General features: G+C 40.7%; 6 protein-coding genes across 16 annotated transcripts in view; 4 read left to right on the plus strand and 2 right to left on the minus strand.

Moving 5' to 3' along the window:
- The first annotated feature begins 2,563 nt into the window (after window positions 1-2,563).
- Window positions 2,564-5,416, plus strand: LOC105048245 (F-box/kelch-repeat protein At3g61590). 3 transcript variants are annotated; one of them, XM_010927500.4, is made up of 2 exons: window positions 2,564-2,822; window positions 3,805-5,416. In XM_010927500.4, exon 2 carries the CDS (start codon window positions 3,823-3,825, stop codon window positions 5,059-5,061), a length of 1,239 nt encoding a protein of 412 aa, XP_010925802.1. In that variant the 5' UTR covers window positions 2,564-2,822; window positions 3,805-3,822; the 3' UTR covers window positions 5,062-5,416. The 3 variants fall into 3 exon arrangements, with proteins under 3 accessions (XP_010925802.1, XP_019707238.1, XP_073116469.1); XM_019851679.3 differs by lacking the exon at window positions 2,564-2,822 and adding an exon at window positions 2,893-3,440; XM_073260368.1 differs by lacking the exon at window positions 2,564-2,822 and adding an exon at window positions 2,894-3,314.
- Window positions 5,417-9,007: 3,591 nt separating this feature from the next.
- LOC105048244 (phosphatidylinositol 4-phosphate 5-kinase 10) lies at window positions 9,008-20,662 on the plus strand. 3 transcript variants are annotated; one of them, XM_073260370.1, is made up of 8 exons: window positions 9,008-9,256; window positions 11,242-11,405; window positions 11,991-12,156; window positions 12,398-12,508; window positions 13,378-13,463; window positions 18,284-18,417; window positions 19,706-19,814; window positions 20,196-20,662. In XM_073260370.1, exons 2-8 carry the CDS (start codon window positions 11,260-11,262, stop codon window positions 20,485-20,487), a joined length of 1,044 nt encoding a protein of 347 aa, XP_073116471.1. In that variant the 5' UTR covers window positions 9,008-9,256; window positions 11,242-11,259; the 3' UTR covers window positions 20,488-20,662. The 3 variants fall into 3 exon arrangements, with proteins under 3 accessions (XP_073116471.1, XP_073116470.1, XP_029121339.2); XM_073260369.1 differs by having other exon boundaries at window positions 9,010-9,256; window positions 13,297-13,463; XM_029265506.2 differs by lacking the exon at window positions 9,008-9,256 and adding an exon at window positions 9,263-9,412 and having other exon boundaries at window positions 13,297-13,463.
- Window positions 20,663-21,528: 866 nt separating this feature from the next.
- On the minus strand, window positions 21,529-31,138 carry LOC105048242 (probable CDP-diacylglycerol--inositol 3-phosphatidyltransferase 2). Of its 4 annotated transcripts, none has more exons than XM_010927496.4 (13): window positions 30,980-31,138; window positions 30,072-30,207; window positions 29,638-29,755; window positions 28,526-28,552; window positions 28,334-28,418; window positions 28,193-28,242; window positions 26,661-26,700; window positions 26,468-26,512; window positions 26,316-26,381; window positions 23,956-24,070; window positions 23,820-23,876; window positions 23,635-23,733; window positions 21,529-21,836 (listed from the first exon to the last, which is right to left on the minus strand). In XM_010927496.4, the coding sequence occupies exons 5-13, from the start codon at window positions 28,399-28,401 to the stop codon at window positions 21,783-21,785; spliced, it is 594 nt and encodes a 197-aa protein (XP_010925798.1). In that variant the 5' UTR covers window positions 28,402-28,418; window positions 28,526-28,552; window positions 29,638-29,755; window positions 30,072-30,207; window positions 30,980-31,138; the 3' UTR covers window positions 21,529-21,782. The 4 variants fall into 4 exon arrangements, with proteins under 4 accessions (XP_010925798.1, XP_073116472.1, XP_010925795.1 ...); XM_073260371.1 differs by lacking the exon at window positions 28,526-28,552 and adding an exon at window positions 30,300-30,895 and having other exon boundaries at window positions 30,980-31,112; XM_010927493.4 differs by lacking the exon at window positions 28,526-28,552 and having other exon boundaries at window positions 30,980-31,137.
- Window positions 31,139-46,076: 14,938 nt separating this feature from the next.
- On the plus strand, window positions 46,077-51,447 carry LOC105048241 (uncharacterized protein At5g41620). 2 transcript variants are annotated; one of them, XM_010927491.4, is made up of 3 exons: window positions 46,080-46,503; window positions 49,081-49,206; window positions 49,515-51,447. In XM_010927491.4, exons 1-3 carry the CDS (start codon window positions 46,108-46,110, stop codon window positions 51,105-51,107), a joined length of 2,115 nt encoding a protein of 704 aa, XP_010925793.2. In that variant the 5' UTR covers window positions 46,080-46,107; the 3' UTR covers window positions 51,108-51,447. The 2 variants fall into 2 exon arrangements, with proteins under 2 accessions (XP_010925794.2, XP_010925793.2); XM_010927492.4 differs by lacking the exon at window positions 49,081-49,206 and having other exon boundaries at window positions 46,077-46,503.
- Window positions 51,448-65,239: 13,792 nt separating this feature from the next.
- LOC105048240 (uncharacterized) lies at window positions 65,240-68,693 on the plus strand. The gene is made up of 3 exons (XM_010927490.4): window positions 65,240-65,443; window positions 68,325-68,457; window positions 68,537-68,693. Exons 1-3 carry the CDS (start codon window positions 65,280-65,282, stop codon window positions 68,591-68,593), a joined length of 354 nt encoding a protein of 117 aa, XP_010925792.1. The 5' UTR covers window positions 65,240-65,279; the 3' UTR covers window positions 68,594-68,693.
- The window catches only part of LOC105048239 (uncharacterized), a 2,437-nt gene continuing 1,087 nt past the window's right edge, over window positions 68,281-69,630 (minus strand). Inside the window, exons 4-7 of one of the 3 annotated variants that reach the window (XM_073260373.1) lie at window positions 69,448-69,585; window positions 69,203-69,373; window positions 68,921-69,044; window positions 68,281-68,585 (exon numbers count right to left, since the gene is read on the minus strand). In XM_073260373.1, coding sequence (XP_073116474.1) covers window positions 68,578-68,585; window positions 68,921-69,044; window positions 69,203-69,373; window positions 69,448-69,585 — 441 coding nt within the window. In that variant the 3' untranslated portion in view covers window positions 68,281-68,577. Of the gene's footprint in view, window positions 68,586-68,625; window positions 68,832-68,920; window positions 69,045-69,202; window positions 69,374-69,447; window positions 69,586-69,630 lie in introns of those variants that run through there. The other 2 variants (XM_073260372.1, XM_019851647.3) reach the window with 2 other exon arrangements.

Here is a 69,630-nt window from a genome sequence, read left to right on the forward strand (position 1 = left end):
ATGATTTATATTCAACAGGACTAAAGGAGCTAGGTTAAGTCTGAGTATAAAAATATTATTTGATATATAAGGAAAAATATGAGAAAAAACTTAAAAATTCATACAAATATACATCCACACATAGGTACATAGGGGTTAATTAAATTGGGTCTGTTTGAATAGATTTTTTGAAATCTCAAATTAAAATCGAATACTTTTCTTTTTTGGTTCCAAATTTTCTCAAATCAATATGAAATCAAATTTAAAAAAAAAATTAAAAAAAAATTGAAGCAAATCAAAGCAAAGAGATTGATTTGAATTAGATTCACAGTTCAGCTGGGCCTTTTTGTTTTTGCACTCCAGTGGACGGTGGCAGCCACAGCGACGGCTGCAATTGGTTTGTGCATATCTTGAGAAGCAGACCCAAAAAAGAGGGAAGAGGGCGTGAACTGTCACTATCCTCCCTACTATTTGCTTTTCTTTTCTTTTCTTTTGACAAGTCTAGACTCGATGATGTCCAATTACATTTTTCTACATTTCACTTGTTCTTGTTGTGGTTGGTGCCTTGTGATACAGGTAAGGGCATGGATAAGGATGCATTTGTAATTGTCTGGAAATCCCAACATCCTACCCTTTGTGGCAACATAATCCATGACCCACCTCATTGCTTCCACTTTTTGTACCGATGATATTGTGGTCCTCACTTCACCTGCCGTGACATCCCATCCATCTCTATGATTCATATGGATTTTGAGCGATGGACGAGCTTCGACATCCTCCTTCAACCTTTTAGACTTTGTAATGATTCTTCTCATGAAATGAGATTTTCTCAAGCTTCTCCATATTGGGAGTATGCCTTCTCCTTTGTTGGTGCAATATGCACCCACTATCCTTGGGACTGTTGGTTTGTGCCCCCTTTTTCTTTGATGTTGTAGGTACAACATGACATGTCCCTAAGCTCATAACCTTAGCATGCCCTAGTGTCACCTCGGATACATCTGTTAGCTCTTACTACTTGCTTGAAGCCATATGGCTATTACAGTCAATTTGATTTGAAAATTAAGAGGTCTAGGCTTTGTTGATTTGCATCCAACGTCAAAGTGATGATTTCTTTATATGAAAGAAAAAGCCACAGCATACCTCCCTCGTAGAGAACTAATAAACTATGGGAAGTAAACTGGTAAAGCACGACTGAGTGCTAATGGGCTTGGGCTGGTAAGAAGGGGATTGCCTAGTGGTGTTGCCACTACTCAATAGTTCTGTGTGTTAATAGTTCCCGACGCTATGTTTGAGGGTCAAAGCTCCTTGAAACCAAACAAAAGCTGAGTCATCTGCTCACAAAATCTCATGCCACTGATATTAGTGGTCGGAGAAGTCATTGTCTTCGTTGTACACTAATGTGTGTCTGCATTATCTTCTGTCCAGCAATATCCGAGTCTGGTGGAAGTCGCAATAAAACCAGTCTACATTCCATTCTTTTTTGTACCCATGGAAAGCTCTTAAATCTCAAAGGTTTTTCTGATATTTGACTTTAAAATGGGATGGTAATGCTTGACTATTTAACTCGTTTAGCTTATTTCAATTCATTATAGATAAACCTAGATTATCATTTAATAAAATGGTTAGATTTGGATCGAGATTTTTGATCTATTTAGTCAACAGATCGGACTTAGATTAACAATTTTTATTCCCCTATATAACCAATCTGATTGAATCTTGTAATTGGCACCTCTTATTCTAAAATCACTATAATGAGTTAACTTGTTCACGCTGATCAATGATACAGTTTTACACAGCTTTCCTTTACTTTCTTTTCTTTCTTTTTTCTTTTTTCTTTTTTTTTTGTTAAATGGGGGGCACACATTCTCGCTACAAGTGTCCCCATAAATGTGCCCTTAGCTATAATTCTATTCCATTGGTCTTGTAAACTGGCTTTCTAAGACATGTCTGGAAGGATCTAATGCGAGGGTGGTGTGCAACCAGGCACTATCACTAAGATCACAGGAAAGGCAGACATGAGTATCATGTGCGTCTCATCAGCCAGCCAACCTAATTGGAGAGCAATCTCATGGATGCATGCCTTACATGAACCAAGCCACAACAACCACACACACACACACAAAAAAAAAAAAAGGCAGCTCCAATAAGTGGGCATGGCAATTTTGTGGTATTAGGTTAGGTAAATGAGACCCATGTGCCTGCACCAATCAAAAGGAACCCAATCCAATCCAAGGGCTTAACGCCCATCGATTCCCCCATCCTAGACATAAAGAAGGGGGTGTAAAACCTCAAGAGGAAGGATAGGGGAAAGTAGCTCAAGAAGAAAAAGGAAAAAGAAAAAGAAAGAAATATATTTCCACATGAAATAAAAGCGACATGAAAGAAATATATTTCCTACTGTAGCTTTGCAGTGGGGGTTGAGGAAGGAGCGATCACCACACTCACAAAAAGTAAAATAAAAATAAAATGGAGGAGCCATCGTTTCCTCAAATGAGCCCGAACAAGCAGGTTTCGAAGCACAAGTCCATATATATATATATATATATATATATATGGTGTCATCCTACAAGACAGAGCCCTCCCGTCTCTCTCTCTCTGTCTCTCTGTCTCTCTCTCTCTCTATCCATCGTCTCTCTTGCCTTTTTATGGTAGACATCATCTCTCTTGCTTCTAATTGAAACCGCCTTAAAGATAACCACCATACTTTGGGGCGTTTCTATCTTTTTATTTCTTGAGATGAACTCTACTGTTTCATCTCCATCTCCAAGAAAGAGAGAGCTTTCTATGGGCCGTTTTAATCCTCCCCTAACGCAAATCTGAAGACAGAGAGAATTAATACCAAGGTACATTCCCCTCGGTTCACCATTTGTGTGTTAAAAAATCGGATCTTTGGATAGATTAGATGTAGGAGAACCCATTTCTCTTGACATCAGAAAAAAGAGAGAGAGAGAGAGAGAGAGAGAGAGAGAGAGAGATTTTGGCCCAAGAGACAAAAAGGGTAAGTTTGTGGTACAACTATGGAGGTACAGGGAAGAACACCCAATCTATCTTTCTTTCTCCACCCTTTTTTTTGGGTGGAGTTGTTAGTTTGTTTGGATTTTTGCTAGATCTTTTTTTGTAGATTTGTGCATCTTTTTCAAAGGTTAAATGATGATTTGATATGACATGGCCAGCATTTGCACAGCTTGTGAGGATTCCATGGGATTTGTTTGTTAGGTTCGGCTATGCCTGTCTCCCTCTTCTTTCTTGCTGGTGCTTCATCTTTTGCGGATGCGAACGGTTTGCTTTGTCCCTTGCGGATCTTATTTTAATACAGCAGCTTCGAAACAGTCAAAGTTAGGTGATCAAGATTTTATTTTGACTTTATCCCGTCCTCTATGCCGTGCTTCTTTTATATGTAGCCGGCAACGATCTGTTCTCCTCACTTTGTGTGGTTTTCTTCGAGTTTCTTTTAATACAAGGTCTTTGATTTTGCTATCTTCACTCTCTGTGAAGAGATCCTTTATGCTATCCATCTTTTCGTTCTTTTTCTTCAGTAAAAAGTGTTTATTTTTAGCTATATGTATGGCTACAATGGTGTATAATCTCATTCGGAGTATCTGCTTGTTTTTAACAGTCTGATACAATACAAGCGAGTTTTGCTTAGGGTTGTTGAGGGGCTATAATGTGCTCTTTTTGGGTTACAATTGTGCTATCAATCTTATCATATTGTGTTGAACTTTGGATATAGTTATCGAGACATTTGAGTTTTGTTCTAATTCTGCTTCTTTTTTTTTTTTCCTGCTCTCTCCTTCCCTTCTCTCCCTCCTTGTATCATTCTTTCAGGTTCTTGCTTTGTCTTCCATGGAATTTGTATTGGATCCCCTCATGGAGGGCGAGAAATCGTGGGAATGCTATTCCACTTCCTACAGTCGAAGTGAGGCTGTCGAATTTAAACCAGTTTCTGAAGACAACGATGTCCAGGATGCAGACACATTGGTTTCCTTGGACGCAGTTCTGCCTGATGACCTCCTGGAGAAAGTCCTCTCCTTCTTGCCCATTGTGAGTATAATTCGATCGGGGTCTGTGTGCAAAAGATGGTACAATGCCGTGCACTCAGGAAGGCTTTCATGGACTAGCATGTTACCCCAGAAGCCATGGTACTTCATGTTCACTTGCAGTGAGGATGCTGTGGCTGGCTATGCCTTCGATCCGAGCCTTCGGAAATGGTATGGCTTCGACTTCCCTTGCATTGAGAAGAGCAATTGGTCTACCTCTTCCTCCTGTGGACTAGTTTGCTTCATGGATAGCGAGGACAGGAGTCGGATATTTGTCTGCAATCCGATCACGAGAGACTGGAAAAGACTTCAGGATGCTCCAGGTGGAAAGTACCCGGACTATAGTGCGGTCGCCATCTCTGTGGACCGGAAGTCTCATAGCTATACCGCTGCAGTTGCCAAATGTAAGCAGGTGCCTGAGGATTATTACCAATGGGACTTGTCCATCCATGTCTATGAGTCGGAGAGTGAATCGTGGGTTACTCCCTTCAATGAAATTCTGGTGGGTTGGAGGGGAGGTGATGAGTGTGTGATCTGCAATGGAGTTCTGTACTACCTGATCTACTCAACTGGTGTTTTGGGAAACGCCGAGCCCCGGCATTGCTTAGTTATGTATGATCTCTCAGTGAGATCATCGCGCATGTCTCTGATGCGCATGGCGATACCGGCGCCCTGCTCCTTGACGTGTGGCCGGTTGATGAACCTCAGAGATAGGCTGGTTATGGTTGGCGGGATTGGGAAGCATGACCGGCCGGGGATTATCAAGGGGATCGGCATTTGGGAGCTTCACAAGGAGCAATGGCGAGAGGTTGCACGAATGCCCCATAAGTTCTTCCAAGGATTTGGTGAGTTTGATGATGTCTTTGCAAGCAGTGGAGCCGACCACCTCATCTACATACAGAGCTTTGGGTCGCCGGCACTGCTCACTTTTGACATGAGCCAGAAAATGTGGAAGTGGTCGGTCAAAAGTCCCGTGACCAAGAGATTCTCCCTCCAGCTCTTCACTGGTTTCTGCTTCGAGCCGAGGCTTGAGATTACTTCTTGACTTGTTTAGTTTCATTGCTGCTACATCACAAGGAATCATGTTACAGTTTTCTTTTTTGGAGCCACTGAAACAATTTCATTGGACCTGAGGGTTATATGGAAAATCTTCATTTTATAGAGAAAAAACATATCCGAGGATGTTGTGTGATCTTTTTCTTTCTTCTCATATATTTTTGGGGATTTCCAGTCTGTAATGTGTTTTCCAAGGGTTGATCTGTGGAAAAGCAAAAAGTGCTGTCGCACGTTTCCTGAGTAGGTTTCTTCATGCTGTTTTTTCTGTAGTACAAAGTTCTCTCTCTTTTGCTGTCCTTATGACCCTACTTTGCTTCTTTATATATGATATTAGCCTTCGCTCTTGCTCTTTTGCTTTGGTAGGTACTCTTTTTGGTATCTTTTATTGCGTTGAATGATTTCTTGCGGATGGATCTTTTTTTCCAGATCTCTTAAAATGGTGAACAAATTCCAAATTATAGCATTTTTTTCCCCCTGCACATGCTCCAATGCTTTGAGTTTTTTAAAGCATCCAACTCTAGTTACTATCCATTTGAGGAACATCAGAACAGTAAAATTGTTGTTACAAATTAATTTCCTTCACCATTTGTAAATTATAGCATTTTTTTTTCTCCTGCTCATGCTCCAATGCTTGGAGTTTTTCTAAAGCAGCCAACTCTAATTACTATCCATTTGAGGAACATCCGGACAGTAAAATTGTTTTTTCAAATTAATTTCCTTCACCATTTAGTTTTTGTGAAACCGGGATTCTTCGTAAATCATGACATAATGTTCTCAAGACAATGATGTGCATGGTTTGCAGTTTTAACGTGATCGATCAGTTTCAATTTGGAAGGTGATATGTTCCTACATGCTAGACACTACTATTATTTGTCTCTGCTTCCTGTTTACAGCTTAAGCAGACTTGTGACCTTTGTACTCTAGTTCTTTTTCATACTTATTTATTTGAGCAGTTTCAAATCTTAACGGTCCTTCCCATTCGTTATATTTTTTTTATGCTTCTAAAACCTTCTGTATCTATTGTCATATGTGTATTTACAATTTAAACGAGCCTAATGGCATCTTTCCCCTTGGGTTGTAACCTTCTTGTTATTCACAATCTTTAAGCTCTTTTTGCCCTTTTATGAATTCCATGCTGCTTTACAGATCATGGACTGCTTTAGCCAATACAGATAACCAAGGCCACAACTTGACCACTTAAAACCGCCGAACTATATAAATGCAGGGAGGTAGGCCTTTGTATCTTTGTGCTTGTTATCATTTAATTTAGTGGCTCTAATATATTGTTGGGAGAGGGTACTTGGCCTTATTGTGCATTAGTTCGTAAGACACAGGAGTGCCTCAGGTACTTGCCAAGAACCAATGCGCTGCTTTGTTTGGGCTTGAGACATCTGTGCTATCGGATGTTGGTTAAAGCTGAAAACATTATCTTGTATTTCCTTGAAATGATCAGCAGTACCCTCACAGAGAAGCCCAAGAACATTTGGTGGGTTTTGGCGTGCAATTGTTTATAAGAAGGGAGATTTTTTACTCCTTTCCTTGCCAAAAGCCAAAAAGAGGGTGCTGACCTTAAGACTGGGGAGAAGATAACAAAGCCAGGGGAAAGGAAGGAGGTCTAAATAAACAAACAAAGAGAAGGAAATAAGGGATCTTTGGCACTCGTATTGATACACGTAACCCAACAAGGAAAGTTGATCAGTTGTCACCAGGCTTTGATGTGGACGACAGGGACAAGCTGCACCAAAATTTGGACACCTTTGGCTGGACTATGTTGGTGGGGCCCCGCACAGCTCCCTCAGCTTCAGGTCAGGGGGGTGTCAGCTGGTTGCCGAGGCCAGACGCCACTGTTTGCCATTCAAAGCAGAACCGTCCTTGAGTTAGTGCTGCTTTCTATTGTTATCCAGCTTGGGAGAGGCACACAGTACCTGTTTGAGCTGGTGTAAGGCTTTCTTTGTTAGACGTGTGCTATCTTTGCCTCTGTACAGGGCTTCTGCCACAAATTTTTCTTTTGAATTCTATTGTTCGAGACGTTGGTTTCATCTTCTATTAAAGTACCCTTGGCCAGTCAGATGCATCCTTCCAACAAATCTTCTTGGTCTGGCGTTATTTTATCTCACAACGTCCATTTAGCCATCAGGCCTACCAGTCTTGGGGGTGTGAATGACCTGCAATATTGACCATGGGCATTATTTGTGTACGGGAATTATTCGTTCAAAGTGATGCATTGGAAATCCCCGGCCCAACAAATTACCCATCAGATATTATTTTTACATGTTTTTTGTAAATTATTTTGCTATTGTCTTCTTAAATTTAAAATTTTGTTTCTGAAACTTGTCTTGATCCCTGAATTTCAAGAGATTATTAGCTAAGAGATTGAAAAAGAAGTGGATAACAAAAGGCAGACATCATATTCATTCTTGTTTTGATGAATATATCTTTCATGATCAAAGATTTTTTGTACATCTTTGATATTAACGAATATATATTTCATGATCTAGGACAATTATTTGGAGAACAATGCTAGTAGGATCTGAAATAATCTTGGTTACTAAATTGTACTGCTTGAAACTACCCTGGAGCTGTTGCACTATTTTAATGGGAGGCGTTGTCACTAAATTGTAATGCTTGAAACGACCCTGGAGCTGTTTCACTATTTTAATGGGAGATGTGATAATGGAAAAATAGCTGATGTATAAATGCTAATGTTCCGCTATTTTAATCGGATGTGTGATAATGGAGAAATAGTTGACATATATCTACTCAGCCAAATCTTTCTTTGCAATACGAATTATTGCATTAATTTGTAAAGAAAGTTGAAAAGTGGCAGAACATATGGGAGGATGGGCATTTTGCTTAAGCAATGAGCAACTTGTATATTTCTATGCAGACAGCTGTACCAGAGGATAGCCATTTTGCGATATCTTATTGATTAAATTATGTAGTTTTTGGATAATATCAATTGAAAAAATTATTGTCTATACTGTATGCATCATATGGTCATAGAGCCAATCATGACCGCTGATTTTTATAGGCTGCATTCATCAAAAATGCATCTCAATATATCATCGTTGGAACAATTGGCTATGTGCACAATCATGTGGTGCACCGCAATGATTTTTCTTCCGATTGTCCATGCCATTATCTGACAAATTTGTAAATTGCTGAGATTCTTTTGTTAGATCACATGATTTTCTTTTTTTTTTTTTTTTTTTTTTTTCTGAGAAGAACATGAGACAACTGTTAAATTGAAGGGACACTCCAATTCTCGAACCAACTAGAAGTGGCCTTAAAATAAAGTAGTGCCCACAGTGGAAGGAAAGCTATAGAATGAACATTGTCAGAGATGATGATCAAACTATTTTGTTCATCTGAAAGCCAACCAGAAAATGAAAAATTATTGGAGCTGAACTACGGTGAGAAGATACTTGCACAGCTTTGTTGCCACTCAACTTTGCATGAAAGGTGATTCTCACATGGTGGTGCAATAGATCAACCGTTTCTTCAATTCTTATTCTATTCATCTACCTCTACTCAAGGACGTATACAAAATTAAAAAAGTTGTTCAGATATTTAAGACTTTCACGTATTCCATGGACAGAACCACCAAGTATATTGGCTATAGCTAACAAAAAAAAAAATTGGAAGACGTGGATTACATGAAAGACTCTTCAATTCCGAAACCTTTACTTCAGGCGAGAGTTTAATTGTTCAAGGTTTCATCATTTCTGCTATTTTTTTTATATTTTTCGGAGCCTGTTCGAATTGTATAAAAATTAAACTAAAAAACTGGCACATACTAACGTGGGCCCATCTGCACCATGCGGTGGTGTACCACATCAATCACCTCATCTTCCCGTTGGGGTTCAATCATCGAAAAATGACGGAGGAGACGAGCTGATTTGACTGGTGCATGGCTACGTGGCGCACGCGGTGGAACGAGAGAGCGGCCCCCTAGCCCTTCCACCACCGACGGATGGGCGAAAGGAGCGGCAACGGCTATTTTTGGCGCGAAAGGCCGTTCCCCTTGAGCTCGCGAATCCCTCCCCTCCACAAGATTCCACCGTTTCCAACTCTCATAACCGGCCGTTGATCTCGACGCGACGCCCCTCGTAAAATGAGAGCCTTGTTTACTCCTGTCGTTCGTCCGGTGGATCGCTCGCTGTTCCCCGAGGGAAGTGGCCGCGGTACGTCTCCATCTCAAACTTTGCCTCGATTCATTTCGTTATCGATTTCTTCTTCTACCTTTCACGGAATTACTGTCAAAGATTTGTAAAGATATGCAAAGCTGTGCTGGATTTCAATCTTGATATGATATGATGCCCGTTCGGTAAATCTTTGAGGTTTGTTGAAATCTTCCCACGACTCTCCCTCTTTAATTTTGCCATTTGTATCGCTGGAGATCTTCTTAGATTCGGTTGGATTTGGTCCAGGGCTTTAAGTTCTGGGAGATTAATGGAGAACACCATTCAAAAAAAAAGGAAAAAAAATCACTCATTTTTTGGTTGGAATGTGCCCTAGATTCTGTTGAATGGGAAGGGAATGGAAAGGAGGTGGGACTTGTCTTGAATGAATCGAAAGTATACAGCTGGTTGCAGCTGTTGGGGAGCAACGGGCAATGATTATAACCCTCTGGAGAGAGAGAGAAGGGAAAGTTGAGTGCTGGAAGGAAAGTTGGGTGTGTTATAGCTTCTGACTTTTCGTTTTCTTTCTATGGTTCTTCTTATCTGTTGGTTTTGACCAATTTCCATGGAGTATCGGCGCAAAGTTCGGATTTTTATTGCAGAATGTTTCTTCTAATTGCCTACTGAATCATAAATGCACTTCTTGAACTCTAGGACATGGTTTGATGCACATAAGAGGAATGGTCATGTCCTTTCAAAACATTTTGGTACCTTTTGGTAGAGTGGTACTTTTAGGTAATAGAAAGCGTTTGGATAGGGAGGGTAATAGCATCCCTTCTCTTTTGGACAAAAGGCTAGTGAATTTTTGTGTCATTTTGATGATGACCTCTACTACCCAACTCCATTTTGATTTTATTTGCTTTTTCCATCCCAAAGTCTAACGTTGCCTTTTGGTTCCCATATCCATACCTGTCGGAGTATCCTTTGAGCACGACAATTGACAAAATACAGTAGTTTAGGAAGGGTTTTAGCTTTGATTCATTCAGGCTACCACTTCCACTATCAGTTTTATGTGTATGATGCTAGTGTAAATAGGAAACTTTCGGCCCTGTGAAAACTGGGCTGTTGGTGAGAGCTGGAATTATTGGAATGCCCAAAGGATTAGAGTTGGTGCAACTAGGCAAGTTCCCTTTTGGCAAATGCCAGGGTGGCACAGATCAGGATGAGGTCTTGGTCAGAGTTAAGATGCAAGAACGCTCGGTGCTACTTCTGCCCGAAGGGAGTGATGCTTAAAAAAGAGATTGTGGTCATTGCAAGTGTTTCTACAACGGGACGACAGACATAGAGTGGGAGTGTGGCTAAACATGCAAATATGATCACCAACTTTAAGTATGAAGGAGACGTTCTTATTTACCAAAAAAAAAAAAAAAGAGGAGGTCTTCTTCATAACTCAAGTATAAAATCTCTCGATGATTTGGTCTATTCTTGTCACAGACTGGAAAACTTGACCAAATCGTAGAAATTTTGGTTCCTAACTCTAATCTAAATTGCATCATATTTGTTGCTTCCTAGGATATAAAAGAATATCCAGGATTACACACATAAATTAATAAAAAACATTAAAACAGCCAGCTGTATTACTGTCTCACTTAGGGCGAGATGTTTGGTTATTGTGTCGTGAAACTCACCGAATTTATAATCCTATGTAGTAACATAATGTCAAATTTAGTTATAACTCTCCTATTGAATTGCATGTGACAGAATATAAAGAAAGCTGGAGCGGGTTGTATACCAGTCACTTGAACTTTGAAATCCTATTCTGTATTTTGTGTTAATATTGATTGCTATGAACAAGCATCATACATGCAGGCTGGTTTTTACAAAATAAATTTCATATGCCATGGACCTCGACCTCTTTTCTGAATGTGTTATGTTTTTAATTCATACAGCGTGTTTTCTTGCAGACATTTTGGCTCTTATCGAGCATCATACTTTAAATCTAGATTTTATGGTGCATAGCAAAACTCAACTATTACAATTACTTGCAGGTAAGAGTGGGGTGAAACATGTTTCTTTCAGAGCAGGAACATTCTGATCATGTTTTCAGTTCCACCAAAACTTCACGCATTCGGTTTTCTTCAGATTGTTCTCCAGATTCTCGAGGCACACCTATAGAGTACGAGTGGACAGATTATTGCCCTGAAGTTTTCAGGTTGATAACACTTTCCTCTGAACTCATTTTCTGTACAGGACATGCCTAAAACTGGCTCCTTCAGCATAATAAACAGCAAAGAACGTTCAAGGGATTGCATAAATGCATGTCATATTTGCTTAGTTAGAATATGTACTGTATATCGGTGTAATATGCTTATACATTCACTTTATCATGTATTTCTTAAATTTTTATTAAGCTTTTATAGTAGATGTATGTTGAGATAAAGCACGCAACCTCTTTCATATTGAAACATTCCTAGAAAACAGAATAGAGCTGGTAAAGTACATTCAGGATCCTAGTTAGAGCTATGTAGCTGATGATTTTATGTGGTATGGATTTATGACATTGCAAAAGATGATGCCAACTTGTTGCCTGATTAGTTTGTTTCATCTCTAATAACCTCAGAAGAAAGCGATGATGTTCTTACTATTTTCAAGTTTATGGCTGCAGGAGCTACACATATTTTTTGAGGAAATTGTAACCAATACGATTTAAACTTTCATCACATAGGCTTATGGATCACTTACTTTCAGCCATTTACATCATCGAACTGATCAATCTTTAGTTTAACTGAATTTGCAGGAAACTTCAAGATTTTGAGAATATTGATACAGGTCACTACCTGCTATCTGTACGTGGTCCTGAAACCGTAAAGCTACTTTTTCTGAAAAAGAAAAATGGTCCTCGTCATTTCTCATCCTATGACAATAAGTTTATTTTCAAGACCTTAAGCAAACCTGAGATGAAGGTATTAAAACACTTTCCACTTTTTTATTCATGAGTTTCAGGAAACCTATATCTGGTCTTCTCAGAAATCTTCTATAAATGTGGACTGATGATGTCCCATAAACAATAGATTAACTCCAAGATATGCTCATAAAGTTGTATAGGTTATAATAACAGTTAATATAGGTTCATTGGCTTGCTCCATATTTGGCACAGTTTCTTGCCGCTATAAATCTAATGCTTCTTGGTTTTCATTCATGCAGGTAATCTTAGACATGCTACCAAATTACTATCACCATGTGAACAAGTACAGAAACACTTTGTTAACAAAATTTTTCGGACTCCATGCTGTGAAGCCATCAAATGGACAGAAGGTAGGGCATCTCCGATCTGGATTATATATATTATGTATTTACTCAGTAATGAATTTTTATCCCTTTCAATTGAACTTAATAATAATCCATGACACCTGAAAAGCCAGAACAATGTGTAGAGTAGGATAAAGCTGTATAAAATGCTCTGTTGTCTGTTATGCAGTTATACCGTCCCATTTGTGTAATTCTTGATAGCTTTGTTATGAGCACACACTAGTTGTCGTCCATCAAATTATTCTGACAATTTCTTTATGATATTAGTAAAAGAGACATCTCCATCTTCGAAAAAACAAGCCGAAAAGTACATGTAGAATGCTATGATTCCTTTAGTGTGTTGAACCGTATCCTATCTTCTTGGTTCTTCCAACATTCAACTCCTCATTCGAATCCATGTTCATCTTATTTGTTTTTATCTTTTTCTATTGGTTACACACACACACACACACACACACACATATAAAATAAAGGAGGTGATTATGAAGTCTTAAAGAACTGAAGTACGTTATTGAAACAAATTTGGGATGATTGTGAGGTTCTGATATAATGCTTATATAATGATTAGGAGGAAAACTCCTGTTGCTTTTGAGGATACTCAATTCTTCACTTGAAGACCACAACGTAAAGTTTAGCTTTAAAATGATTGTGGATAAAGATCAGATTCTTCACTTTGCTGCCTCAAGATAACTAGGAGTTCAGTTCTTTTTTCTGCAGATATTCCTTAGAAAATTTTGCATTCCTTTTGTTGCTTTTTTTCCTAAGTGAGTTTTGTAAAATTTTGCTTTGATCAGGTTTGCTTTGTTGTAACGGAAAATATTCTTCAATCAGATGTAAGCATTCACAAGACTTTTAATCTGAAATGTTCATACCAGAGTCGATTCATCAGCAAAACAGGAGCTGAGGAAGATCTGCATTTTGCCTTCCGTCTCCGTACATCAACACGAAATCAGTTACTAGCGTAAGATTCCTTGGCTATACATGTTTGCATTATAAATATTGTTCTATTTTATTTCTTTCTTTTGGTGACAGCTTTTGTTAATACTCTAAAAAGCTTCATAGATTGCATGTGCACCGAGAACTTTAATTGTCAAATAATTTAGGCTTCATGCAGTAGTTTCATATTTCTTCCTGTCATAGCTAATGGTGTCAAAATAAATCATAAATAGGATAGTGGATTTACATTACTGGAAATGATGTTTTGGCGTTACTTTGGAAAATATCATTCCACTAGTCTACTTGAGCCACCAGAGCATTGAGCTCCAGATCTAACCATTAATGCAAAAGTTTGTGGTGTGTTAGAAGAGCGATTATCATTGTAGTAGATCCTGCTTATTTTTCCACTGGACCATCGATTCTAGGGGGACCAAATGGTCATCCAACTCCAATAAATGGCCAAGGACAGATACATGATGAAATGAATACATGTGAATGTTAAATTAAAGGACTACTCTTTGTGATTGGTGAGTGAGAAACTTGACATATTTCTAAGTCCATGTGAGAGTTTCATCTTCAAGAATTTATCAGATAATGCCCTTTGAAAAAGTTGTCCTAGATCGGATTCTTTAAACTACAGATTATAATATATGTTGCTAATGTTAGGATTTAATGCCTCGAAATTCAGCCCACATTGAGCCCACAGCGAAGTTCGCGGTGAAAAATAGAGTCAACGAGACAAGATCATCCAAAATGGAGCTTGGATGGAGAAGATACGGACTTTTGAAGATTGCACGTAAGCCGAGGTGACGGAGGATAGCGGCGGTGGTGCGGCCACAGGCAGCGAAGCGCGGCCCAGGTGGGGCCAATGCGTGGGACGCGCGACCCAGGCGCACGGCCCAAGCGGGGTGCGGCCTAGGCAGGCAGGCGACCCAGCCCACGCGCGGGCTCACGGGTCGCGGCCGGGCCCAGGCGCCCGGCACGGGTGTGGCCCAGGCCCACACGCGTGGGTCAGTCCAGGCCCAGGTGCCTTGTCTAGGCCCTGTACCCCAGTCCACCATGGACCAGGAGGTCCACGACTGGGCCTGTAAACCGCGTGGGCATTTTCCACACGTTTCTCGTAGTCCACGACACTATTCCGTGGACCGAAGTACGATCGGAGGGCGTAGGTTGATCTGATTCTCGATCCAACGGTTCAGATCCTTATATGGGTTGATTAAGGAGTCTTAAACCTAATCTAATTGGATTTTTTAGCCTTTAAAAGGTCTGTGAGCCTCACAGAGGAACAGGTTGGTCGTGTGCTCGCCTGTGGTCGCACGGAAATCGAAGATCAAAATTCCATGAAGAAGAGAGAGAGGGTTGTGACGCTGAGAAGAGAAGCAAGAGCAGGGCTCTAGAGAAGCTTCTGGATAGCGGACGTCAAGCACTTCAGAGGTTCAGGAGGTCTTCCAAGAGAGAGCTTTTGTGAGGAAAAACTTCCTGTGAGGAAAAGTTGGGTGTACAAGGGTTGCGGGAGAGATCTCCTCTTATAATTTTTTTTTTCATAGTGAAGTTTGCATGCTCCGTGGAGGCGAGCCCTTTTGTGGCTAATCCACGTATTTTGATTATTTTTTGTTTTATTTCTTCTTTCTTCCTGCTGCATCGTATGGTACTGAAAAGATCCTGGGAGATGATATTCTGGCCAGACATCCACCCAACAAGTGGTATCAGAGCGAGGCGGTACAAGAACGCAGATTACAGCGGTGGTGAGCAAGACTAAAGATGGAGAAGAAAGGATCAATCAAGATGAAGATCAACAAGTTTGATAGTAAGAGCAATTTTCTTTGTGGCAGGCAAGGGTGAAAGACATGCTCATCTAACAGGGGTTGATCGATACTCTCTTGTACGATGAGAAGCCGACCACCATGGGGTACAGGATTGAAAACGGCTACAGATGCAGGTGGTGAGTATCATCCGTATGTATCTGACGGATGAGGTGGTGATCCATGTGCTGAGCGAGACTTTTTCGACGGTGCTGTAGTCGAAGCTCGAGGAGTTGTACATGGCGAAATCTCTTACCAACACTTTTTTCCTCTGGAGGCAGTTCTACCAACTGCGGATGACTGAGGAACAGAACGTACAGGAGCATCTAAGTCACTTCCAGAAGATCCTCACCAACCTCCTCAGCATTGGTGAGAATGTTGAGGAGAAGATCAGGGCGCTGGTTTTGCTAGCATTGCTTCTACTTTCGTACAAGTCTTTGATGACTGCTTTCTAGTGGAGAAGAGCACTATCAAGATGGATGAAGTCACCGCGGCGATATTCCAAAACGAGGTCTTCAGGAGGGAGAACCCAGCTTCGAGCTTAGATGGCGGTAGCTCAGCTTTGGTGGCTTCTAGAGGAGCAGGAGGCGATAGACGGAGCGACAGGAGATCGCGATGAGGGCGGTCCAAGTCCAAGAGGGACTTGAGCAAAATCAAGTGTTATCAGTGTGAGGAGTTGGAGCATCTAACCAGAGATTGCCCTCAATTCAAAAATCTGACGGTGGCTGTTGTAGCGACGGCCGACAGCGATTCAGATGGAGATGTCCTGGAGATATCTGACAAGGTATCAACTTCTTTCCAGTAGTGGATATTAGATTCTGTATGCTCCTATCATGTATGTTGCAAAGAGGAGTAGTTTGACTCCCTGGAGAACAGTGAGGGCACTATTTATCTACCGGATGGATTGAGCTGTGCGATGAGAGGCATCGGGACGGTCAGCTGGAGGATACATGATGGTACAGTGAAGAGATTGGGGGAGGTCCGATACATACCCAATTTCAGACAAAATTTTATCTCACTTAACAGACTGGATTCGAGAGCTACAGGACGGTAGCTGGTGGAAGAATTCTGAGGGTGCTACGCAGCGGTAGGATTGTGCTAGAGGGAAAGGAGAGCAGAGGATATTATTACCTGATGGGGAGCCTAGTGCGAGGTGGAGCTTCGGGAGCCAGGTGGAGCCCAGAGCGAGGTGGAGCTCCAGGAGGTGGATCGGACACAAGACAGGAGACTCGGGAGGATGAGAGACGACATCGTAAGGTGAGATTCCTATTGCCATAGGACGATGCCCCGAGTAGGTCTCAGGTCAGGAGGGGCACAACATACGACGGAGATGGGATCGAGCAGCCTAGCTTGACTCCCATGTTTATCCATCCATGATCAGCAGGCGATTGCCCCAGGACATGGGGGCGAGGAGATCCAGAAGCTCTCGAAGTTAGGAGGAGGCTGAATATCGAGTCGAGATGGAGATTGTTAGGATTTGATGTCTTGAGATTGAGCCCACAGCGATGTTCGCGATGAAAAATGGAGTCCAATGAGATCAAGATCACCCAAAACGGAGCTCGGACGGAGAAGATACGAGCTTTTGAAGATTGTGCATAAGTCGAGCTGGCGGAGGACGGTCAGCAGCCGGCGGCGGACCAGTGGAGCGGCAGCGGCGCGGCCCAGACGGGGCCAACGCGCGGGACGCGCGACCCAGGCGTGCGGCCCAGGCAGGCGGGCGGCCCAGCCCACGCGCAGGCCCACGGGTCGTGGCCTGGGCCCAGGCGCCCGGCACTGGCGCGGCCCAGGTCCGCACGTGCCGGTCGGCCCAGGCCCAGGAGCCTTGCCTGGGCCCTGTACCCCGATCCACGGTTGGGCCTATGGACCGCGTGGATATTTCCACACATTTTTTGTAATCCACGGTACTATTTCATGGATCGGAGCACGATCGGAGGGCGTGGGTTATCTAGTTCTCGATCCAACGGTCTAGATCTTTGTACGGGTTGATTAAGGAGTCTTAAACCTAATCTAATTAGGTTTTTTAGCCTTTAAAAGTCCTGTGAGCCTCACAGAGGAACAGGTTGGTCGTGTGCTTGCCTGTGGTCACACGAAAACCGAAGATTAGAATCCCGTGAAGAAGAGAGAGAGGGTTGTGACGCTGAGAAGAGAAGCAAGAGCAGGACTCTAGAGAGGCTTCTGGACAGCGGATGCCAGGCACCTCAAGGGTTCAGAGGGTCTTCCAAGAGAGAGCTTTTGTGAGAAAAAACTTTCTGTGAGGAAAAATTGGGTGTACAAGGGTTGAGGGAGAGATCTCCTCTTGTAAAATTTCTTTTTCATAGTAAAATTTGCATGCTCCGTGGAGGCGATTCCTTTTGTGGCTAATTCACGTATTGTGATTATTTTTTATTTTATTTTTTTCTTCCTGCTATATCGCGTGGTACTGAAAATGTCCTGAAAGATGGTGTTCTGGCCAGACATCCACCCAACAGCTAATATGTGATTTTTTTTTTAATATATGCTTCTTCTACATGGTCGTGATCTAAGAAGGCTGTGTGTGTGTGTTATGTGTGGTGCAGGCCAACTCAAGTTCACAACAGAGGATTTGATCGCCTGGATATTTTTGAGTTTCCCACCTGAGAAAATGTCTTAAAATAATTTAATTCATAGGTTTCGATCTCATGTTTTGGCTACCATTCTTGCTTTTGGCCTTTGCATAGTACCACTAGGTTGTTTTATGACTATTAGAAGGTAAAGCCTGCCACATCTAATGCCTCAGAGTACTTTGATATTTGGAAGCATAGCATTGCTTCAGGCTGCTTTTTCACTTAGCAGACAAGACAGACATAATGTATACAAGTAAAAACCGAAGATCTTCGTTCCATTCTGAAGATAATTATAATTGAAATACCGCAAGAATTTCGTTCAATTATTATATGGTGTTCAAACCTCAAGTATGACAATCAATTCAACATTGCTTCTGTTGCAGACTGATTCGCTTAGACATTAGATAGATACTACACTGCAGCATTATGTCTTATGGTCCTTTTTAATTTTCTGTTTGCAGGCAAATCCAGTACGACTGCAAATTTCTAGAAGATGAAGGCATCATGGATTACACTTTGTTGCTAGGAATGCATGTCTGCCCTGCACCCTTTGATTCGGTTATTAAAGATCGCAATACTCCGGCACGTGTAGCAGGTAATAATTTGTCAGTTTTTGAATCTTTAAGCACAAAATTAGTTTAACTTTTCAGGAAAAAGGTGTAGATTATATTTCAAGCTGTTTTTCTTTCCTGTGAAATAAATTGGTTAAGTTATGAGTTTGATGAATCACAGATTCTTCACTGTTAAGCACCTTTCTCTGCTAAAAAGACATCCTAAAAATCCTAGGTCTGAATCCTTTCTCCCCATTGTAATATGTATAGTATTCAGGTTGCATGTCAGGAAAGTCTGTGACCAGAGGTTTTAATTAGCCTTTTGAGATGCACTTCCACCGTGAAGGCTGCGCCTATTCTTAAGCATAGTTTCAGGCTCTCATATGCACCAATAACCCTGGATTATGAAGGTAATGAGTTGGATGGAGGGAATGGAGTACTATGAAACCATGAACGATGAGAAGATATTCTTGTCCTATTCCATAGTTGCGGTTGTCTATTAAACATAGCAATATGCTGACCAAGAAGCAGCAGGTGGTTGCACTGAAGCACTTATTGTTTCCATATGTGTTAGTTCATGGTGCAAGTTGGATTGTGTATTTATGTCATTTGTAGCAGCATCTTCTTTCTAGTAAGATTAAAGAGCACCACCTTTCAATGTGTCTACTTTGCCATGCTGTACGCTAGATATTCTGAAGTGCCCCGAGTATGGGTTTTCACATACACATCAAATTCCTCCCCTCCCCTGGTTGGATTGGTGCATAAACATCAATAGCACCAACAACTGCAAGAAGAAAAACTTACGATATGTGCAGTAAGACCAGGAGGACTAAAAGCTTTGGTAGAGCCGGTGTTAGGTTGGTCATGCAGGCAAATACATGGCAAAAACTTATCTTCTATATTGAAGGCAGGTTGATTGGGTCTTGCATGCTTCTAGGTTGGATTACCATCATAAAAGAAGATATTAAAAAAAGCCCTCAGTGTCCCTAAGTGCCATATATCCGTGGTTTGCTAATCATTCTTGCAGTACAGTCTTCCAGTTTTCATTTGTTTGTCCCTCGGCTTCTAGCTAACCTTGAATGTGCACCAAGTCACCAACGTTTGGTAATGAACTTGGACGAAATATGCATGACTGCCAGCTTATGTGTTGACACAGTAATTTTCATGTAAGATTTCATTGTAATATGATGTTAGCCTTCAACATAATGGTGTCTGGAAAAACTATTACTGTTCACAATCTTTTAAAATATCTAATAGAAGAATTAATATAGAAGTCCAGGATTTTTCTCCTTTTCTTTTTGAGAGATAAGAGACCTAGTGGTTTTCTTGCAGGGTCGGATGATGGCAAGAGTTCTCCTTCAGACAGTCCGAAGCTGTCGCAAAGTGATGAAGTTGCAGATTCTGTTTCTGCGGCCGAATCAGAATCATCCTGCCAGATAGAGTAAGGCATCTAAACCTCCCCCCTTTCTAACCACCCCCCAACATACACGAAAAGGAAAAGGGGTAAAAAGAAAGAAAAATGAAGAACAGACAAAGTACATGGGAATTGCATTCATGCACGGTACATACACATACATACGTATCAGCACTCCAACATTAGACATACATATACTAGCTTTCCTTCAAAATTCAAGCGTATGGTTTCTTTGCACTTGAAGTGTGGTAATGTGGTAGATGTTTCTTCCATCGAAGCCTGTATTCACATATTTCTGCAGAGCTCTGTCATAACTTGAATTCTTGGAATAATCAAATATCTTTTGCCTGTGAGCTTGAGCTATCAGCATTATCATCTAACAGAAAGAAACATTCTGATTTATTGCAGGTCTGGTGTTAAATTTGGTGTCAAAATGCCAGCACGTGTAGTTAACACTCGAAGAAAAGAAAGCTGGAGTGCAGCACCAGTTCGAGCAGCTGGGAAGGAGGAAAACAACAAGGTTTTTCTATATTTTGGAATTGTGGATATAATTCAAGGATGCGGCGTGCTTAAGCGCGTGGAGAACGCCTTAAAAAATCTACATTATGACCTCCAGTCAACATCAGCAATAAATCCCAAGGCTTATTCAGCTCGTTTTCAGGATCTCGTGTGCTCACTTTTTCCTGAAAAAAATTATTAGATGACTTTCTTAGGATTCAACATGTATTTTTCTAATTAATAAGGATATGCCAAATGACGATTCTTATTAGAAGCTGACAGCTTTCAGTGTAAGACACTATTCGTGGACAAATGTATGACAACCAATAATCTACTAACCAGAACAATGAAATGCCCAGAGAAAAATATTATTTCCACGTTGAAGCTTCTTCCTTTATGCATTGAGCCACTGTCTAATGGACAATGTTTAGAACCAGAGCCAGCAATTATGATCAGTTGATGATATGTCTCCAGCAAAAGTTGGATAGCATTTGGTTAGTTTGTTCTGCCGGATAGGCTGGTTGATACATGGAAAGGTCATAACCTGTTGCTGATAAGTAGTATTGAAAGAATAATTCAAATTCGGAGCCTGTACTTGGATGGGTAACTCTATGATAATTGTTAGAACTGAATGCAGAAGTCCCTTTGCAAGTGAAAGAAATACAACTTAGCCCATTAATATTGGCACGGGAACAAGAAGAAGGATAAAGTTAGATAGAAAAGGCAGAGGATTTGACCTCCATTACCGCCCACATTTTAGCACCAACCTTACAAGACAATTTCTGCAGTAAAATGGAAGCCAGGGAAAGAATTTAATTGTTTCTAAAGTTGAAACTGTACTTCAACTTACAAATTGCAAACCAGCAAGGAATAGTAGCAACTCAGACAGAGTATCCAATTTAAGATTTGAGGTGTCCATTTAGATATCCTCCACTTTTAATTTATTTACTTTGGCTTTAGTGCAGATTACTGCATCTGAACCTAATGAGGTTTCTACAAGCTGGATGGTTAAAAAGTCCAGTAGAATTAGCAAAGATGTAGAAATTTACCTTTGTTAATCTAACTAATTGATTTTTTTTTAAAACTTTCGTTCAATTTGTTTTTTGTTTCTCTTCAAGACTGACCTGGAATTTCAACCATAGCCTTTACAAAACCACCATACAGTTCAGAGACAAAGATCCTGTTACCAGGGAGAAGAACTGAAAGAAATTCAAGCTCACATCCAGGTAACACCCAAAGAAAATTCTTATGCTACTTGGTACTTGTGCTGTATTTCACCAATTTATTTGTTGTCAAAGCATCTCTATGACAGTAACATGTTCAGAACTAAAAATTGTTTCCCTTCCGTCATTGGGATGACCACATAGGCAGAAATATACAAATTTTTTATAAAAACGATTAAGATTAAGTTTTCTTTCAACACGAGAATACAGGCATATGCAAGCAATCACAAAGGTGAGCAGGTGGCAATAAGTAGTCATCTGTGGAGGTTCACAGTCATTTGCTTCTTTTTGTGTCATAAAGCACACAGGAATCTGCAGCTGTCTTCATCTGAAACAATTAAAAAAAGCATATGTTAGATGAAATACTGGAAGATTTGAACAAGTCCCAAAGGTACCTTTTAGTGATACAATACAAAATCATTATAGCAGATGTCCACAATTGATTGAGCTAGAAAAGGATAACCTTCTCAATGATAAATTGATAAAACAGTATGTATAAAGTTGTTCATGGTGCAATAGATCATCACAGTTGCCAAAGAAACAGCAGAAAGAAGAAATGTCCTTAAAAAGTTGTTTTCATGCCTGAAAATGGAAGCACACAGATATTGCACAGGAGAAACAGAAAAAGATGCATAAATATGCAACCAGGGAAAACAACTGGCAACTAATTGGTGCAATTAGTAGCTGCTGGCACAAACAACAAACAATGGAGATTCCAGCTTTGTGCTAGACAAAGGCAACATGAAAGAGGATAGCTTGCAGTTACAGTACAGGCTCAAAGACTCCATCTTGATGTTATAAGTTGTTGGTGTTTGATGCCAAAACTTATGGCACCAATCTGTGTATTAAATTGATTGTCTATCACTGGTGTAAAAAAGATGTGTATCTAGGGCTGCAATGAGTAGCAAACGCTGCTAGTCAAGTAGAGAACACTGGTAACAGTATATCATCTTTGATGCCACATGTCAAATTTTGCTGCTGTTAAGATTTCTTTCCTCCCCACAAGCAGCTTTTATGGTTCTTCACTTGCTTCAGAGGCAAGTCCTTTAGGTGAGGCAGGAAAAAAGGGTTAATTATTCGGCACCCATCCTCTTGTGTTGCTCTATGCACCATCCATCCCAACTTTTCAAAAAATTACAACAGTGTTTAAGCAGACAGCATTCAACTCTCTAGGTCTAAAATAAATAACAGCATCCATTTTCAACTCAAGATGTATTCACTGCAACTCAAGCTTATGCAGTTGCGGTGCTTATCTGGCTTTACCACCTGCTCTCAAGCAATGGGACTAGCATAAGCTAAGCCTCTCTTTGTGGAGATGATCGTAGTGCTATTCAGCTTAATAGCAATACAGTTTTTCAAGTATAAAGCCTCTCAAGATCAATTCTTGCTTCATGCATGCTTTGTTTGGTTGCTGAGGAAGTGAAACAGAAAAGTTTGCTTTTCCTCTACATTGCTTGGTACAGGGAGGAAAATTCAAGTAAAAATCAAAGAGAAAATAATGGGTCAAAATTATCTCCAAAAGCCTATCTTTACTTTTCCTTCTAAAAAATGTAGTGCTTTTAGAGGAAATAAGAAAAATAACAAATAATCAAGTGATTTAGAATAGTTTAACCAACTCCTAACCACTTCCTTGGAAATTTTATGAGTTCAACCAAATATGAGAATTTACAATTTTTCTCCTTTTTTTTCTTCTCCTCATTTAACTTTCTTTCATTTTTGTGGCAACCTAACAAAGTCAAACTAATGTCCAACTTCTCTATCACCTGCTTGTCTCGAGTCTTCCAAGAAATACCGAGCATCTAACCAACATTTTCACAAATACAGCCACATTATTCTGCATCATAAGCAAACTCGATAATTGATTTGTACTGAGTTTGAGGGGGCCTAGTTGTATAAGGAAAAGATATCCATACTGTATGTGACTACTTATAAATGTTTACACTTGTATTACACTCGTATAATACATCGGAGGGCAAAAGTCCAAAAAGTAGTGACATTGTGGCTAACATACAGCTAAATACGAGCAATCAAGAATCCATTATTTAATGTAAACTAAAACTTAACCTTATGGCTCTACATTGACAATAGGCAAGAGCTCCTCAAGAACAAAATAAAGTGAAAAATACCTGTATAATGTTAACCACTTGCTTAATTGCCCATCCAATCAGAGTTACAAATAATGTCAATGAAAGAAATGAACTCTGTTTCAAGGTATTCAGGCAAGCCTGCCAAAAACAAGGGAGAAAAGTATGTTGCAAAGAGCTTTTCAACTTGAAAACAAAAATGGCAGCATGATACAGGAGAGGCTTACATCGAGCACGCTTTCAGATTGGTTATCAGCAACAAGGAAGAGGATGATGTAAAGAACCTACAGCATTGCAAAGCAAAACCACTATCAATATAGTGAATAAGAAGTTTTAAATAAAAAAAATGGTAGGATTAACAACCTCAGATGCGACACAGCAAAAAGCCATGAATAACCGCTGCCCATAATATGCCTTCAAAAGCCAATTACTCTTGTCCTTTACATCCTTGTGACTAGTCTTGCCTGATAAGAAAGAACTATAGTTGCATAGCATCAGAATATTAGAACTTTCAAACTAATCACAAGACAGGTTCAAAAACATGTAAGCATGACTCAAACTTGGAACTTGAGATTGTATGAGTAATGCCAAAAAAATATTGACCTGATTTAACTGAACTCAGAAACTTGGGCAAGTTGTGACAAGTTTTGATTTCAACATATAGATAAAGAGGTTGAAAAAAAATCTTAAACAATCATTATCAATCCATCAAACAAATAATTAAAGTTTGATTACTGAAATAGTTGAACATAAAGACTCAAGTATCTTCATATAACCAAAATAATTGTAAAATCAACACATTTTTATTTTTCATCTTCTTAATCTAGAATATCAAAAGAATGCATAATCACAAGTATAGGATGAAACTTAGATATAACATGTTTTGGGATAACATAAAATCACTTTGCATGTAGGTCTGTCAACCATAGGCCTGATGAAGGCTAGAACATAAGATTGTAGATATTGTCACCATTGCTCAAATTAGCCACTTGGCAAACGTGATTTGGTGAAAACCTACGAACCAGTGGTTTAAAAGGTTTAGACATAGAACATCAAGTTGTGATTGTGTGGAAGTACCCAAATCCACATTTGGTTTCTAGATTGTGTGCTAAATCAACATGAGCTCTCTTCATATTAAGATGAAGAAGTTTGCCAGGATAGGACCATGTACATTGTCCCACATTTGTTACAATTTAAACACGAACGACTAAGAGTTGAATTAATGCTCATGTGTTCCCTTCTCTCAAAACATTAGAAAAAATTGTTGTTAGATGTTGCTATTGATTTTCACATGAAAAGCAGCAACCTAAAAATTATGTGAGTTACAAAACTACTATCTCTATGATACAAATTCTTGGTTAATTACAGATAGAGGAGAGACTTCTTAATATTTTGCAAGAGCTACTTAGATTAGCCCAAAGGCATGCCAATATAGTAAAAAAGCACTATCCTTCTCTAATCAGTGCCTTAATCCGGTAGAACCTGACCAAACTATTTTGTCAGCAAAGTTTCATTGGTGGTTCACCAGTCAACAAAAGACAGATAAATTAGGGATGAAATTGGAATCCAACTCAAAACCCATTCTCCTCTAGTTCACATCTCAAACAGCTGTGCCTCTCTTCTGCTGTTGTTATCCCTCTTCTCGTACGGCAGTTCCAAGGTCAAGCCCCCAATCCCGGTCCCTTGGCTCCATGACCTTCATGTTGAGCCTTTGTTGTGGTTTGTCGCCTCCACTGCCTCCAATGTGGAGCACCCAGTTGTCATCCCACCCTCTCCAGCTCTGGTTTTGAGCCTCAACCATCATCTCCCCTTTACCCTGCCACCTTTGACAGTGAGCCCCAGTTGCCATCCTCCTCTCTTCCACTGCCTCTAGCAATGAGACCCATCCCCATACCTTCTCTGCCATTCCAATCACAAGGCCTTATCGTCAAACATCCCCCAACGAACACTCTGGTCCATAACAGACAAATGATGGTACAGACAAAAGAGACAAGAGAGGCCGCAAGAAGGTTAGGGTTAAGGGGTTGGGGGCACATTGTGATTTTTCTTCTCCTTTTTTTAAACTTTATCTATATTGGCATAATATCTGAACCAAGTAACTTGAACAGTTCTGGCTTTCTCTAGGTTTTGGAATAACTCAACCTGCACATGCTTACAGGTGATAAGTCAAGTGGGTGTGCCCAATCAACCAGCCCGTGCTTTGAAACACTACTCCTAAAACTTAAAGTCAAAGCTTGCAACGGAGATATAATTTGGTTATAGAACCAAGTGTAACAACAATTAGCTCCTATTTGGTGCTCCTTAAACATACCAATTGATAAGTACTTAGGGATACTGCCAAATCATAATATCATAAATCATGCAAGATTCAAGGCATTACAGTTGCCTTTTTTTACATCATTGCAGTTTTCCCTCTACCTATATTTTATTTTTATGTTGGCTTGGAAAAGAGAAAACTAAAATCATCTCTGAAGAGAAAAAAATGAATTTATCACCGACCACAAGAGCGTAGCATGTGTTACAGGAAAATAGGAAGTAACACAAGTTCCAGTGAACATCCCTTGAAGTTCAAAAATCAGTAGACGTTCTTTTAGTGAGTTCTCATGCTCTCCAATAGATTTCACCATATGAGAAGCTATATTTGTAAGCTAATAGTTTGTGTTCAAGAATTTAAATTTATATAACAGAAGAGATATGCGGCCCAATCAAGAAAACAGTAATACCTATACATTTGCAACCAGTGGCTTGCAATGTCCAATCCAAGCAATGACAAGAAAATCAAGCCTGGCCTGCAGAGAAGATTTTATGGTACTAAAATCAGTCATGTGGACAAGATTCCAAAACAAAAGACATCAAACTACAAAAACATGCATACCTGTATAACTGTGAGAGGATCGCCAACAAACAAGCAGTGCTTACTCTGAAAAATGCAAGCATAAATCAGACAGGATGGACAGATGCACATGCTGAGAAACAGACTCCATTCAAGTAGAATACAATGGCTACAGGATAGATTGGTTCCAAGCATTCCATAGAAGCATGCATTAACCAGCTTGTCAGAAGAGTACCTGTCTGTTACCATGTCCAAAACAGCTCCAAAGGTTGACACTGGATCATAAAATCACATAAATTAATCAAATGTCTAACCTCAGCATTTCCCTTTGTAACAAATTAGCTTCAGCTATTTAAAAACTTGGTGCAAATGTATAAATAAATGTAACTTGTTTGATCTTATAGAGAATTTAAAAAAAAAATTCATCGGTTTACTAATAGAATGGGATAACCTCAGTTTATGAGCAAAAGATAAAATTAATTGCTTTTTCAGAACAGCAGCTAACATGAGACAAGTTACATCGGCTTCAGTCCAAGGCTTGGTAAAATAGAAAAGTAACATGGAACATCAAATTTCTAATAAGCAAAAACAGTATCATGCTTTGATTCAAACTACAGGAAACGAGAGAATTTGATTTCACATGCATAGAAAGTGAGAGGGCTCTAATTGAACTGAGAGCTTCCTCTTCATATTCAACAACCAATAAGCTTAGACATGAGAATTGATTTCCTTGAAAGTTAGTATTGCAGCACTAAAGATTAAATTTAAAAATTAGATCATGTGTACGTAGGACAAGAATCTTTGAGAACGAAGATTTTTCAAAGAAAGATTGAACACTGAAGCAAGAATAAGAAGAACAATTGAGGTATCAACGTGATTTGTCACAATCTGTCAAAATGTCCCACTAGCATTGATGAACCAGATAATAGAGGTATCAACGTGATTCTAGAAGCCGTTGGAAGCATGCACCTAATCTTATGTGAGCATCACAATCTTAGATCTCTATTTTGTTCTCAAATTTCTTTTACATATTCAGTTGCCCACCATTGAGTCCTGTTATCTGCATTACCTGGACCATCTCGACCATCTCAAAGAATCTGTCAAATACATGTCTTGGATAGGTGTCCAACTCTAAGACACTCGAAACATCCTCAATTTTCATCTTTTAGCGATCAGTAAAGAGTTTGCCCTTTCTAACAAGCTCAATTCAACATAGTGATATAGGAAGGAGGCTTTTGTCCTTTAATGTAGGTAACAAAATAACATCACAAGCAATCATGTTTCTTGCATCTACAAGCTAGTGTTGGCATTTGGATGAGGAACATGTATATTGAAACACCTTAACAAATAATATCTTTCAATATATTCCATTATACAACATTTAAAAGAAATATAATGTAATAACATTTAGTTAAAGCTTCACCCCCCCCCCTTTTTTTCCTTTTCTTTATCCGTCTCCTATATCTCTTTTCTTCTTTTTACAGATTCAACTTTAATATTTATCCAAAAATACAACTCCCATGCTAATGTCCATGCAACAATGGTTATTATTATTTTGCAATATTTATCTCATGACAAATGTTAAAATAGAGGGAAAGAAAACAGAAAACTTGATATGTTGCTTTTCTCTAAAGGCCAAACCATCTATGTGACTTCGTGGTTCATAATTGCATTATTATTAAAACAAAAAAAGAAAGTTGGGGCCATGTGCGGCAATATAAGGTATTGAAAACTTGCATCAAGAGGGGAAAAATAAACAATTCTCACCTTGATTGAATTTTCGTGCAAACCAACCATCCAATCCATCGCAGAAAAAACTGAAATTCTCAAATACTATCAATCCATTACCGAAAAACTATATGCAGTAGTTTACAAACATCAACACTGTATAAACATTATGATAGTTACCTGATGAAGTATAGTATAGCAAAGAGTGTTCTGTTAGAAAAGCAAAGAGCAAATGCCACACAATTCATTATGACTCTTATATAGCCTGTATGTCATTTAAAAAATAAAAAAATGTTAAAAGACCCATGAAATCAAAGTCACATGAGTGCTTTGAATGGGTGCCGAGTGTCAAGTTGTATATGAATATCTTACATGCTATGCAAATGCAGCATTAACACACTGCATAGGAAAAAAAAGCTAAAATTAATGCAATATTACATATTCCAAAGAGAGTTAAGCGGGGCCCATTATCAAAATTGGAACCTTACTTTGGCAGAACAGAAGAAGAAAATAAGACCATGTTACTTACTAATCTATATGAAGAAACAACTCAAACAAGAGGAAAGCATGATAAAGCATGAGAAGAGTTCCCACCAACAGAAGATGGTTTATTTTTCAGTCCTTTAGGGTCTGACCACTGTATCATAATGCATAATATAATATGCAATGCCAGTAAGAAGTGCAAAAGGCAACAAACAAGTGCTACGGTATTTATGTTGTACATATAACAACGCTGTTCACATGAGAGAAAGAGAGAGAGAGAGAGGCTGTTGGATATGGTGCAAAATGGATTATCATTGACAGCAGATTTGCAGACCATCATCTAATGGCTTGACCTCTTCTTGAGCCAGCTAGAGGAGCCCAAGGTAAGTACAGATATCAGATGTGTACACCACAATCTAATGGCTCAGCTAGAGGAGCCCAAAGTCAGTTTTATTCATGATTCTGACAAATTAGACCGAGAAGCCTCAACTCCACATCCGAAAAGAACTTATCGCTCCTCTTCACCTTTTTATTGTCTCTGCTTTTCTAATTTTATCAATTAGCGGTACTCTTAAAATAAGAAAATGAATGCATTGTCAGCAATATCCTGAGCATTTTTATAACCAACAGATTTAAGTCCATTAATTTGCCAAATCTTTATTATCTTATTTCTATGCACCTGCAATTATGTACTAAGACATGATAGGTTTCAAATCCTCGACCTTGCTAGATGTGCCATAACAAGTAAATTACAACAAAGAATTCATTAGTAAAGTGTGGTTTGCATAATACTGTCAAGCTTGGTCCCTTTGTGATCTGCTAGCACATCATGCAGGATTGAGATTTTCTTTTATTTTTCTAATTTCCCCCCTTTTCTCAAGGATATAGAGCGACCCATAATGGAAGAACACTGCAAAAGATGAGATCTGGACCACACGACTATGAAGATGGGTTTCAAATAAAGCATTAGGGATTAACAAGCTTCACATCAGTAAGCTTACCTATAATGTTGGGGATGTAGAGGTATACTGATAGGGCTTTCTGAGGCGGTGGCTCAGCCATCCTAGCTTCTGAAGCAACTCTAATTAAAACTGGCTACGTCTCGTCTCACTCCTCTTCCTGTACACATTTATTCATCATCATAATCATCAACAAAGAAAGGAAATTTACAAACTCAGGTCGTTCCACAATACTTTCTGAATCAAATAAACATTTAAACTAACTATTAGGAGAAGAAAAGAAAGGCAACACAAGAAAAAGCAAAAGAAAGCAATAGACTCTTTCAAATGCACAAATTTCAACAAGCTTTTTATTAAAGAAAGAAAGGACTTGGAAATCCAAACGTTTGTACACTCTGAGCGATTAATTTTGGTAATAGTTAATTTAAAGGACAGAGGCAAAAGGAAGGATGAAAGGCAATGGGCCGAAGCCGTACCTTCGACAGTGAGATCTCAAGCGAGGCCACACCGCCCCCGCTGTTGCTCGGAGCAGTCGCCGGCGAAGGGCAGGGACGCCTTGGATGGAGCGTGGGCACAGGACGAAACACGAGAAGAGGGATAGGGATGGGAACCCTGGATGGGGCCAACAAAGAAGAAGTACGTGACATCCAGCGTTTGTTCTCAAATGTTTGACTAAAAATCGATGGTTGGGTGACCGAAAGTACCGGTTTAAAAGCTGGAGTTTTTTTAATAAATCAAAATCCTTTCCTATTTTTCCTTCTTTCTTTTCTAATTCCCCTACTCAGCACTGTGCTACTCGGAAAGTTCAAAATCCTTTCTAATGCTTTAGTATATTTGGAGGCTTGGTAGGCACAATAGGAGTTATGTTGCCTTGAGGGGTTCCTCCTCCTTCCTTTTCTCTCCACCGCCGTGTGATAGTCCCATCCTCTTCGCCGACCGCGCGTAATACGCCGCCGCCCCCCAGTCCAACCACGTGGCACCACCTGCACCACCATCGACCAACCGGCAAGACCACCCTATTGGTCAGCCCCGCCCCGTGCACTCCCATCAGCATCCCGATCCATTGACCCTCCCGGTCTGGAAGAGGCCTTGGAAAGGGGAAAACCCCGACGCCTGAGGCAGCGAAGGAGGGTGGAGGTGGGAGGGCTGGTTGGCCGCCGGCGAGGCCATTCCGGGGTTCCCCAGCGGCGAAGGCCCCCGATTGCAACAAGAACCCTAATGTAGAATCCAAAATCCTAGGGGAGGAAAAAAAAAATCCCAGCTCGAAAGCCCCCCGAATCCCTTCGGGGGAAAAAACGCTCTGAGAGGATGAAGAGAAAACCCTAATCGGTCAGAGAAGAGATGAAACAAGATGGCGAAGAAGATTAAGAGGGAAAAATCTCACCTTCAGAGAGAACGAAAGAACGAGGCCATTTTAGAGCGATGACGCAGGTCCTGAGGGATTGGGCTCAGTACCAGGAGGGCCGGTGTAGGAGCTTCAGGGAGAAAGAGGAGGGGTTTAGACTTTTTAGAGTTCGGTTGTAGGTTACCACGGGAGCTTTGTTTGGTTTAGGCCGGGCTCGGGTTGTCTTTCGAGCGAAAGCATGATTGATCATCTTTCACGATATCAACCGTTGGATCCCGTCTTGCACGTCTATGAAAGCACTTCAAGCTGTCTCTTCAATCCGTCTGGAAGCGATTTTTGTGCGATCCAACGGTTGATGTCGCGAAAGGAGGTGAATCATTCTCTCGCGCGATGGATGGGCACCCGAGTCGATGCGTACGTTTGGCGCAGAATCTAACATTACTTAGACTGCATCATTTGGGCCTATCTGGAGGTTAAAATGGAGGGAATCTTGGCCCATTACTATGATAGGAGCCTACAAAGAACAAACACAAAAGAATCGGTTTTCCACAAAAAAGTAAGAAATTCGGTGTCTGCTACCATGCGCACCTTAGAAGAAATTTTACATTACAATGTCCATGGCAGAGCGGAAGATAGGGAGAGTCTAATTTGATTCCAATGTTGAAACCATACTTCTGGCTTACAAGTTACTAAGAAGTAAGCAAGGAATAGTAGAGATTTTGACAAAGGATCCTGTAAATAGGACAATCTTAAGCTCTAAGACATCCCTTAAAATTTAAAATTTCCCCTATCTTTGGCTTTCTTGAGATACTACATTGTAGCTAGATGGGTTACGTCCAATAAAATTAGCAAACCTATAGATATTTACTATTCTAAAACCAAGAATTTATGCTTTTAGCTAAATAGTTTGAGTCCAGTGTAATAAGCAAATAAATAGATATTTAGTATTCTAAAAAATCAATGATTTTGGCTTGCTGATAGCTTAAATTTCTAAAAAACAAAATAAATATTAATCTTCTATTTAGATGACAAGATATAATATAAAAATTATGATGTCAAGGCTAAGAATTTATCACATCTTGGTCCAAAGAACGAGCATGCCAATTTTGAGTGTTCTAAACTTTAATTTACGCGGAGTAGGATTGTAGAGGATTGAGCTACACAAGATATTCTTGATCTTGTCGGATTTAATTTCACGATCATTTATTTAGATTTATACCTAACATATTAGCCAATCAACGAGACTGATTCATGAAAAATATTTTAGACCTAACAGATTATTTGATTTAGATTGAATTGAAATTGTTCATATCCAGATACAATTGAGTCAACTCAAATCACACCTGCTATTCGGATCAATCATTTAGTTATACTTTTACAGCTATTAATATCGTAATCTCATATTTTCAAGTTAAATCGGATCAGATTCGGATTAATTTTATTTTTTAAAACTAAATTAGATTGGGATGCTATACAAACTAGGTCAGGTCGGAAGGGATCAGGAATTACAATCGGCAGACCTGACCATTTTTTCGACTTGTGTCTAATTTTTAACACCAATCTCAAAATACGGGAACGGCCCTAGCGTCAATGTCACACCTGATGTCAAGTCGAGCATCAGATATAGCAGCAGTGGATCCGAGATGCTGGAAACTGATGTCTGCGAGTGGAAAACCATATTTTTAGCTCCCCATGAATCCATGCTCAATTTATAATAATTAATACTCGATTTGTCTACTTTCTCTGGACCTGCCAGTCTCTTTTGACATCTCTCTGACATTGATATGTAATGATTATTTATAACAAGCGACGTGAAATTATTTTTGTTCAAGTGTCCCTTTTTTTTTTTTTTTTTTTGGTACAGATCTTTCAAGTTGTCCTTGATATGCCCAACCCAGCAAGTCCTTGAAGCCTGCCTCTCTCTCTCTCTCTCTCTCTCTCTCTCTCTCTCACCATTTCACCCTTTTGAACGTAGAATAGCACTGAAAAAAATGCAGAAGGCACTATTTACCTTGGACTCTAACTCAAAATTGCATGGAAAATGTTAAAAATCACTAAGTTACACCGGACAAGGAGCCCGATTGACCCAGCAAGATCCTGATTAATACCACCTATTTTTAAAAGATGTTTGATTCATAATTAAAATCAGAATAAAAATAAAATTAAAATAATTTGAAATCGAAATCGAAATCGAAATGTCCAAATTTTTGAAGCATTTGGTTCATAATCAGAATCGAAATCGATAATTCTCATTTGTTGTTGTTTGATTTATCTAAATATAAGAATTGAAATCAACTCAAATTTTATTTTTATCTTTAAATTAAAATTTTTAAAAATTAAATTTTTAAAAATAATAAATAGATAATAAATCAACTATTATTGGAGCTTTGACAAATAGATAACAAAAATGTGCTTACATTTGTTTATCCAGAGCTTGGTGGAAAAAAAAGAAAAAATTGACCTTCCTCAGCCTTAAATACATAAATAAAACGTACTTATGAATTGGGTTTTGAGAGCTCCAATTTTGAAAGGTTCAAAAATTGCAAACTTTGATGACATTTCGTCGTAAGTTTCTGACCAGTTGCATGAATAAGCATGGCAGTAACAAAATTTACAATCACAAACATTAAACTGTATCTAGCATTGATAAGCATAACAGCCATTGTCAATGTATAATCATAGATATTAAACTGAACACAAAAAAAAAAAAAGGGCTGAAATTTACTTTCTGTTATATGGATTATAGACTACCACATGTAAAGGTACAATGAAGAGGTAAATAGATGCTGGATTTTTATAAAGGCAACCTGCACTATCAACATTAGTTTAAGTTTATTTTTTAAAAAAAAACTTACAAAATTTGACAACCAGGTTTGCCAGAACCAATGCCTTAAACAATTAAAAGACATCTCTTTGGCCACGGTAGCTACTGCAATGCAAAATTCATGTATTTGTTAGCTATTTCTTACATCATATTGTAAAAAGATGATAGCATGCGGCAGGATATGCTATTTTTAACTACTTTTAGCAACAAGACTGCCATCCAATGGACTCATCAGGGGTATAAATGACAGAAATCATCTTGCAACTGATCATACTAATAATATCAAGAGATATTAGGAAGTAACTTTGCAAAAGAATTAAATGTAAAACTACCATCAATTATGGTTTTGGGGTTGCACATAAGCATCAACCAATTTCATATGCACAGAATAAGATATCTGAATGACAGCTCCAACCATTTATCTCCATGTTAAGATAAAGAGCAAACAAAATAAACATGTATACATATACCTGCAAGAGAAATGAGCAGGTTGGCCTTCACTTCTGCAACACCGAATAAAAAAAATGACAAACTTTTGAGAAGATTGAACATCTAAATTTTTAACAGGTAGCAATTAATAATAGATAAAAAGAACAAGCTAAAGTAAAAATTGCTGGAGCTCTCAAAACTCAATTAGAAAAATGGTAAAAAGACAAATAACACATATGTATGAGAAGAAATATGAGCAAATGCTGATAATTCCAGCATCTTTTGGTATCAGTCATTCTTTTCTCTCTTCCTTCTTTCGTCGAGAGGTAGCTGAAGTTTATTATAATATTTAAAAAATCATAATAAATCAACATTAATTTCACTGTCACAACCTCAATATGTACCTTTTCAAAAAGTAAATATGCAATTTCATCATTTACTCACATACCTTTTCAAAATCCAATGAATTAGTTTATACATGCAATTACAACCACAATGTGTACATGCCTTGGTATCCATGGCCTATGATTTATTTAAGAATTGATGTGATCTTAATTTAATGATCACCACCATATAGAAACTTCTGAAGAAGACTTTGCCAGCCACAGCAAGCCAGGATCATTTTTCTCAACACTTTGTAATTTTTAGCTCACCCAAGTTCATCTATTATGACATCTTCATAGAATCCAACAAGAGCGAGAACTTCCAATGCGGCTGTTAAGCAAATTAAATCGGTATAAATAATACCAAACATATCTGACTGTACATCATAGACAAAATTCGATGGTACATAAATACAAACAAACATACAAATAAATAAGTAAACAAAATGTCAAGGTGCCGACCTTTAGAATGTGCCATATTCCTTTGGAACTGGGGACTGGCCTACAAATTTGAAAAAAATTAACTCACTAATAAAATATGAAAGCTCAATGAAAAGTGACTAAGAACCTAATTTTATAACAAATGCATAGTTGTGCTCTTCAGAATAGCAAAAAGAAAGATCATAGAATATAGTACCCAAAAATATCTTTCTTAGTCTCCAGAACTTCAAATATTATGTGCTAGCTCTATCAAGCACAAATTATCCAAATTAAAATTAGATTAGCACTAAAAAGATTTCATATTTCCATCATATGATATATTTTTTGGCTATAATGTAGGCATAGAGAAACTTCAATCTCCACCATCTCACCCATAAACAACGTGCAAGCCAACAATTTTGAATGGAACATGCAAGCCAACAATAATAAATGTTTTAAGCAAAGGATTGGTTTGTCCAGTCTTGTTCCATCAGTGTAATCAAGCAATAAGAAAAGGAAGAAAAATAAGTTTATTTTCTATATTTATTTATCAACATCATATTAGACTACTCAAGTTAAAAATAATTTTAAATTGATCTACTCAAAATAAATTTAGCCCTTACCTCATCCAAACATGCATTTTAGAGTTCGAAGACGTGAAAGCAGATGATGCCATAATTTTATACCATTCCAAGTCCTAAACCGCACATCGTTTGTCATATCAAAACTATTAAGATCCAAATAAATCATGACAATCCTGCAAATGATATATATCATAGCCAAATATAGGAGAACAGAGATGCTAGCAACCTTCAAATTTCATCAAATCTCACAGTCCAAACAAAATAAACATGATCCAATTATTGAGCCAACATCATTATGATCATGAAAATCTAATCAAAAGATTCTCACATTTTCATAACAAAAAGTCAAGCACTCCAACAATAGCATCACACGAAATACTAATGTCTAAAACCTGATGCACCAATGTCCGAGTCAAGAAGGCTAAGCATGTACTGCCTCTTTAACTGTGGTGAAATGGAGAAGAACACTACACTCTTGCTAGGCTCTGCTGTAAGAATATCAGCCATCTTTATCACTTCACTACGAGTCAATACCTCCAATGTAAGTAGCTCTTCCACTACTCTCGCCGCGTTCTTCTCAGCCATCTCCTGCTCATGTGCCATTGCTTCAGCTATGGTACCAAAATGCATATCTATGTGCGACATAAATGTCTCAAGGATCGTAGATATGTCCTCTAAAGTCTCCTTCATAAGATCGGATTCTCCCACCATTCTTGTCTCCTTCTGTTGGATAACTTTCTGCTTTTTTGTCTGTCTCGAACTGCTACCAAATATCTTTTTATCGAAGGAGGCTGTGTAACCGAGTGACCTCCATCGTCCTCATCCATACTAAGATCCATTGGATCTTTATCACTCAAAATAGCTACCTCCTCTCTCTCTATATTTTCAATAACCTCTACAAATGTTTCAGCACCCTTTCTTATTGTCGTGCATGTCCTTCTCATAGATCTCTTCAAGTACATCTAGATGAGAAAAAGCTACTTCCCACAAATCTTTGGCGGACTCATGTACCTATCATTAGAAAACCATATATATTAAGAGATGAACAATAAATAAAATATTATTTGAGTTACAAAAATAATATTTATAAAATATACCTTGCACCACTCCATGTACTATATTTTATCACAAGAGATCATCTTCTTTTGGTCATTCCATGTGCATCCCGTTTGTGATAATATCTCTACAATAGCACTATACTTTTGCTTTAGATATTTTATCTTAGATTCAATGTGGAGTAGTCTTCAAACCATAACCAGGTAGTTTTTCTTCAATTATTTTCTTCAACTTGTTCATATATCCATTCTTAAAACCATCCTCTCCTTTTCATATGGGATCAGTAGACCACTCCTGAAGGCATTCCACTAACACCACATCCTCATCATTTTTCCATGGATGTTTGTTCTTTTCTCTACCATGATTAATTTGGCTACATTCATCAGATTTTATCCTATAATAATTATAAATTATGACTTTAATGATCATAACAAGTATAGCCATTATCTTAAAAATAACATATATTACAAGTATATAACAATAATATTGTTAAAATTTAAATATAAAGTACCCAAATAAATAGAACCATATAACAAATAGTTTCATAATAAGTAAATAATTTCATAACAAGTCCATAACATACTAGGTCCAATGTTCTGATATTCAACTAAAATACTTGAACAAAAATATAAAACATAAAACATAAAATACAATCAACTCCTAAAAGATATAGATTTCTAATTGTTAAACATTTGTTGAGCTAGAGTATTTCTGAAATTGGTCCAATGGTCAGATGTCTCAAGAGTGGTGATGAACTCAACTTCATTCTCTCCCTGTTCTTCCTCTCCTTCCTCTTCCTCTTTATTTTCTTCCTCTTCTATAGGGTCTCTATGCATATACTTCCTTATTAAGTTGTGAAGGAGACAGCAAGCCATAATAATACGACATTGGGTCCGTACAGGAAAAAATGAAGGGCTCTTAAGAATTACCCATCATCCCTTAAGCAATCCAAAACATCTCTCAATCATATTCCTAGCTTAAGCACATTTCTTGTTGAAATATTCTTCTGCATACTGTGGTTGTCGTCTATTTCTTCACTCATTGAGATGATAATATTGCCCTCTATATGGGGCAAGAAATCCCTCTCCATTGGTGTATCTGAAATCAAGCAGATAATAGCAATCTTGACATATAAAATAAAAAAGCATTATATATTGTAATTATAGACAAGAAAATTAAAATAAGCTTCATTTGTATATTTGTGTTCATCAATATATATACATACCTTGAGTCACTCTTAAACCATTTGGCCTACTTATAGCATCTCGAAGCACACGGGCATTATGTGTAGAACCCTTCTAATCGGACAGCACATATATAAATTGTATGTCAGGTGAACAAATGCCTAAGACATTAGTTACAATATCACTTTTTCTTGTTCGATACCTTAGTTTGTCCTTGACAGAAACGATCATTCTAATGAATGTACCGTCTAATGCTCCTAAGCAATTCTAAAACATCAAAAAAAATTTATAAAAATATTTAAGTAATAAAAAAATAGAATAAGGTATATTATTATATACCTTGAAACATCTCCATGCATCATCCGTGCGTCCTCTGTAATAGGCTCAGGGGTGTTGAACAAAACTCTATGTAATTTCAATATGACTTTAAGACATAAATGAAATTGTTGACTCACAGTTTTTCTACTTCTATCAAAATAATTTTCAATTGTTCTATTTTTTTAATGGTGGGTTACTGTGTAAAGAAACATAGCAACAATTTCTTGTAAAGACATGTTTCAAAAATCTCTCAATCCCTTAATATCTCTAAGCATCTCACAGAGTATACCACATGTTCTTCTATCCATTCGGAGTTGACTCATATATATTCTATCATTCTCATTAATAAGCTTACCTAGGTTTTCAATTCTTAACAGTTCTCTCTCTTTCTTTTTTGCTATCAATTGACGCCTCCTAAGATAATGCTAATGTAACGCATTCTTCTCCTTCTCAAATCTATAGGACGACGAGCCATTTCTTGTGTACACAGTTATCTATAGTATTATCTTTTAGCAAAAATATTGATAACCAATAAAATAAAATTGGTAAATAAGAGCCCAAAGCTTTATTATAAAATGAAAAAGCACCTGGTTACAAGATATAGATATAAGTAGTAGAAGTAACATGTATACATCAAAAAGAACAAAGAAGTAGAAAGACAAACTAGTACAGCATAACATAGAAGAAATAACATAATTATGATAGTACAGTAATGAACAAGAATATTCTGACAAATGATCCCAAACTACAAATGGCAATAACATCAAATGAATGCATCGATTCTTGGGTGGGTCTTAAATGTGCTTATAGGCAAGTTTCTAACGAAGCCTGTGTTGAGATATTTTAAGCTAAATATGAGACAAATAACACAAAAAGCACATACACAATGAGAAAAACCAATTTTTTTTTTAAAAAAACAACTAGCTTCAACAATTAAAAAAATACAACCAATAGGCATAGCAAATATTTCATTCGATACACAATTAGTACAAGTAATTAGCATATAAATTAGACAGAATATTTAACAAATGAAACACACAGCACAAATTATCCAATTGAAAAAGAATAAACTTTGCAACACATACAGCACAAATTACCCAACTGAAAAAGAATAAACTTTTCAAACTTCCTCGGATGATCATCTTTTGAAGAATTTAAAAAATGCACGCATGAGATGCTGCCATGATAAATTAAACAACCACAGATCATTTAAATAGTTGCAACCAACAAATTCGGCAGCATGCATATCCAGCATATTCACCAAGATTAAAAAACAACAATCATGTATTATCTGTTAACCCTAACACAGAATAAGAGACAAAATGGTGAGAGGGCAATGACCAATAAAGACGTAAATTAGGGTTAGGGTTCTGGTCAAGGAGTGAGACTAGACATGGGAGGAGAAAGGAATAGAAGGAAAGAAGAGATCAAACCTCGAAGAAACAAGAGCGTGCCAGCGACGACAAGAGGGAGAGCTCCAGAAGCGAAAAAGAGAGACGGAGAGGGATTGGAGACCAGATCGATCGATGATGAGAGGAGAAGAGAGGAGAGGAGAGGTCGGTGCCATCAACCATCGGCAAAAGGTAAAGGATTGAAAGCACCGACGATAGCAACGATCGATGACCATCGGCAAAAGGTGAAGGCTAGGGTTTCTCAACCTTTTTTTTTTTCTATCGAGTTATTGAGGGAGTCTATGGCCATCGGGTTATCGGGATCATCTGGGTTATTGAAATGGGAGAAACGAAAGATAAGGGGCATTTTAGAAAATTTTATTTTAAATCCTGGAATAGGCTTTAATCTATAGAGGAGATCTATGAATGAGCTTTAGGGGGATTGGATCATTCTCATTCCTCTCTGAAATGGGTCGGAATCAAAATGGAACTCCTCCCAACCAAACAGTTGGAATGGGAGTCATCCATTCCTATTCCGATTTCGAATCTCATTCCTGACAACCAAACACCCCCTTAATGTATTGAAGTGGTCAGTATTTGCCACATTAGACCAATGAATAAATGGGTGATAATGGTGGCAGTAATCAAAAAGCAAGGTTGTTTACTTTGCAGTTGTGCCTTTGGCTATAAAGAAGGTACGGTGGTTGTATCTTTCATGCAGAAGGAGGGTGCATCTTCCTTCGTGTAATTCATTGTTAGACCACACAATAGCTGTTTTGAGGACTATATAAATAGATGAATGAAAAGTTTGGAGTATTTGAAGATCTTGTAGGGTACGGTCCAGAAATCGATCTTGTGAAAGAAGAACAATCATTCTTTCGTGCAAAAAATGCAACCTGGATCCATAAAAAAGGTCCTATATCTATACAAGAACTATAGGATCTAATTTGCATATGAATTTGTGAAACTAGACCTTGTTTTAATAAACAAGATTTAAAATAATAGCTAATGATATTATAAAGTTGGCGCTAATGATAGGTCAATGCCAATTTGAAAGTTGCTACTAACTAAAGGAGAGATAATATTTGATGACCCAAATGAGATCACCATGATAATCCGAGATCATTGATAATCTGAGATCATCGGTGATCCAAATTCTATAGCAATCTCATCATTAATAATCTAAGATCACTGCATTTGGCAAGCTATGGTCCACTGATTAAAAATTCTTAGGTTTTCATAAGTAATCTGTTTGATATTTCATGAGAATCTAAGATCGCTCATTATATAACATCAAAATTATTCATAATATATTCCATATAAATATATTTATTAATCATATATAATATATTATATATAATATATTTATAGATTTCATAAAATATATTTATTAGTCTTATAAATTATGGATCATATAAAAATATATTAATTGTTATGAATCATATAAATATTTATTTTGATTAAAAAAATAAGATAAATAAAAATAATATATTAAATATTTTTATTATATAAATATTAGTACAATAAGATATTTTTACTCCAATTTAAAATTATCATATAATATGATAATAATATGATTAATCATATATTATAATATAATATATATTAAAAATATGATATATAATATAAGATATATAATATTGATAAATATTTTAATGGTATATTGATGCATCAATTTTTTTGTTAGAATGAGAGATATTTTTATTCTTATGTTTTAGTTCAAGATTACTATCCAGAGTGATCTTGCATTCCTGACCTCAAAAAAATGTATCGTATCATTGAATTAGGGGATGATTTGAGAAGTAGGAATGATTTAAAATCACTACCATGTAAGATCATTATAGTACAATCAAATACGATAATCTTATTATTTTCATCCATATTATTTTTGATCTTAGATAAATCATTCCATACCACATGTCTAATTCAGAAATTTTTATGATGTACCATTTGTAGTATAAATATTGTGCAACACATAATGGCTGCCATGAGGAGATGGATAGGCATCTCCTGGTGGCACTGTAGTGAAAATTATATACGGATAAATAGAGGATCTATGCACTTTATGTTTGCCCCAACTTAAATTTGCAAAAAAAAATTTATAATATTTTAAGGGATGTAATAATGATTTCAGGTACTTATTGCTTCTTATTTAACACCTTTACTATTCATCCAAATCAAATATTTTCTCTTAAATTTGATCTTTTTAAACATGTAATTTTTTTATTTGATGGATGGTGATTCAAGAAAAAAGCTTTATTCATGTCTTTATCATTCATTGTTACAAGGATAATAACATTCTTTATAACAACCATATTTTTATTCTTAATATTTTGATACCAGTACTCCTTATTTCTAATGCAGTAGCAATAACAAAATCGGAGATGGGTCCATCATCTGAGGTAATCCTCGGTGCCGAAAGAGCCCTTCTCATTTCCAACCATAGATGCTAAGTTAGTTATTGACTCATCTCGCCTTGTACATCATTTGCAAGGAGAGATTATACCGTATACTTGTGCACAGATGGCCATGCATGCGGATAATTGCGGTGCATCAAAATAAGTGCTTGATGAAAGGGGTTCATAGAAATGAGAGGCTGTGATAGGTATAGTGCAGGCTTCTACCACATGGTGCAGGTAGTGTAGGTAATTGCTCCATTTGCAAGCGAGAAGGTAGGGCTCCTGCTTCGATAATGTGTATGGGTTGTAAGGGGACAAAACTGTAGGCACACATATATACCGACCCATAACAAGAGAAAGATATAGGCCATAGGGTAATATGGAGGTGGTCTGTGCTCCAAATCAAACAGCTAGAATGAAAAAATAGGACCATCACATGTTTCCGGCTGGATGTGTGGCATTCATTTGGGACAATGTCAAGGAAGGAAAGTGGACAAGAAGTTCTACATCTTGTTCATGTGGGTGCCAAGCTAGTCACCCATGTGACCTATGGGGATATCATGGAGCATTTAGGTAGTATTTAGATATCCAAATTCTGAGTTTATATTTGGTAGCAGGCAATCTATCCAGATTGCTAGTAATTTAAACTGGGCCCACCGGATAATTATATTTGGTATTCATTTTTAATGGCAATCTATTTTGCATTGATAATCTGAATTACTTCTCATGAAACAATCCAGATTGTCTGAGCAATGGGTGGCTATCCAGATTACCGGAGATATGGTAATCTGGTAATAAATTTTTTGAACAAAATTACCCTTCTCTTTTCTCCGTGTGCTGTTCCTCTTCTCCTCTCACGGTGCTTACTGTCCTCCCATGTCGCCGGTGAGCTGCCCCCTCCCCTCCTCCACCTCCTCTAAGTGCCCCCTCCCCCCGACCCCACCACCATCCTCTCAAGCCCTCCTCCTCTCCGCCACCGTCTTTTAGGCCCCACCCCCCTCCACCACCGTCCTCTCAGTGCCCCTCCCCGCCAGCCCCATCTGGAGCACGGCGACGGTGTTGCCATCAGCCTCGACCTCGAGGCTGCCGCACGGCACATGAGGGAAAGCACATGTGTCTTGTCCCGGACGAGATGTCGGCGGCGGAGTACGAGGAGGTGATGCGAAGAGCGGGGCTGCCGGCGGTGGAGTGGAGGTGGTGGTTGGGGAGGCGAAGGAGGTGATGGGGGAGCTGGAGAGCGTAGACTTCATGGTGTGGAGTGACGGCCGAGGGATCTGACGAAGGTGCTGAGGGCGACGAGGGTGGGGTCGAGGGAGATGGTGGTAGTGAGAAAGGGCACCGGGAGGAGGCAAGCGAGACGGCGGTGATGGTGGTGGAGATGAGGGTAGTGAGGTCGGAGGGTGGTGTCAGATGCGCAACAACCGAGGGGCGGTGTCGGAGGTGCAACGACTGGGGGTGGGGAGGGGGGAGGGGTGTGGCATGCGAGGGAAGGAGAGAAAAGAAAAAAATAAATAATAATAATAATAATAATAATAAGTATTAAAAATAATAATTTTTTTATATAATAATTTTTATCGTTAAAAAATTAAATAAATAGTTTAAACTATTAAATTAATAATTTGATTTAAGGATATTTTAGAACTTTGATGTTATATTATCAGTAATCTAATTATCATACCAAACATATCAATCAAGATTTTCGGTAATTTTACTACAACATTACCTGCGTGTACCCAACGCAGAAATCAACATTACTGGCAATCTATCTAGATTGAAATAATCCAATTATCATTATCTGACAATGTACCAAATGCAACCTGAATGAAATAAGGGTTTATTCCACCTTATTCCTCCAAATAGGTGAAAAAGTGGCAGTGGGCCCTCTTGATTTAGCAATTTCGATCAACCCTTCCTAATTCTAGACAACCCTGATTTAGCAATTTCGTATTGGACCATGAAATTACTTATTCTAGATTTTTAATGAGCACCATCTAGGCATAGGAGTAATACTGCATTAATTGCACTGGAATACCAGATTTTCAACCAAACAGAAATCTGAAATAACAAGGAGAAATAGATATTCTCTGAGAATTCGTATTTCTATTCTAAAAATAAAATTTGGGTATCCAAATATTATCTTAAAAAATTAGTGAATACATGACTCCCCATGACCTACATGCCTTGGAGCCCAGCAGATACTTTGATTCATTGAGTAACCATGTCTCTGTGACCTAATCAAGTAGATAAATATGAAATCCATTAGGGCTGGCAAAATATGACCCGACCCGCCAACCCGACCCATGTTCGACCTGCCATAAATAGGTTTGGATTTAGGCTAAACAGATTTGGGTCATAAACGGATCAATCCATTTAATAAGTGGGTCGGATTTAGCTTTTAGATATCTGATCTATTTAATCCGTTTAATATTCAGGTCGGATTGAGTCAGATAACCCATTTAACCTGTTTAACCTGTTTAATCTATTTTGATTTATTTAACCGACCTATTTAACCTGTTTAACCCATTTAAGACTCGTTTAACCTGTTTAAAATATGTTTAATCTGTTTCTGACCCATTTAACCTGTTTAATTCGTTTAACCTATTTAACCTAATTTGATCTATTTAATAAATAGATTAAACGGGTCAGATCAGATTATCTGTTTAATAAGTAGATTGGATTCTGGTTTGAATTTTTGATCCATTTAATAAACAGATCAAATTTGGATTGACAAGTTTCTGATCTAATCTATTTATGACTCGACCCGTTTATGATCCGATCCGACCTAATTATCATCCCTAAAATCCATGGATACATTGATATGGATTAGAGGCATGGGACCATATATAGAATACTAGTTCTATCCCTTTCTTACATTCCCTTTTTTTTTTTTTTTCTAACTAACATGATAAAGAATATTTACTCATGGATTACCTCCCAAAGTTTTACAGAAACATCCAACCTCACAAGGATTTGCCATATAGTACAATAACCGCTACAAATAAAGCTGCAATGATGTCATAATTTATAATGATCATCATTTAAAACTTAGGTTGCATTTGATAGCTGGTAATCTATTTAGATTGTTGGCAATTTAATGTTGTAATCTGAATAACCGCATTTGATATACTTTTTCAGTGATAATTCAGATTGCCTTATGAAAGATAAACTGATTGTCTTAAGGAGGATGGTTATCCAGATTATTATTTCTTCGACAATATTACAATAAAAATTTTAAACAAAATTATCTTTAAAAAAATTACACCAAATCTATTGTCCAATCCTCTCCTTCTATCCCCCTCCGCATACGCCCCCGACTCGTGGCTCCTTCATCTCCTTTATCTGCTTGTGGCTCTTCCATCTCTGTCCTGTACCATCCCCCAGCTTCTCTATGCCCATTCCCATCATTCTCATGGTTCCATAATGCACTCGCCTCCTTCCACCTTCAGTGCTCGTGATTCCTCACATCCTCCAATCCGTACTTTCTCTATTACCATGTATCTATATCACTCCTGACATCGAACAAAATTATTGAGATATTTTAAAATTTTAATTTTATATTATCAATAATTTGATAATCATATCAAACATATTAATTAAAATTTTTAATAATTTTATTATAATATTATCTGTATATATTAAATATAATAATTATGATAATTTAATAATGATGATTCATCCTGTGAAGAGTTATCTTTTAAATCCATCCAGCGATGCACCAAACGCAACCATTCCTCTGAACGCTAGTAACGAAGAAGTCCGGCTGGGCACATGAGATCCTCCTCCCACCAACACCGCAGTTGCTTTCAATTGGAGATCCGCGCCGGGAACACAAAGTGCATACCATGGCAATCCATGTAAATCCCAACGGAAAGCACGCCCCCCTGCCCCCACGCACATCAAATCATGCCCCCCCTCCTTCTCCTCTACTGTAACGTTCCGGAAAAGAGCAGTCCTTTTCAGAATTAAGTTGTTCCAATAAAAGGCCAATCTCGGTACACTCAACCACACAATCTGTTGCACCGGAGAAAACATTAGTAAAACATAGTTAAAACAAGACAGTAAAAAAAAAAAGTTCAAGAAACTAAGAGGGGGACGAAAGAGAGGAGAAGACCCAGGGAACGGTGAGAGGGAACGGGGGAGGGGAGACAGGAGGGTATGGCTCAGGTTGGAGAAGGGTGAATGGTCACAATTAAAAAAGGGGGAGGGGGGTTGATGGAAGGGGAAAAGGGGGGAGCAGCCGTAGATGTAGGGAATGGGGGCGGTGGAAAGGAGGAGTCTTTGGGCTTAAAGCTGAGGCGAGGGATCTCCGTAGGCAAAAGGGGCGGCCCCTGTACCCCCATGCCCACTTGGAAGCTGGAGGACCCCCCCGGCCCTTCGGATCCCGGGGGCCTCGATAGGCTCCAGAGGAGGAGGAGCTCCGTCTCTGCCCGAAAGCTCGGGGCCAATCTGTGGGAGATCCAGGACCGCTTGGATTACTCCAGGATGAGCCGGAGGAATGCCAGGATCCGCCGCCACAAAGAGGGGAAAGGCGTCGATGATGTTCTTGATGAGTCGCCGTTTGAACCCGCTGATCGAGTAAAGCTTTTTTTTTTTTTTTTTCAAGTTCTCTGTGGTTTTGGGATTTCTTGGATATGATCTCTTGAGCTATTAAGGTTGTCAAGGTTAGATTTTTTTTTTTTTTTTTTCTATTATTGTTGTTGATTCTGAGGTTTCGATTTCAGTCGTGACCTTTTGGCTGAGTGATTTTTAGTATGAGTTTATTGTTGTGATTTTTCTTGCGTTTGTCTGCTGGTTGTTTTGGTTTCTTGTGAGGTTGGTTGTTATGTTGTGAATTAGTTATCGGATTGGTAGGATAGCATACAGATTGACGTTAATTGAGGGTAGTTGGAGATGATGTCAAGAACTTATTCTTGTGACTGATGAAATAAAGAAGACTGGATTTGATTGGATCGAATAAAAAAAATGTTTTTTTAATATGATGTACTCAACTGAGAGAGATTGGAGATGATGTCAAGAACATTCAATATTGTGACTGAAGAAATGGAGTCGATGCAATTTGACTTGCTTTGCTTGGCAAATTTTTATTTCCTTATATAGATCGTTGATGATCAACAATTTTGGAGAACAGGTTGAATTTGGTATGTTTGCTGACAAGCTCTTGATGAGGCTTTACAAATGTAATTCTTCTAAGTTACTTATATAAAGAGACACAGATACACTTCTCCATGAGATGAAATACAATTGTTTTTTAATATGAAGACTGCAGAGAAATCACATCGATAGCTGAACATAAAATGTTCTCAGATGGATCATACCCTGATTTCTAAAGCTGATACAATACTAGATGGGATAAGGCTAGCTAATCAGGGTTAAAGTTAGTTCCTTGTTCTCTCTTGCAGTTGTAACTTAGATTCTGCAAGCTAGTTGTATGTGTAAATTCTGGGTCCTTTTGATGTATGTTAGAAGATAATCTTTCCTTGTCATTTCTTTTTTACATTACAATAGAGGAACTCCATGCTTTTCAATATTTTTACCTTTTTATCTTTATATATGTGTGGCGTTCAGCCCTTTTGCATGAAAATAGGTTGGTAAATTTATGCTTGAGCAGTTCCATGCATCCAGTTTCTAGTGTTAAAATTTGAAATTAGCTTTCAGCTTGACCATAGGAAAGTACTATTTCTAAGCTCACTCGTAGTCAACATGATGTCTCAGATATTCTGGTTGAGATAGAAGTATGAATTCAGCTCTTTGCCAATTGTGATAACTCCTCAATAGGAGTTGTGATGGAGATAAACTGTGCCTTTTACAGATTGCTTGTTGGGTCCTTCTGAATTTACAGCCTTAGCTGTCGATGATGTAACTAGGGTGGTTGTGATGCTCATATTTTATTGAATAATTGCCCTTTCCTATTTATGGAAGTTTTTTGTTGGTGATTTGGATGATACTTTGTTCATATAGATACCATTTAAATGCTGAGTACTTGGTGTGATGTCAAAGATATTACTTTAACGCAAGCATTTTGCATGTTTGCCCAAGAATAAGGTGAGTCACATGCACATCATGAAGAATTTATCTTGTCTTCAGAGAAGGTTACGTGTACTATTATAGTGAGCATTTTTGGCTGACTTTTGAGAAACAACATCCAATGCCATGCTAGTATTTTTTTTTACCTTCAAGCAGGCAATAGCAACCATACACATTATCTAATCAAGGTTCGATATTGGCTACTATTCTGGTATAGATTTTGAGTGACACTGCCTGTGTGAATTGAGTGCTTAGAAACTTACAATGTAATAAATAAAAGTCAAGTAGAAAAAATTATATCAATTTTAAAAGCATGTTGCTATTGTTTCATTGTCTTCGTATGATTATAAATTTTATATTTTATTTAAATATGTTCTATTATTTGTATTTATGCCGAAACATGTATGCCTACAAAATGCCAGTATAAGGATCATTCATGCTAATGCAGAATAACCATAAGTTAAACATAAATTCTAAGAAAAACTGAAATACTTAGGAATGAATATAAACCAATTTATACCACAATGTAGGTAAAAATTACAAAAAGATGAAGTTGCTGATGGCACTGGCCGTTGCATCCTGTGTGTTATGATGTTTCAAAGATATTCTAGGGATATTGTTGAACAACTTTTGCTTTTATCTGTGTTGTCAAACTGTTTTTCTGATTTTAGAGTGATGGCTTGTTTCTTCTTTGTAGTCCTTTTCAAAGACTTGGCATTGTATTCTTTTTTGAAATTTGTCATGCCACATAGCATCCCTCTGCTTAAGTGTTTATGTAACTGTTTCAATTAGTTTTAAAAATGGAAATGCCGGGGAGTCTGCAGGAGAATTTGTAAGAAATGAGTTTCATTTATGAAAAAAATAAAGACCATGGAATACAATTTCCCGACGATCTTTCATAGTGGCATTCCCCATGCCTACATGACGGTCATTATACACTGTTTGTGCTCACGTTTTTTCATGAGTGGTATGTGAAAAAATGTCTCTTGTTCTATTTTTAATCATAAGCCATCATTATTTTATTTTATTCTCTCTTTGGACTTCTGGTCATTTGTCATTCATTGGAATAAAATATAATTTATACAAGTCATTCTCTACAACTAACCATTCTCTAACTTTTCATTCCAGCCTCTAAGTGCTGGTAGTTTAAGGAGGCATGTTGCAGCTTCATTGGCTCAACAACATAAGTTGAGTGAAAGAAATAGTAGAGCTCTCCAACCTGTATCTCCTGCAAGTTATAGCAGCTCAATGGAGGTATCCAATTCCATCTTTTTTTTTTCTTGCTTAGATCTTAGTTGGATTGTCTTTTTTATTTACATAGGAGGGGTATTGTCTGCAAATTCTTTTCAACTCTGCGATGTGTTTTACTGATGAATTGGATGAGGACTGATTAGCTAAATGAAGCATTATCCTGTGATATGTTCCTCTGGATTTACTGGTAAAGAAAGAGTCTTGGTAGTTATCATCATATATTTGTATGTGCTGGTCTTGTATTCCTGATTCCCTTAAAAGCTACCTTGTGGCTGTATATGTTCTAACTGTTGCTTTTCTGCATTTTGCAGGTTGCAGCTTTTAACCAAGCTATCACTCCTAGCAGTTCTTTAGATATTAAGAGGAAGCTCAAGGAGGCCGGATGTAGCCTCAAAACATCAACTGAATTATTGAAAGTTCTGAATAGGATTTGGAGCCTGGAAGAACAGCATGCATCCAATGTATCATTGGTAAAAGCATTGAAGATGGAGCTAGAGCATGCACGGAGGCGTATCCAGGAGCTGACGCAAGAGCAGCAAGCATATCGGCATGAAATGGATGATTTGGTGAAGCAAGGTGTTCAGGCCAGACTGGTCAGGAAGAACAAGGAGCAGGAAAGGATTAAAGCAGCTGTACAGTCTGTAAGGGACGAGCTTGAAGATGAGAGAAGGTTGAGAATACGTTCCGAAAGTCTGCACAGGAAACTAGGCAAAGAGTTGTCTGAAGTGAAAGCGGCATTGTTGAAGGCAGTGAAAGACCTGGAAAGAGAGAGAAAAGCAAATAACCTTTTGGAGGACCTCTGTGATGAGTTTGCAAAGGGAATCAGGGATTATGAACAGGAAGTCAGGGAGTTGAAACAGAAGTCTGTAAAAGGTTGTGACCATAAAGTTGACCGGATGGTACTTCATATTTCAGAAGCTTGGCTGGATGAGCGGATGCAGATGAAGATTGCTGAAGCTAGGGAAGATTTGGCTGAAAAGTGCAGAATTACCGATAGGGTTAGTAGTGAAATTGAATCTTTCCTTCAAGCTAGACAATCCAGTGGCTTTAAGAATGATCGTTTGTACCAGAAAGATGTAAATTTGCGTCGCCAATCACTGGAATCTGTCCACTTGAATGGAGCTGCTAGTGCACCTCAAGATGCTGAAGATGATGATTCTGTTGCCAGTGACTTGCACTGCTTTGAGCTTAACATGGTTGGGGGTGACAGTGAAAGCTGTGCCTGGTTAAAGTTGCATGGTGGAAGTAGCACTGAGAAACTGGGCTCGACAAGAAAATGTAACTTCATGGGGAAGAAGTTGGGATATTCTGAAAATTCCAAGGGCCAGAATCTATCTGGTGAGCAAGCAAAATTGAAAGAACAAATGGACAAGACAAAGATGGGTGGAAATGAACAGCTCGTGGATAGAGAACAGGGAATACATTCACAGACTGATGAAGAAACTGGAGGTGAGGAAGCAGATCAGATTGAGACTGTTGCGCCCCAGAAATCTGATAATCATATTCCAGAAGTTGAGCAGGGAATAGATCTGAAGTGGGATAGCAGTCAGAGATCAGATCATTTGATCGATAACTCAGCGGAAAAACAGTCAGAAATTTGCATGGTTGATCGAGATAATTATCATGGGGAACAATCCCAAAATCAATTTTCATGGAGGGGTCAGTTTGTTTTAGTTGGTGAGGACACAACTTCAGGGGATTTCCACAATCTAGCCAGTGCAGTGCGGCAGTGGAACTACCGGCATACGTCTCCTGATATTGAGATATCTGAATGCTCATCGAAATTACGACATGGAGTAAAAGAAAATACGTTAAAGGAAAAATTACTTGAAGCAAGGCTAGAGGGACAGAACGCTCGCTTTAAGGTTTTGAAAGGTTCGGCCATGGGCAGAATACAACACTGAAATGGGTGTGAATGCAGTGTCATTGGCTGAGATGCCAGTTTGCTTGGAATAGTTGGTTGTTTAGATACTGTAAAAGGTATTTTCTAGAGTTGAGGATGTAATCTGATTTCTTTCTCTCTGTCACGTCCTGTCCTCTATAATTTTCGGATTGAGTTTCTGTATACCATGAGTTATAGATTAGTGAATGACTACCTGAGCGCTAGCTTGATTGTCCATATTAATTTTAGCAGTTCATTGTACTCTCCAGAAGAAGATGACTTGGATGCAGGTTTTTGACTATAACTTCCACTATGGTGATGCTGGATCTAGTGCTTAACCATTCTATTTGATCAACTTCCAACGTGTTTGCATTATGTTTATATTTATATTTCATCCATCTCTTGACAGCAGTGTTAGCAATTATAGTCCAAGTACTTTCTTCAATATTTCTGCACTTGCTTCTGTTTAGTGCATTTATCTAGTATTTTTCAGTAACATCTAACCATCAGTGCGTGTGTGTATTGTTGGGATATACCGACTGACTCTGACGCCGACTCACCGACGGATTTCGATGCCGACCCATTTTGCCCGTCCGGCAACAGGCGACACCGACTGTGACTACCGATGATGTCCTACCTGAGCGTGTCGGCCAAACAATCCAACACTGCCTCCGATCACCCGAAGCCGATCCTATATCGCCGACCCTCTGTCGGATGGGATATCGCCGACTCCTTGTCGGGTTGGACAACCGACGCCCGACCTCTACAGACTTTTCTAGACGCCGACCGTGCTCTCGAGTCACCGTCCGACAGCTAAAACCCGATATATAGTCGGTCGGCCCCTTTCAAAAACGCCGAACGAACGGCATGGGCTGCAGTCCTGTCAAGGACAGGCCATGCAACCGTCAGGGGGCATTGTCCTGCCAGGAATCTGGGGTGCTGTCCTGTCAAGGACGCGAATTAATTTCTAGGACCTGTCAGCCCGTCGACGACATGACAACCCCCCGGCAATTTGACAACTCTTCAATTGTCTACATCACCGACGGCGGGACCATATCACCTCCTACTATAAAACGAGGTAAGGCAGCAGCTTACAGGAGGGCTCTCTCCCTCCCTCCATCGATGAGTCCTCTGATTCCTCTCTACTGTTGCCTAGTCTCCTCTCTGACTTGACCGTCGGAGGATCCCCGCTGGAGGCATCTCCGGTCAGTGTGGACTTTCCTTTGCAGGTGCTCAGTCCCGACGATCAGGCGATAAGGGGATTGGCCGCAACAGGTTTGGCGCGCCAGAAAGGGGGGCGATTGTGGGCACACGACCTCCACAGAGTTTGAAGAATCTTTTCGAGATGACAAGAATCAGGGCTCAGCGGTCGAGGGCTACCGGATCGGCGAGACACTCTTCCCGTCGGGAAGAAGCCTCTCCACCACTCCCCACGGCGGAGCCTAGCTCTCCCCATCCCGTGGTGACCACGGAGGCATAGATCACGACGATCGTGCGGCAGATGACTGCGTTGGCAGACGCGGTCAAGAGCCTTCAACGACCCACTCATTTGTCGTATTCGCCGGTGGAGCAACCGGCGGCAAACCCGATGCCGTCCAGGGGCAGCCGCCGATGCCCGCATCGATCTCCGTCTCCTCCTCAGGAGCAACCCTCTCCGCATTCCCATTGAGAGGGAGAGAGGCCACCACGGCGCGACATCCATCGGTCCCAATGCCCTTCTCCTTCCCAGCTCGAGCGAGCAAGGAAGGAGAAGCGGCCGCGGACACCGTCCGCCTCCCTCTCGGATTCATTAGGAGATTCGACTCCTGGAGTCTCCCAGCACCGACGGATGGATGACTACGAGCGTAGATTCGAAGAAATCGACCATCGGCTCGCCAAGCTCCAGGTGGATGGTCAGAAGTCTTCGAACGACGTCGACTTCTAGACCGTCCAACCCTCTCCCGATTCATACTCGACGAATCCATCCCTAGTCGGTTCAAGATGCCGCACGTGGAGCCTTACGATGGCTCTACCAACCCTGTCGACCATCTAAAAAGCTACAAGGCTCTCATGATGATCCAAGGGGCGACCGACGTCCTCCTCTGCATTGGCTTTCCTGTCACGCTTCACAAAGTCGCCAGGGCTTGGTACTTCGGCCTTCGCTCCGGGAGTATCCACTCCTTCGGGCAGCTCAAGCATTCCTTCGTGGCCCATTTTAGCACCAGCCGGAAGCCACCACGAACCTCAGATAGCCTTTTCTCCCTCAAACAAGGAGAAAACGAGACACTCCGACACTTCATGGCACGATTTAACGCAGCCACGCTTGAGATTCGGGATCTCAACGAAGATATGGCTATCTCGACCATGAAGCGGGGGCTGAGGACGTCCCGATTCACATACTCCTTGGACAAGAACCTCCTCCGAACATACGCCGAACTGCTGAAACGCGCGTACAAATATATGCGCGCAGACGAAGGAGCCTCCGACCGGTGCCTGAGCGAGACCAAGGGCCCGAAGAAAAAGCGAAGGAAAGGTCGAGCCCCAGCCGAGCTTAGCGGGCCTCCGACCGACAAACGGGTCTCGCCCCGACGGCCAAGCCCGAGATCTCCCCGACGGCCGAGCCCGAGACCTCCCCGACGGCGGAGTCTGAGGCCGATACATTGTAGGTACGACTCCTATACTCTTCTTTCTGCTCCTCGTGCGCAGATCTTGATGGAGATCGAAGGAGAAGAATATCTGCGGCGGCCTCCACCTTTGAAGGCAAAAGGCCTCGACCGATGAAAGTACTGTCGATTCCATCGGGGCCACGGCCACAACACGGAGCAGTGCATCCAGCTCAAAGATGAGGTTGAGATCCTCATACGACGAGGGTACCTCAGTAAATTCCGACGGAGCCCGCCAACTCGACCCGTCCCCGACCGACGACCCCAACCGACTGAGGAAGCGGCGAACAACCAACCAACGGTCGGGGTCATCAACATGATCTCCAAACAAGCGGATCGGGGGATGACTACTGTAGGGGAGTCGACGAAAAAGCTGCGCCAGGATAATGTGATCACCTTTACGGATGAAGATACTCGGAGAATCCAAACTCCCCATGATGATACTGTTGTTGTCTCGACAATAATAACTAATTATGATGTAAAAAGAATTCTCGTTGATAATGGAAGTTCGACCAATATTTTGTTCTACTTGACTTTCTCCCGAATGTGACTATCTACTGATCGGCTCAAGAGAGTCTCCACGCCCCTGGTGGGTTTCGTTGGGAAAGCCGTCACGGTGGAAGAAGAAATTACTCTTCCCGTGACAGCCGAAACCGAACCACGACAAAGCATCGCCCACTTAACTTTCACGGTCGTCCAAGTGTCTTTGGCTTACAACGCCATTCTTGGAAGACTCAGACTAAATGCCTTCAGAGCGATAGTCTCGACGTATCATCTGTTGGTCCGATTTTCGACTAAAAATGGAGTTGGAGAGATGCGCGGGGATCAGCAGCTCGCTCGACGGTGCTTTCAAATCTCGACTCAGAGCGACGCGTGGGAGGATTCCTTGTCGATCAACAAGCTGGATCAACGAGAAGAGCAGGAACGGGGTGAACCGGCCGAGCGGCTAGTTTCCATCCTGATAACAGAAAATTCCGAACGGATGGTCAGGGTCGGATCGCAATTACCCGACCCAGGGCGATGGCAGCTCATAGAGCTGTTGAAAGCCAACGCCGATGTATTCACTTGGTCGGCAGCGGATATGTCTGGCATCCCCCCAGAAACAATGACCCACCGACTCAACATCAACCCCGGCATGCGGTCGGTGAAGCGGAAGAAGCGGTCTTTTGCTCCTGAAAGGCAGAAGGCCATCGACGAAGAAATGAATAAGCTACTCGAAGCGGGCTTCATCAGAGAGACCACGCATCCCGATTGGCTTGCCAATATCGTCATGGTGAAGAAAGCCAGCGAAAAGTGGAGGATCTGCATCGACTATACCGACTTGAATCGGACCTGCCCGAAGGACAGCTTCCCACTTCCGAAGATCGACCAGCTGGTAGACGCGACGTCCGGTTATCGACTGCTCAGCTTCATGGATGCCTTCACCGGATACAACCAAATCTGGATGGCTCTCGAGGACGAGGAGCATACGACTTTCGTGACCGCCAAGGGCCTTTACTGCTACAAAGTAATGTCCTTCGATCTAAAGAATGCCGGAGCTACCTACCAGCGACTCGTCAATAAGGTCTTCAAAGACCAAATCGGACGCAACATGGAGGTGTCGTAGACAACATGCTGGTGAAGAGTGCGCAAACCTCAGACCACGTGCAAGATCTCGAAGAAACCTTCCGCACTCTACGACGACATCGGATGAAGCTAAACCCGACTAAGTGCGCCTTAGGGGTGACCTCGGGGAAGTTTCTCGGTTTCCTCATTTCGCAACGAGAAATCGAGGCCAACCCCGAGAAGATCAAAGCAATCATTGACATGCGACATCCGGACACCAAAAAGGAGGTACAACAACTCAACGGAAGGATCATCGCGCTCAGCCAATTCATTTCTCGGTCGGCCGAGAGATGCCTCCCGTTCTTCAAAATCCTGAGACAAGCAAAGCACTTCTCTTGGCCGGACGAGTGCCGACGAGCCTTCAAGGAACTGAAGAAATATTTGACTTCTCCGCCCCTGCTTGTGAGGCCGGAGGTCGGGGAGGTGCTGTATCTTTACTTGGCTATCTCCCCAGAGGCAGTTAGCTCAGTGCTTGTCCGAGAGAACGAGAACCGAGTTCACCAACCAATATATTACATCAGCAAAGTATTTCACGAAGCCGAAACTCGGTACTCGAAGGCAGAGAAAATGATATTTGCTCTAGTTATTTCAGCACAGCGACTCCGTCCATACTTCCAGGTGCATGCCATCGTGGTTCTCACCGATCAATCCCTGAGGGCGATCCTGCACCGCCCTGACACATCAGGACGGTTGGCAAAGTGGACTGTGAGACTGAGCGAGTTTGACATTCAGTACCGACCGCGACCTGCACTGAAAGCCCAGGTTCTGGCCGACTTTGTCGCGGAGTGCCCGACGACCGACCGAGCGTCGGAAGAGGGGAGCCCCGAAGAGGTTGGGACCTCCGAATATGACCCTGATTCAACCTGGGTATTGCACATCGACAGAGCTTCCAACGCTCAAGGGAGCGGGCCCAGGTTCCTGCTCACCAACTCGGAGGGAGTGGTTGCCGAGCATGCCCTCCAATTCGAATTCAAGGCCTCCAATAATCAAGCCGAATATGAGGCGCTCATCGCAGGCTTGGGGTTGGCACGGGAGCTCGGGGTCGACAGCCTCAAAGTCTTCTCTGACTCTCAACTGATCGTTGGGCAGGTCAAAGGCGAATTCGAAGCGCGGGATCCGACCATGGTCAAATATCATCAGAAAGTAAGAGATCTCGTAGCGCCCTTCAAGTACTTCGAGATCTCCTACATTCCTAGGGCAAAAAATGCTCGGGCCGATGCACTCTCCAGGCTTGCGACATCCGATTACGGCGCTTTGGGTCGGACACTCGTAGAAAGTCTCGAGCGACCAAGCATCGCTAAGACTGAGGATGTGCTACAACTGACAATCGAGCCAAGCTGGATGGATCCGATCATTCAGTACCTGACCGACGAAACTAGCCCCGAAGATCCTGCGGAAGTCAAACGACTCCGGTGGGCGGCTTCCCAATATGTGATGGTGGACGGTCGACTCTACAAAAGGTCGTTCTCTCTTCCCTTACTGAGGTGTCTGGGGCCAACCGATGCGGACTATGCTCTCAGAGAAGTACATGAAGGGATCTGCGGTAATCACTTGGGGGGCAAATCCTTGGCCTATAAAGTCCTGCGACAGGGTTACTACTGACCCACCATGAAGAAGGATGCGGCTGAGTTGGTTCGGAGGTGCGAACCATGCCAAAGGTACGCCAACATACAACACCGACCCGCCAACCAGCTGACTCCCGTCGTCGCCTCGTGGCCCTTTGCCCAGTGGGAGATCAACATACTCGGTCCTTTCCCTCCGGCATCCGGCCAAAGAAAGTTCATAGTCATCACAATTGACTACTTCACTGAGTGGGTGGAAGTCAAACCTCTGGCGCAAATCACCGAGCGAAAGATGGAAGACTTCATCCAAAAGTCTATCATCTTCAGGTTCGGATTGCCGAACACCATTATCACCGACAATGGACGACAATTCGACAACCAAGACTTCAGAGACTTCTGTGCGAGATTTCATATCGCGTACAGGCTGACTTCAGTCGGACATCCACAGTCCAACGGCGAGGTGGAAGTGACCAACCGAACCATTCTACACGGACTGAAGACCAAGCTGAATGAAACCAGGGGCCTCTAGGTTGAGGAACTGCCCTCTGTCCTATGAGCGTACAGAACGACGTCTCGTGTCCCAACTGGGGAATCTCCCTTCAACTTGGCCTACGGAACGGAAGCAATGATCCCGCTGGAGATCGGACTACCGTCGACCAGAGTCGAGCAGTATAGTGAGCCGGACAACTCTGAGTGTCGGAGAGCCGACTTAGATCTCTTGCCCGAACTCCGACACAAGGCACAGATCCGTATGGCTTCCTACCGACAAAAGGTGGCCCAGTACTACAATGCCAGGGTTAAGCCGAAGCTTTTTCGACCTGGAGACCTGGTCTTAAGGAAGGCGGAAGTCTCGAAGCCCCTGGACCAGGAAAGTTATCCCCGAACTGGGAAGGATCCTACAAGATAGCCGACACCTACCGACCGGGAGCCTACCGACTAGAGACCCTAGAAGGAACGGCCATCCCCCGGACTTGGAATGTCGACAATCTAAAGTTGTACTACCAGTGAACTCTGTATCCCCTCGTTCGGAATACAAATTCAGTTTCAAAACCTCAGAGTCCGAAATCTCGACTCTTCGACTGTGGGTCGGTGCTCGCCAGGAGTACGAGCCCCGACGCCCCGACTTGGGCCCAATGTTCCGTTGGAAACCAACGGCCCGATCGCCAGCGACACATTGGATACTTACGATGACCGATATATCTGCAACGACGGGAGTCACACTCCTTCTACAGTCAAACTCTCGGACATAACAATCGGCTAACTTGCCGACTTGGCCCCGACCAAGAAAGGCCAACGCCAACACGACCAATGTCGCGTTTGCGACCTACCGACCAGGTCACCACCGGTCGAAGGATATTCGGCTTGCCACCGTATATCACGCGTCGCGACGTATGATACCCGACCAAGGTCTGGGTCATGGGAACTCGACTTGCCATCATTTTTCCATCTGAACGCGTCGGACGCCATCCGACTGAATGCATCGGACGATATTCGACCCTACGGAATGATCGGGTCATCGGGATATATCCGAAGGTCGGTCGACCTTCAACTCGATGAACATGCCCGACTCACGTCTGGGCGACGTACACTCGACTTTGACCTTCGACTCGACGAACACACCCGACTTACAATCGGGCGACGGACGTTCGGCTCAGGCCTTCGACGGTCGCACCCTACGACCGTCGAAATGGCCGGTCTATGACCGGAGCTCGCCTTGCCTTTTCCAGGGCGCACGCTACCGACTATCTTGGCTAACGACCTGGGATATTGCTGAGTGACCTAACAAGGTATGTCGGGTCTACGACTCTACGCTTGGGAAGCGTTTCAGCGAAGTACACGTCCCAGAATGCATCTTGATACGCAAAGAGAAGAAAGTTAAAAATTCTTGATTTCATTCATAAATACATCGAGTCTACAAAATTGGGTCGAAGCCCGATTACAAGTATATAAACTAAAATAAAAATGACAAAACTTCGATTATTCTTCGGAGTCGACCTCTTCAACCGGAAGAAGCTCGGGGGCAGCCGGTGTGTCCGCTCTGGTCAGTGCTGGATCGGAGGTCGGGGCCATCTCCCCTTCGACGACCTGCTCCGGGATGGCTTCCTCCACCGCAGTAGGGTCCCCCGACGATGGGTCGGCCACCTCTTTTGTGGCCTAGTCGTCCAATCCTGGGGGAACAATGCCGCCGAGGTCAAGCTCCGGGTACAAAGCCTGGACTGCATCCCGAGCGTCTTCGTACCCCACCCGATACGATGCGAAGCCGCTTTCCAGGAGCTCCTCCCGATATTTGTCAGAGCCATAGAAATCCTCCACCGCCCGATCTAATGACTCCTTCGCCGACTTTGCTTCCGCCTCCGCTCGATTTAATGACTCCTTCATCGACTCCACCTCCGCCTTCGCTATGTTAGCGTCGGCTTGGGCGATTGACAAGTCCTCTTCGGCCTTGGCGAGATTCTCCAGGCTAACCCAGAGCTGCTCGCGTTCGGCCTCGAGTTCGGCGACGACGTCATCCCGCTCGCACCGCAGTCGGTGAGCGGTTCGACCCTTGCGCTTGGCTTCCTCACGGGCCGACTTGAGTTCGGCCCCCGAGGCAGCCAAAGCGTCGGTGAGGCGAGAGATCTCATCCTCAAGTCTCGCCTCCCGATCGGTCGACAGCTTCAGCTGCTCGACCAACATCGCCTTCTCAGCTTCGACGGTCATTGCCTTGTCCTTCCAGGCCGCCCGGACATCTCCGAACCTCCGGTATCCGGCCTCTAATTCGGACATGGTGTAAATCAATTGCGAGCAAAAGCTGACCGTCAGAAAAATAAAATAGTAAAGACAACAACGAAGAAAGGAGGCAAAGTAGAACTTACCCCGATTATGATTGGGTAAAAAGAAGACAGCATCTCGGTCACCCGTCGAGTCTTCAGGACCTCCAGGTCGGCTGGAAGGAGGACCCCCTAGCATAATCTCCTGGCCAAGTCATGGTCGGCCAGGGCCGACACTCCCTCAGGGTTTCGGGCGCCAGACGATGTGGCACGACCCTCGAATCTTGAGTCATCTGCAGGGGCCATCGGGGCCTTCCCCCAACCGACCGCCCAGGCCCGTAGATCGGGGAAGGAGGGGAGGCTTGAACTTGATTAAGCTCCCACCAAGGCAGCAGCTGGTGCCGATGAAGGACGTTCGGGCTCCCGAACATTGCCCCGGGCATCCTCCATCGACGAAGCCGCCGACGTTTCTTCGACCATTCCCTCCACCGGTTGCTCCCCTGATGGCACTGCCGGCACTGAGAGCGCGATGATCGGCTCCGACTGATCGACCGTCGATGCAGTGGCGGTCGGGGGCAACATCTGAGGCCTTTTCGACGGGCGTGAAGGCCCAGCCCCAGACGTCGGCCTCTTCCTCGCTGCATATTGTCTGATCTCGACATCTGTCGGTCTCATCCTCGATGGCGTACCTACAATTTTAATGAGAAAATCAGTATGTGTTCGGGGATAAACGAGAAGCGAAAAGACAACCGATGGATCAGGCGGTACCTAGATGGGGGACCAGGCTCAGACCAACGTCATAGAGGGCCTGTTCGGTAACAAGCTCCCTCTGCTTCGGTACCGACATATCCTTGAGTCGGTAGAAATCTTTCCGATCGTCCGCCTCCACTCAACTATTCTCGTTCAGCCCAGTCAAAGGCTCGCCCCAGCGGGAAGGGAACCCCAAGGAGAGGAAGAAGAAACAAAGAAGAACTGATTCTTCCACCCATGAATGGACGATGGAAGATCGGTGATAAAAGAAAGACCCTTACGGGGATTGAAGAGCCACCACCCTCGGGCTTTAGGGTGGGGTCAGAGGATGAAGAACGCACGGAAGAGAGAGATTCGAGGGTTGGTCGGCAAAAACCGATACAACAGAGCAAAACTGATTATTAGCCGAACTGAGTTCGGTGCCAGTTGTGCCGGACAAAGTCCGTAATAATCCAGAAGGTTTCGGACAAACTCCGAAATCGGGAGATGAAGACCAGCCTGAAGATCCTCGACGTACAGAGCCACCTGACCCACGGACGGGTTGTTGACCCATCCCCCGGCCCCAGGGGCGAAGAGTCGGAACTGCTCCAAGATACTGTACTGATCCCGAAGCCGATCGATATTCGACCCCGAAAGTGAAGAAACCTCCATCTCCGGGGTCGATCGAAGATCATCAGTCGGATTCCCCGACTGAGCTCCCCGAGGAGAAGTCCTGGCCATGACGCCAGAACCAGGAAAAAGAAAAAGAAGAAGAAGAAGAAGGGGAAAGAATTCTAAAAGAAGCAGGGAGAAGGCGGAAGGAGACAGAAGTCACGAAAGGACTTCTCAAGAAATGGGAGCAGAAGCAACTACCTGGGACAAGGGGACCCCTCGGGCAGAGTCTCGGCAGTAGAACCGCAAAAATAAGGTTTTGAATACCAGCGACCCCATATATATAGGGCCCCTCGACGGTCGGGATGAGGGCGCACCGACGAGGACCTCTCGGATGATTGACATGTGGCAGCATCCAGGCCCTCCTCCGTCCCGACGATTCGACGCACCCGTCCCAGATCAGGCCATGTCGCCTTCATCCGCACGAACGACTCCGGCCCAACGACCTCCCGACGCGTGGTGGAAGAACCACGTCTTAGAATTAATTCACTGACGGTGGTCCGTGTTCCTGATGGGACACCTGACGGTGGTCCGCGCTCCCAAAGGAGTGCCAGACGGCGGTCTGCATTCTCCAAAAGACGTCTGACATCAGATCGTCTGACACCGAATCGTCGGACATCAAATCATCTGACACCAATTTATCCGGATCGTCCGTTGGTGAGATCAGTGGGATCAGGGCATGACGCAATGAAGATCCACTCCTTTCACCCGACGCCTCACCCACGTGGAAACACGGGCTGACGTGACATCAGGCTCAGGAGTGGGGGGACAACTGTTGGGATATACCGACTGACCCTGACGCCGACTCACCGACGTCGACTCACCGATGCCGACTCACCGACGGGTCTCGATGCCGACCCATTTTGCCTGTCCGACAACAGACGACACCGACAGTGACTACCGATGATGCCCTGCCCGAGCGTGTCGGCCAAACAGCCCAACACTACCTCCGATCACCCGAAACTGACCCTATATCGCCGATCCCCTGTCGGGTGGGACATCGCCGACTCCTTGTCGGGTTGGACAACCGACGCCCGACCTCTACAGATTTTTCTAGACGCCGACCGTGCTCTCGAGTCGCCGCCCGACAGTTAAAATCCGATATATAGTCGGTCGGCCCCTTTCAAAAACGCCGAACCAATGGCATGGGCTGCAGTCCTGTCAAGGACAGGCAGTGTAACCGTCAGGGGGCATTGTTCTGCCAGGAACCTGAGGCGCTGTCCTGTCAAGGATGCGAATTAATTCATAGGACCTGTCAGCCCGTCGACGACATGACAATCCCCCGACGATTTGACAACTCTTCAGTTATCTACATCACCGACGGTGGGACCATATCACCTCCTACTATAAAACGAGGTAAGGCAGTAGCTTACAGGAGGGCTCTCTCCCTCCCTCCATCGCTGAGTCCCCTGATTTCTCTCTACTGTTGTCTAGTCTCCTCTCTGACTTGACCGTCGGAGGGTCCCCGCTGGAGGCATCTCCAGTCAGTGTGGACTTTTCTTTGCAGGTGCTCGTTCCTGGCGATCAGGCGATGAGGGGATTGGCCGCAACATATATATATATATATATATATATATATATATATATATATATATATATATATATATATATATATATAAAGGTGATGTCCACAAGATTCTTTTTTTTTTTTTTTGGCTATAGTTTAAAGGAGATATACCATGCATGCATACACACTTTCAGTGAAATATGATGGACTGTGCTCCAAGTATTTTACTACAAAACTTGAGGTGGTGCATTGAAAGAGAGGGCAACGTGAATTTTACATCTGAAACCACAACCTCACCTTCCCAGGGAGTGCTGGCGTGGGAACAAACAGCCTATGTTAAGATGATAGAAGAAGTGAAAAATATTAGAAAAAGTGTGGTAATTCACCTAATATCATATTGGGAAAAGTCAAACAAGTCAGGCCAAAAGATTTCCGGGTCAATTATTAGCCTTAAGTTGCTGAGTCCCAGCCACGCATCTGGCGGACTTTAATCTGCCACAGCATTTACTTCTATGAGGCACCTTGATGAAGTATCTTTCCCCTTAAAAGACTATTATGTTCTACACTGAAGATTCCATACCAAGGCCCTGAGATGATGAAGGTGATACATTACATTTGTAGCTCATGGTGTAAGCCATCAATATTATATCACAAATATTTGTCATAAACAGACTAGGGGAGATGCAAAACAGCAAAAGTGTCCACGATCATGGAAAACACAATCTGACATTTTAGATTTTGCTAGAGATACATTAAGATCTCACATGTGGGAAGAGTGATCTCACTTAGTTTAGTTATTGGGAGTTTTGGGGTTATACCAACTTGTAGGATTTTAGTAGGTGTCCTTAGTTGGCTAGGCGCCATGGCTTGATAGAAGTAGAGCTAGAAATTAGAGGTATTAAGTGGTTATTAATTGATTGCTTTAATGTATTGGGGATAAAGAACTTGCGACTCTGCTTCCCCGAATTTAACTGCTTTTGATCTTTGTTTCAACCTGCAACTAGATTGGCACGTCACAAATTTTAAATCTTCTTGTATGCTAATAAAGGTCCATAATTCCCTCTCTATCCTCTCTTCCTCTACCCCACGCCCTTGGGCAAATACTTAGAAACTGATACATTTTCTTCATATCGTATAGCTGTACATCACCTCAACTAAAAGTTTGCTAAGAAGTTTGGAATCTCTCTCTCTCTCTCCTTCCTCTCAAGATCATGAAGGCCGTTTGTTCTCAGAAGCAAAGCAAAATGTGTATATTTTATTAGGCTGGTGATCTGTTGTTCACTCACAGAAATGAGATGATATCTGGAACAAAGAAAAATAGACCGGTCTCAAAAAATTTGTGTTTTGAAGACCGGACCTCGGACCAGATCCAGTCTCAACTCTATTAGAACTGACCAAGTCCTCACCCTATTAAATTTGACCCTATCTGTAAATGAAGACCTGTGAATTGGGTCAGTCTCAAAAATTGGATCTAAAATATGGATTGAGTCCAGTTCTTGTATTTTTGTGCTCGATCCCATTCGATACAACTTGTACATCATTTGTGTGTAATTCGGTTCAACAAAAAGCAGGCCCAATCTGATTCGAATTCGGTCTAGTCCAACCTAAAATATTGACTCATATAAACTTCCTTTTTCTCTCCTCTAAATGTCTTTCCCTATTCATTGAACGGATTCTAGTTTAACCTATTGTCTCTTTGTTTATCTCAACAATTGCATCTTCCCTTATCTTTTTTTCCACTTAATTATATTTAAATATTTGCATTCTGCTTATTTGTTTTGCTGGATTTTTTACTTATAATGCCTTCAAGCATATTAATATACATGTTTAAAGAATGATCAAAAACTTGAATCAAATTAAAAAATATTTGAAAGAAATTTAATAATTTTATATTTAATTACTAATAGTTATATTTTAGCTGTAGAAAACTAATTTTGTTCTGACATAAAATCAAATATTTCAAATTAGATTTAGGATTGTGCTTAATCTATCTCGAGTCGAACGACCTAAAAGTCTGATCAGAGTCGATCAATTATTGGATCGGATCCAAGCCCAAAATCATAACTCAAAGTGAAATTCTTTGTGCATTGTGGGTGGCGTACAAAATCTGATGTGGAGTGCACCATCTCGTCCGATTGATCGACGTAGTAACCACTTTCCAACGCGCATTTAAAGTTTATATATTGATTTTTTTGTTTAAAAATTTTAAATGATAAAAATATTTTTATTTTTTTAAAAAAATATAATATTTTATGTCTATATTATGATATCTTGCACCTATAATATATATAAAATATCATAATTTTTTTAAAAAAATAAAAAAAAAATTTATCGTTCAAAATTTTTAAATAAAAAAATCGATTTACAGATATTAAATACGTGTTGAACAGTGATCAGCAAAAATATTCTTTCGATATTTTAGATCATATTATAATATTTTAGACTATATTATGTTATAAAATATCATAATTTTTTTAAAATAAAAATATTTTTATTATATAAAATTTTTAAATAAAAAATTAATTTATAAATATTAAAAAAATAATGAAGATGATTATGCGGCTCGATTGGACGAGACGGTGCGTTTTAGGTCCGATTTTCTACACCGCCCGCGGTGCACGAAGAATTTCTCTAACTCAAATATAAAAAAGGAGCGGCATAGCAGGACCGTTTTAAAGTCCCACCCGTAGACGTAACTCATCCTCCCGAGTTCTTCCGAGGGCCGCCATGGCCACCGCAGCGTTTCGATGGGTGCTTCATCTCCACAGGGATGTGCCCAGGGCTGCTCGATTCTACTCCGAAGGACACGATTTCAGCATCAATGTCTGCACTCCCCGTTGGGCCGAGCTCCAGAATGGCCCCCTAAAGCTTGCCCTCATGCAATCCCCCAGGTCTCTTTCTTCTTCACCTCTATCTTTTATCTTTTCCATCTTTCGCATGAGCTTTGGCTTGTATGTAACCCAATAAATTTTTTTCTTGAATTAAAATTCTGGATTTTACTCTTTGAAAGAGTGCACACGCCCATTTGGAAGGGTTTCCTCTTCATCATAGCTACACTGGATGCAGTTTCGATGAAATAAAAAAGAAAAGGCACAGATAATCTTAATCAAGGCTATTAGACAGTGAAAAGATGGAGAAACATTGCAAGTTGTGTGTGCCGATATCGATAAGATCTGCTGCAGTTGTTTATGTAAAAGTAATTTGAGATTTCTCGAGTTACAGAGAGGTATCCTAGTATTTGCGATTTTGAATCGACGAACAGTTTGCGTTCTCATGCAATGTAGCGCTAAAATGAGCTATTTTTACTTTTTAAAACCTACATGATTGTGCACTGTGAATTCAATGCTGAACTAAGAAGATGGCAGAGGAAGCAAGGGAAAAAAGGGTAGGGTAATTAGTCGAGTTAAAGGAGATTCCTATATTGAACGGATTGGTATTCAAGGAAAATGATCTATGAAAAAATTGAGAAATGGCATATGAAAAGAAAGTGAGGAATGATAGGGAACTAAGGAAGTTTTTCAGAAAGATGTAATATGTATAAGGGAAGATCTATGGATCGATTCCTTAACCAGGCACCATAAAGTACAAGTCTTTCTCTTTCATTTGTTTCCTTGATGCTTTTGTCTTTTTTTTTTTTTTGTTTATTATTGAAGATACAGATTTCATTTAGGTATAAGCATAACTAACTAGCCTTGATTCATCTTTGAGCATCTTCATAGTTTCAAGCTTCTATCTTGCATGTTGCACTTGCTTCAGAATCCTGCCTCTGCTTCATAAAGTATTTATTCTACTCTTCATGTGAGTAATCACTATCATAATTTATCAAAGTCAAGCATGGTTAAATCCTAATGTGTCAATGGTTGTTTGAGTTTTGTGAATCCCTATAGGAGAGTAGATATTTCACTAACAAAAGTACTGAAGTGCTAATTACCAACATCAAAGATGGAATTAGACATACAACAAATATAATATCATCGAACAATATATTCTAATATTACCTTGAAGATCTATTCCTTCTAACTAATAAAAATGGATTTTAACTCTCTCTCTCTCTCTCTCACTCTCACTCTCACTCTCACTCTCACTCTTGCTCGCTCGCGCACTCAGCCTGTGTGCTCAAATTCTCATTCATATGCAATCTCATTGCTAGTGGACAATCACTGCCAGTAGTGTATTATTCAAATTGAATTCCAAGAGACAAGTATGCAAAATGAAGGTGCTAATTGTTCTCTAAGAATGATCCATCATCAATTTCATGAGTCAAGAATGACTACTCGAGAACTAGAGTTCTGACGCAACAATGCATCATAGCAGATTTTGATGATAGTACAAAGTATGATGTGATCTATGTTGATGTTTTAAGAATCCCTTTTTTTTAATCATCTTGTGTATTCAATTGATTTTTAAGTTGCTTTTAGAGGACTTGAAGAAGAACTATTTTGTTCATTACTGTTAAAGTTACAGTTTACTAATTTAGGTTCTAATTCTGTTGTTCATAAATTTTGATTATTCTTAATGAAGTTGATAAGTTATGTGATATGGGAATGAAGAAGGACCATGAATATAAAGTTGTATTTTGATGAATATTTGTGAACAAATGCGTGCGGCCACACATCATAGATTTGGGGATTTTGGCAGAAACCCTTTGACCTCTTCTATTTGTTTCTCCTGCTCAATCTAATTATAAATCATATTTCAGTTACTTAAAATTCCTTCTTCCTTGTCAATTCAAAAAGATCTGATTTCACTCAATTTCAGCACTGTTTTCAGAATTTTTGTGTTTAAATCATTTTTAATGTGAATCTTGATTGGAAAATAAAAATATCATAAGTAGTATACCAGTGCTGTTCACAATTTGTAACTTTGACATGGATTATATCATCAAAGAACCCAGTCATCTTCTCTTTTTTTTTTTATCATGGCTGGGTCATTTGTGACCTAGTATTCTTGGTCTAATGGTTCTATTTGAACAGAGCTGGTCCACTGCTTGCGATGGGGCTGAATATGGCCATTGCATCTGATGACAAGTTAATGTGTGCCAACTTATGTATTTTTTTTTATGATAAGAATTATGTGCAATGAACATATTCCTTGCATATGGTGGGACTATGGTTTATGGTCCCGTTTAGATGGAGCTGCATTGCATGCAACTAGTGGTCCTGGCATGAAAGAATGTAACTGTAGCTCAGTCAACTTTAGGTACATATTGTCATACATATTGCCCTGCACATGCTTTCCATTCCAGTGACACCTTGCATGTCAGTTTAGTGGTTGCGTGCCTGATCGTGAAGCCAAAAGGCCCATGTAGGGACAGGAGGCTGGTTGTTGGGTCCAATCTGGGTGTCTAAACTGGTTCAGGGACCTGAAAGCCTGGCTGAAGGCCTAGCAAGGGTGTCTGTTGCTCATAATTATGTATATGGCATATAAAGAATTTTATGGCATATCTGTGTATTGTGAATAGCTGCTTCTAATACTAAATTTGTGTCATAGCATGTGGAGTGCTTGTCTCCAGCAGCAATCTCATAAATCATGATGGTGAGATGGAAAACAATAACTTTGAGAGTTTAGTTAGATGCGGAATTTGGTTTCTACTTTTGTTATCCTCTCTCTCTCTCTCTCTATATATATATATATATATATTATTTATTTATTTTTTTCTTTCCAGAAATCTTAGAGATAATCTTTCTAGAAGTCTTAGAGATAATCTTGTATCATGCATTCCTTTGAATTTGTTAGAAGTCTCCACTCTTATTTCTAATTGTGATGTCACAGTGATCTTGCCATGCAGAAAGGTTACTCTTCTATGCTATCCTTCACGGTAGCAGACATAAACAGCACAGTTACAAAACTAATCACGTTAGGAGCCGAGTTGGATGGTCCCATTAAATATGAGATCCATGGCAAGGTAGTGCTTTCCATACATACTTCCATAAATATATCCAAGATGATGTATGTTGTTTAACTGGGTTGGCTTAGTTGTACAGGTGGCAGCTTTGCGTTGCCTTGTTGGGCATATGTTGGGTCTTCATGAACCTGCATGATGGTTTCAAAAAATTTTATTTGCAGACTAAAATAAGATTAAAATCCTGATATGGTATAAATTTTGAGTTCTCAGCAGCAGTCAGATTAATAATTTTATTGTGGCTAGCAAGGGCTTCTTCTACTAGAATACTGGAAGAGCATAAGATACAAGTTTTTTCTCTGGGTTGCCTTCATATATGGTGATTGTTTGTTCATCCAGATCAATCAGTGCTGTGCAAAGAGTATATAATGTTGGACCTGAAATGGGTAGAAGTAATCTGAATCAAGTGGAACAGAGGACACACTTGAAGGATTATATTTGTGGGGAAGACCCCAAATTGAATCACCTGTCATGTAGATGGGATATTTTTTATCCACACAATCTCCAAGAATTGAGAGTACTTTTTCTTTTGAGTCTGCTGAAAGTTGAGCTGCCCTGTTCTGTCTGCTGATAGAGTTCTCATCTTGTACCTTCACTTGAAAACAATGAACTGAATTTAGATTAGAGCACTAATTTTGCATTGTTCTGTTAAATTATGTGATGCATAAATCCATAATTTTTCACAGTATCATCTATCTCTGTGTCTGATCTCCTAGTTTGTGTCTAAATTCTATAATCTATGGTTCACCTGCTGTACTTCAAGGTGGAGGTACATGTTTGCATGGAAGACAGGTGTTCTCCCAACCTCATGAACCAAACAGCGTTTGCCAGATGCTGTTTCTACATTTACAATTCTGCGGCTTCTGACATCCACCAAGTTATAGCTGTGTCCAACAGAAGCATTGGATGAGTGAAGTCTCTGCAGTCGGGAACCATGTCAGCATTGGTAAGTTATCAATGTTAATCATCTGTTGATACCAGAAAGTGTCTTACATTCAAGGCATCACCAAGGCCAGTGGCTTCCAGAAGATCTCGTGATATAAAATTACGTCCGATACCTCCTGCGATGATTTCCTCTCGCGTTGGAGGCACTGAATTAAGTGTGAATGCCTGATATAGAGGTCCATGTAACTAGCCATTTGCTTCAGCATTTTGCATGACTTATGAAAAGCCTTG

Source organism: Elaeis guineensis, chromosome 7 (assembly GCF_000442705.2).
Source record: "Elaeis guineensis isolate ETL-2024a chromosome 7, EG11, whole genome shotgun sequence".
Lineage (NCBI taxonomy): Eukaryota > Viridiplantae > Streptophyta > Magnoliopsida > Arecales > Arecaceae > Elaeis > Elaeis guineensis.

What these genes read in the sequence shown, in the direction of transcription:
- LOC105048245 (XM_010927500.4), top strand. Translation starts at nt 3,823, where the DNA reads ATGGAATTTGTATTGGATCCCCTCATGGAGGGCGAGAAATCGTGGGAA.
- LOC105048244 (XM_073260369.1), top strand. Translation starts at nt 11,260, where the DNA reads ATGTTTCTTTCAGAGCAGGAACATTCTGATCATGTTTTCAGTTCCACC. An exon ending in TAAGCAAACCTGAGATGAAG is followed by an intron (nt 12,157 to 12,397) that starts GTATTAAAACAC and finishes TCATTCATGCAG; the next exon opens with GTAATCTTAGACATGCTACC. An exon ending in GAATCATCCTGCCAGATAGA is followed by an intron (nt 19,815 to 20,195) that starts GTAAGGCATCTA and finishes GATTTATTGCAG; the next exon opens with GTCTGGTGTTAAATTTGGTG.
- LOC105048242 (XM_010927493.4), bottom strand. Translation starts at nt 29,698, where the DNA reads ATGGCTGAGCCACCGCCTCAGAAAGCCCTATCAGTATACCTCTACATC. An exon ending in TGCACGAAAATTCAATCAAG is followed by an intron (nt 26,701 to 28,192) that starts GTGAGAATTGTT and finishes TTTATGATCCAG; the next exon opens with TGTCAACCTTTGGAGCTGTT. An exon ending in TTTGCTGTGTCGCATCTGAG is followed by an intron (nt 23,877 to 23,955) that starts GTTGTTAATCCT and finishes GCAATGCTGTAG; the next exon opens with GTTCTTTACATCATCCTCTT.
- LOC105048241 (XM_010927491.4), top strand. Translation starts at nt 46,108, where the DNA reads ATGGTCACAATTAAAAAAGGGGGAGGGGGGTTGATGGAAGGGGAAAAG. An exon ending in CGTTTGAACCCGCTGATCGA is followed by an intron (nt 46,504 to 49,080) that starts GTAAAGCTTTTT and finishes TTTTCATTCCAG; the next exon opens with CCTCTAAGTGCTGGTAGTTT. An exon ending in GTTATAGCAGCTCAATGGAG is followed by an intron (nt 49,207 to 49,514) that starts GTATCCAATTCC and finishes TGCATTTTGCAG; the next exon opens with GTTGCAGCTTTTAACCAAGC.
- LOC105048240 (XM_010927490.4), top strand. Translation starts at nt 65,280, where the DNA reads ATGGCCACCGCAGCGTTTCGATGGGTGCTTCATCTCCACAGGGATGTG. An exon ending in GCCCTCATGCAATCCCCCAG is followed by an intron (nt 65,444 to 68,324) that starts GTCTCTTTCTTC and finishes GTGATGTCACAG; the next exon opens with TGATCTTGCCATGCAGAAAG. An exon ending in AATATGAGATCCATGGCAAG is followed by an intron (nt 68,458 to 68,536) that starts GTAGTGCTTTCC and finishes TTAGTTGTACAG; the next exon opens with GTGGCAGCTTTGCGTTGCCT.